The 60,809-nt window shown below is 36.9% G+C and overlaps 2 protein-coding genes and 1 long non-coding RNA gene across 5 annotated transcripts; 2 read left to right on the top strand and 1 right to left on the bottom strand.

Annotated features, from left to right (window-relative positions):
* Positions 1-18,393: 18,393 nt before the first annotated feature.
* LOC121992486 (isocitrate dehydrogenase [NAD] regulatory subunit 1, mitochondrial-like) lies at positions 18,394-33,766 on the top strand. Of its 2 annotated transcripts, none has more exons than XM_042546906.1 (4): positions 18,394-18,979; positions 29,973-30,212; positions 31,904-31,982; positions 33,118-33,766. In XM_042546906.1, the coding sequence occupies exons 1-4, from the start codon at positions 18,464-18,466 to the stop codon at positions 33,390-33,392; spliced, it is 1,110 nt and encodes a 369-aa protein (XP_042402840.1). In that variant the 5' UTR covers positions 18,394-18,463; the 3' UTR covers positions 33,393-33,766. The 2 variants fall into 2 exon arrangements, with proteins under 2 accessions (XP_042402840.1, XP_042402841.1); XM_042546907.1 differs by having other exon boundaries at positions 29,985-30,212.
* On the top strand, positions 22,735-25,946 carry LOC121992487. Its single transcript, XM_042546908.1, has 2 exons — positions 22,735-24,818; positions 24,903-25,946. The coding sequence occupies exons 1-2, from the start codon at positions 24,695-24,697 to the stop codon at positions 25,349-25,351; spliced, it is 573 nt and encodes a 190-aa protein (XP_042402842.1). The 5' UTR covers positions 22,735-24,694; the 3' UTR covers positions 25,352-25,946.
* A 13,448-nt stretch (positions 33,767-47,214) lies between the features above and the next one.
* On the bottom strand, positions 47,215-50,139 carry LOC121992489. 2 transcript variants are annotated; one of them, XR_006114923.1, is made up of 5 exons: positions 49,872-50,139; positions 49,456-49,770; positions 49,190-49,368; positions 48,641-49,037; positions 47,215-47,705 (listed from the first exon to the last, which is right to left on the bottom strand). It is a non-coding gene; the product is annotated as an uncharacterized LOC121992489 (long non-coding RNA). The 2 variants fall into 2 exon arrangements; XR_006114924.1 differs by lacking the exon at positions 47,215-47,705 and having other exon boundaries at positions 48,512-49,037; positions 49,190-49,770.
* Positions 50,140-60,809: the final 10,670 nt, after the last annotated feature.

Here is a 60,809-nt window from a genome sequence, read left to right on the forward strand (position 1 = left end):
AAGATGCGGAATGATTGAGGGATAAGCTGGTGGAGCGGAATACCAAAATATTGGCTCACAATAATAAAAAAATGGATGAAAAGGAAAATGGAGACCGGATATGATCTGTTCTTTAAAGATGGCCACACTTTCTGGTAGAGAAAGGTGGGGGTGATTTTCTTTAGTGGGAATAACTATGAAGGTAGGAAGACCATAGTTAATCGTAAGGTAGTATGCATCGTCGATGGTAAAACTAGAAGAACACTGTTTATATCATTCGTCACACGCATCCATTTGCGAAAGAAAATGTTATAGAAACAGATAGAGGAAAAGAGAAACCGAGGGTCGAAGGAGAGGTAGCAACGAAACATAGGAAGAAATAAAACTTTAGAGTTTTATCTCTTTCTCATAAAAATTTTATAAGGGTTCCTCGGAAACGCCTCTCAACTTGAACCGTTAGATTATAATGATGCAAATGCGAGCTTGGAGGTGAACCATCAGATGGTCGAAAAAAAGTAAAAGGTCGTACACCTATGATGATGTATGCACACGTATCACCAATAAAAAATCAACAACGATAACTGATACGACGGACGTTTAATTGGCAAAGTCAATGCTTTTACCGAGAAAAGCACAATTTTTTGTGTAATTCCTCAAGGAGAGAGTATGACTAATCCTTACTAGTCTTAAGCTCGAACGAGTTTTCCAAACTCATCCGGGAAATACTAGGTGAACATACTAGATTAGATCACGTTGGTCCGCGACATACTACTAAGGAGTGTTATATTGAACATGTTTAATTTCGACCGACCCCAGACTCCTTTACTTGAGTAAATAAGGAGTATTATAGCATTATAGCTAGTTCTTTTTTACTGAACAAGTTTAATTTTGACCGATCCCAGACTCCTTTACTTGAGTAAATAAGGAGTATTATAGCTAGTTCTTTTTTAAGGCTTACGATCAAATGGGTGTGAACTTAAGCGAATCCCAAGCTCGGTCGGTCGTAGGGATGGACGTCCTAGGCCAGATGGATGGCGTAGGTGATAGTCCATTTGGCTTGAGTAGGTGATTCGGAGAGGCATCGTTTCATCTCGCCTAAGTTTTTGCCCAGGCAGAGCTAGGTTATCTCTATTATAGCGAGCGTATAATGAAAATGGTGGAGGTTACATAGTAAGTTTTGTAAAAATAAATAAATAAATAAATAGTAACAATAAAAATAAAAATATGATCAATGAGTTTAATCAAATACTTGAACAAGCAACAAAAGTCTAGTAGATGTTAACAATCAACTTAAACATGTAAGAAAAAGTAAGGCAGATTAAGAAAAGCGGGGAAGTAAGTCGGATGAGGCAGCATGTAGTATCTTCTTGTGATCCAGGAAGTTGGTTGGAGGATCGGATGTTAGATATTCACCCTCATTTAGCTGTGTCATCGCTCCTTCGGCTCCGAAAAAAAGAGCCATAGAAAGGAAATCAGAAATGGGCGCATTGAACTCGCAGGTGTTGAAAAGGGCGGTCTTCCTCACTTTAAAACGCTCATCCTCTCCCGCCCGATAAGTTGTCAACGTCGCTCTAGCGGTTGTTATTTTCATTTGAGTGGTCAGTAAATTAGCCAGTAAGGAATATTTCTCAATTTTTTGGGTCAACAATTCAGCTTCCATGGCAGCTAGCTTGGTTGCATGACTGAACTTTAATTCAGACATTTGAGCACATAATTGCTTATTCTCAGTAATTTTGCTTCTCCGATTTTATTTCTATTTCTTCCCGGAAGTTCGTTTCTGATTGAAGTTGAGCCTTGAGAGTTTCCTAAGAGGTCTTCCATTGAGTCGCTTGCTCACGCTCAGCTTCAACTAGCTCTTGAGCTTCTTTTAGTTGAGCAAATAATTCTTTGATTCGCTTGGAGTTTTGTGTGGAGATTGTTGTAGAGGTTTGTTGATTTAGCAACTCATTTTCCTTCGCTAAAACATGCAAGTGTTGAGCAATGCTCGTACTGATTGCCCAGCGCTGAAATATAAGTACAGTTACTAATTTCAAAGAGGGGATATAAATAGATGGCTAAGTGATGATACCTTGGTCTGGTCATACGAAAATTCATTTGCCAGCTCTATAGGTGTGAGTTTGCTAAGATGGTCTTTGGCCTCTGTGTATGCATCTATTAAGCGACCTCCTAATAATATCAGTAGGGTAAAAGGAAGAAGAGACGGTAGACATGGAAGCTTAAGCAGAAGGCAAAGAAAAAATGATTGATGATTGGGGAAAACACTTTGGAGCATCAAATGTAGTACTCGGGCCGAGAGATATAGAGAAGATGGGATCTAGAGAGCAGCCCAGTAAAGAAGTATCCTCTTGAGGTTGGCCGAGAGTAGAAATTGATAAAGTAGGATAAAGGATTGCCAAGGTTTGCTTGTGAGACTGTTCTCATACATCCTCCTGAGCGGGGGTTGATTAAGTAGAGATGGTTTGCTTCTTATGAGAGTGGGCAAGAGTTAACTTGCGCTTCTTGAGTTGTCTGTTGGGAGAAGCTACCTTATCAAGAGAAGAGCTCACAGGGGTTGGAGAAGGTTTTGAAGGTAACTCCCCAGAAACTCCAGTTGTGCTCATCTTGATCCCACGAACTTCAGAGGCCTCATCAGAAGGAGGAGGTACTAGTAAACCCACTCAACCAATAATACTTGTTCTTTAGCGCAAAGCTCTGCCTTCTTTAGATCAATCGACTCATTGATCAAGGATAAGATAATAGAATCCACTGCATAAAATAACAAATATCTTAGTTAGAGATAGTGTAAGCATCAAAATTAACAAAACTTACCAAAGGGGCAGGGTAATCTCTTTTGAATGGGGTTTAAACCAAAAAGATATAAGAAGCCCTCCTGTAACCATTTGTGAATTTTGAAATGTTGATGGCTCAGTTTGGGGAGATAGGTAAGAAAAATGGGATCCTGCTTTGGGATCCTGCTTCAATTTTGTAGGATCAAGAAGAGGAAAGGAAGATTATCAATGTAGGACAAGTGACATAATCAGGTATTTCTATAAAGAAGAAATAGGATTTTCATCCCTTATTCGAGGACGGTATGTCCTCAAAAAAGATCGCTTTCAGTCGGATTGGAAGAGGAAAACCCCGAATTCTGATTTTTTAGGGTAAGTGAACAAATAAAGATTATGAGGAGTAGGATGAATTCCGAATAGACGAAATAACATGAACATCTCGCACATATAACGAAATGCAAAAGGCGTTCGGAACAAATTGTTGCAAGGGGATGTTGAAATATTGACTTACTGCTAATAAGAAAAGATGAATGGGAAAATGAAGACCGGCCACTAATTGGTTTGAAAAGAAAGTAATATGGTTATAAGGAGGAAGCTGAGGACGATCAGTTGGGGAAGGAAGACGAATGCGGTAATTACGGCGGATTTCATATCGGGAATAGAGATAAGCCCAATCTAAAGCATCAAAGCTTGAGGAAGTAGAAGTATATCATGGGGTGAACGCCTCCTGGGCCATGGTAGAACAAATCCTAGACAGAAAGTGAATAACTTACTAGGGTGTCTGAGATTCAAACAAGAAGGAATGCAGAGCAAGGAAGATCGTCAGAAAAAATAGAGGGAGGAAGGTAGGACGTCGAAGGAAACGAACTCGAAAGGAGGAAAGATGAAGGTCAAAAAACTTACAGCGCCTTGGGTTTTATAAAAATGAAAGTTTAATCGCCACCGTTAGATTGGAATGGCATGACTAAGGAGAGTCATTGATTTGCAAAGGGGGGCGTGCTATTGCGGCATACAAAATAGGAAATGTCAGAAAATGTTGCAGAAAATGAGTAGTGGTGCTATGTGGCACTCACTTATAAATGGGTATTTATGATGGATAAGACAAGAGACGCATTTTTTGAAAAACAAAATGCCTTTGCGCAGCTCTTTGGTATTCCCTCCTTCATAAAATAGTCAGTTATTAGCAAGCGATTCTTGAAAAAGTCACTAAGTGTATCGGGTATGGTAAGAGTACGAATTGTCGAACAACCCTAGTAAGAAGGCAAATGTGAGAGAAATAGAACTTGAGTCCAGTTAGTTATTTACATCTCCTTCGACTAGACTTGAAAGGGAGGCTAGTGATACAGGTTATAGCGAACGGATCTTGAGAATGACGTGGTGGTCAAAGTCAAGATAAGGTGAGGGTCAAAGTCAGAATGAGGAAGCACTTCTCATATGACTCTGTCGATCACCCCACGATAAAACTCTAGGGTCATGACCGAGTGGTTACAAAGTAGAACGCTCGAATAAAGCCAACCAACCATAAAGTCGATCAGATATAAGGGCTCTAGCATCTTACTCTGAAAATCAGAAAATAATATACCTGATTAGTCAAGTAGCCGACCGAATGTAAGGGAGATTGACCAAGTGAAAATTTGATCGAGATTTAAGAACTTAAACTTTTTGAAAGCCCCTTAGCATAAAACTGATCGAATAGAGGTCGATCGAACATAAGGCTCTCTATACATGCCCAAATGGGTTTAAAGACACTTGGCCTCATAAAAGTCTTAATATAAGATTGGGCGGATGAAGGTCGATCGAACACAAGGATGTCTGTGTACGCCCAGTCGGATAAAGCCTAAATGAAATTAAGGACACGTGGCCTTATAAAACTCTTAGCATAAGATCGACCGAATGAAGGTCGATCGAACATAAGGTTGTCTGTATATGGTCGACCGAGTAAAAATCGAGTGGGCTTAAAGATACTTGGCCTTATAAAAGTTTTAGTATAAGATCAGTCGGATAAAGGCCGATCGAACATAAGGTTGTCTGTGTACGTCCGGCTAGGTAAAGACCGGATGGGCTTAAAGACACTTAGCCTCATAAAAGTCTTAATATAAGATTGATCGAATGAAGGCCAATCGAACACAAGGCTATCTAAATATGCTCGGCCAGGTAAAGATCGAGTGGGCTTAAGGATACTTGGCTTAAGCAATGTACAACCTGAAAACAAAAATAACAACAATTTAAAAACATTAACTAATGAAAAAGAATGCTAAAATTGAATTTAACTAAAGGAACTCTTGGGTTGCCTCCCAAGAAGCGCTTGTTTAAGGTCATTAGCTTGATCGGTGTGAGATCATTCTGAGGGATAAGGTTCAGTGAAGTATAACTTCTATTTCTCCTCTAACTGTATACCATGGACATACCCTTTTAAACGTTTACCATTCACCTTAATAACTCTGAGCTCTTCATTCCAAATGTCCACTACTCCGAAGGGATAAACCTTTTTAACTTTGAACGGACCTGTCCATCGTGATTTTAGCTTTCCTGGAAAAAGTTTTAACTTTGAATTAAATAATAAGACTAGGTCACCTTCTTTGAAATCCCTGCGCAGTATGTGTTGTTCATGTCATTTCTTTGTCCTTTCCTTATAAGATTTGGCATGTTCGTAAGCATCCAACCTTAATTCATCAATTTCATTTAACTGGAGCTTCCTTTTTTCTCCTACTTCCCTGAGATCCATGTTAAGTTTTGTAATTGCCCAATAAGCTTTATATTCCAATTCAACTGAGAAATGGCATGGCTTTCCATAGATTAGCCAGAATGGGGGCATACCAATGGGAGTCTTGTAAGTTGTACGATATGCCCATAAAGCATCATCTAACTTCAATGACCCGTCCTTTCGTGAAGTAGAGACTGTTTTCTCTAGTATGTCCTTAATTTCTTGATTAGAGATTTCAACTTGCCCATTGGTTTGTGGATGGTATGATGTCGCCACATTGTGATTTACTCCATATTTCTTGAGTAAGTTTTCAAATTATTTTTCTATAAAATGTGACCCTCCATCACTAATAACCGCTTTAGGAATGTCAAATCATGGAAAAATTATCTTTTAAACAATTTGATGATCGTCTTTGCATCACTTGTAGGAGAAGCTATGACCTCCACCCATTTTGACACATAGTCCATCGTCACCAAAATAAACTTATTTCCACACGAGAAAGGAAATGGTCCCATAAAATATATTCTCCGCACATCAAATAGCTCAACTTCAAGGATGTAGTTTAGTGGCATTTCATTTCTCTTGGTTATACTTCCGGTCCTTTGGCGTTGATCACAGGATTGTATAAATTCTCGTGTATCTTTGAATAAGTTTGGCCAATAAAATCCTGCATGTAAGATTTTTGCAGTTGTTTTCAAATATCTCAGATGCCCACCATAAGATGAAGAATGACAATGGAACAAAATATCCTTAACTTCTTCCTCGGGCACACGTCTTCAATAAATTACATCGCTACATTTCTTGTAAAGAAGTGGTTCATTCCGAATATAGTTCTTGATGTACGAAAGAAATTTTTTTTTTTTTGTTGCCTAGAGAAATATGGGGGTAGAACTCCACTTGCCAGATAATTAACAAAATCTACATACCAAGGCATCTTTACACATGCTAATGCCAAAAGGTGTTCATTTGGAAAAATATCATTAATAGGTGCCTCAAATCCTGCATCCTTTTTCCTATTTTGCCACACTCGAGATAAATGATCTACCACTACATTTTCTGCCCCTTTCTTATCTCTGATCTCTAAATTGAATTCCTGAAGAAGTAAGATCCACCTAATAAGTCGTGGTTTGGCATCTTTCTTGCCTAGTAAATATTGTATGGTAGCATGATCAATATATACTATCACTTTCAAACCCACTAGGTAGGATCTGAACCTGTCAAACGCAAAGACTACTGCTAGAAATTCTTTTTCTGTAGTGAAATAGTTTACTTGGGTTGCATCTAGTGTCTTGCTTGCATAGTAGATTGCATGTAAAATCTTGTTCTTTCTTTTCCCCAAAACTGCTCCTATAGCAAAATCACTAGCGTCACGCATAATTTCAAATGGGAGCTCCCAATCTGGGGATTGGATTACTGGAGCTGAAGTAAGGGCACTTTTAATTTTTTTTGAAAGCCTTCATGCAGTCATTATCAAAACAGAATTCAACATCTTTAATCAACAAATTAGTTAGTGGCTTAGAGATTTTTGAGAAATCCTTGATAAAATGCATGTAGAATACAGCATGCCCCAAGAAACTCCTTACTCCTTTTACATTAATTGGCGGGGGTAACTTCTCTATTACTTCTACCATGGCTTGATCCACCTCAATCCCACGTTCTGATATCTTTTGTCCCAAAACAATCTCTTCTTTTACCATCAAGTGATATTTTTCCCAATTTAACACCAAGTTTACATCTTTGCACTGTTGAAGAACTGTAGAAAGATTTAGTAGACAAGTGTCGAAATCATTTCCATAAACTGAGAAATCATCCATAAATACCTTCATGATTTTCTCTATCAGATCTGAAAAAAATTACCATCATGCACCTTTGAAATGTAGTTGGGCCATTACAAAGTTCAAATGGCATACGTCGATAGGCGAAGGTTCCGTAGGGACATGTAAAACTAGTCTTTTCTTGATCTTGAGGGTGAATTGGAATCTAAAAGAATCCCGAATAGCCATCCAAATAGTAGAAATATGAGTGTTTTGCCAGCCTCTCAAGCATCTCATCAATATATGGTAGAGGAAAATGATCTTTTCTAGTTTCTTTATTTAGCTTCTTGTAATCAATACACATCCGCGGCCCTGTGACTGTTCTCGTTGGAACCAACTCATTATTCTCATTTCTGATTACAGTCATTCCTCTTTTTTTTTGGAACCACATGCATTGGACTCTCCCATTCACTATCTGAAATAGGATAAATAATCTCGGCATCAAGAAGCTTAAGCACTTCTTTCTTTACCACCTCTTTCAAATTTGGGTTCAATCTCCTTTGATGTTCAATTGAATTTTTATATCCCTCTTCAAGTAAAATTCTATGCATACAAAGGAGGGACTAATTCCTTTAATATCATCAATGGTATACCCAATCACCTTTCTATGCAACTTTAACTCGTTGATCAATCTTTGTGTTTCCGATTCAGTGAAATCTGCATTGATTATCACTGGAAAGGTGGAATTTGGGCCAAGGAATGCATATTTAAGGTTGGGTGGCAATAGCTTTAACTCTAACTGAGGCGGCATAATTTCTGGCAAAATTGGATCCTGCTCCAACAACTTTATTTCGTCCTTCGGAGATTCTTTCCCTAAATTCTCCTCAGTTTTCGATACCATATCTTCATCTTCTTCATAATCAAAATTATTTTCTGCATGAAAAACATTGGACCATTCCTCCTTCTCAATAAGATTAGTCGAAGAAATTCTTTCTCCAAACATTTTTGACAAAGACTTACAACACCAAGGGAATAAATCTTGGAAATTCTTTTGATTCAGAGTAATGTCTTCTTCGGAACCATTCTGAATTTCATCATCTACAAATTCTTGTTTATTTCCCTCATCATTTCCTTTTTCTTTGTCCTCGAATGCACTTGATGAGAAAGTCAATAAATTTTTCCCTGACCAATCATTAAGATTATTTCATATGCTTCATCAAGACTTTTCCTCATGAAAGATCCCCTGGATGCCAAGTCTAACTTACTCTTATTTTGAAAAGAAATCCCAATATAGAATAAGTGTACAATCAACCATTTCTCGATACCATGATGCGGACATGAATGCAGAAGAGATGAATATCTTTCCCAAGCTTGACGTAATTCCTCTCCAACAAGTTGCTTAAAATGCAAAATCTGATTTCTCAAATGTATGATTTTTTGTGGAGGAAAATATTTGTTCAGAAATTTCTGCTCTAACTCATCCCAAGTTCTGCTACTTTTAGGTTGCAAGGTATTAAACTACCTCTTTGCGACATCCTTAAGACTAAAAGGGAAAACCAATAGTCGTATAACATCAGATGAAACCCCCTCATATCTCAGTGTATTACAATATCTATGGAATTCCATGAGATGTAAATAAGGATTCTCCGACTCTAATCCCCCAAACTGATTCTGCTAAATTTTTTAGATAAAAGATGGTATAACCATAAAATTTCTTGCTTAAATCTCTAGCTGAACAATGGGCCCTAATTCTTGGGCAGACTTTAGAGCTCAATAATCTTTCAATAGTCTAAATATCATATTTGAGTGTTCTTATTCTTTTAGATGTCTTTGGGAGGTTTTTCTTTTATGAAGAGTTCTATCAATTTCAGGATCAAAAGGCAACAAATCTCCTACAAGGTTAGATCTTCGCATACAAAGAACAAGCACTACAACAAAAATATCCTACGACAACAAATATTATCTGTTGTCGTAGGGTCAAAAAAACGTTGTAACTAATAGCGTTGTAAAAGGCATTGTCCTACGACAACGATTTTGAATCCACTGTCTTTGTAAACATTCGACAACGGTTTTTATCTATTATTGTTTATATGCTCAAAAAAAAATTTCCCTATACGACAACGTTTTAAAACCGTTGTGGTATCCAATTTCGACAACAGTGTTGTGGTACTCTTTTTACAACAAATATAAACCATTGTGGTAGATATAAACCGTTGTGGTAAACCCTTTTTACAACAGATATAAATCGTTGTGGTAGATAATATTTACTCGTTTTGGATTTTAGGGTTTTGGAGTTTATAACTGTTGTAATATATAATTTTAATATGTTTTACAACGGATAAAACCGTTGTCTTTTATCACTTTTCACAAAATTCCGTTGTGGTTATGTATTTTTTACAACGTTTCTAATCGTTGTCTTTAATGTTCATGTTGTAACATGATAATACCAAACAACAAATATGTCTTTAATATAAGCAAACCACCAATACAAAACTAAATATTTACTACATTAAATCCAAAATAATCATCCATAAATCATCTTGTAGCCACACATATACAAAATATACAAAATGAGTTGTACTCATCAAACTTAGTAGTATCAAACCATAAATCACATGCTTTCCATTACTGTTCTCCATATGACTTTTACACATTAGCAAGGCAATCTACAACCTAACAAAGCTCACTCCTTGCATCCAAAATCTCAAGCCTCACGAATTGCCCGAGTTACGTACTTACAAGAGAAAAATTAAACAAAACTTATCAAAGAAAAATATAAAATATAAGAAAAAAGAGAATTGTAGTAAGTACTGCATGAACTGTAACCAGAGACTAAATATTTCGTATAGCTCTAATATCTGGACATGAGAGAAGGATTTCCAGAATTTCAGGACAACACTCAATATCTGAAAAATGAAAGAGAAAAATATACATAAAATATAAAGTAATTCCAAGACAACACTCAATTCCGAAATTCCAGATTTAGATTTATTCATATAAATCTACATAAAATACAAGCAATATAACCAACTTATAGTCTAAGAAATAAAACTTATGCAATACAAACTTATGCAATACAAGCAATTTAACCAACTTAGAGTTATCTTGGTAACTTCGCATTGGAAACTTATGCACGTAGCTTTAAATTCGTAGAATAAGTTTACTCTGCCAGTGCCTGTCTATTAGATCAATGAATTTCATTGACCTTGTCATTGAGTTTATAAATAATCAGTCAAGAACATTCTTAAAAGATACTCATGGCAATAAAAAATCAACTAAACCTACGAAAAATGCATCTAACCTGGAGCTTGCAGGAGGTCATAACAAATCAGCTATTCAAATATCGATTTAGGATGCGAACTTGCTGAGCTATAGACAGGATTGACAAAATGACAAGAACTTGTTTGGACAAATGTTGAAAACAGACAAGGAATTTGATATATGTTTTGTTCCTGGAAAAATGTCTTTATATATAAAACATGCTCATAATTCTATTCAACATTCTACAAACTCCATCTACTAACTCAACCGAATTTAATCACTATATGACGAGCTTACTTCCCGGAGGCAAAGTTTAATAGACAAAACAAAAACAAAATTATAAGGACACCACGACAATATCTATAACTAAATTTTCAAAATGTTCAATCAGCAAAATAACACATGGATGTATATTAGGTATTGACATATCAAAGCAAAAGATGAGAACAAAGAGAGGTAATAAATTATTTGGCAAAGGAGGTATTGGGCAAAGGGGTTAGCTAGCAGTGAACAAAGCAAATTATTGGCACTAAGGAATCAAAATCAATAAGTCATGGAGTCACAAACAAACTGTTTCAAATTGATACACACTTCGCCACACAATAATACTTGGACAATTCCTTCGTGCCTTTTTTTTTAAAAAAAAGCACTTGGATCCCAACTAAAACCTGACATCCCTATCAATCACCTTTAAACTTTTTATAGAAAGTGACATAAGCAACTACCACGTGCACTGCATTTATACTTCAACAGTGAGGGAGTTAGGCTTAATGGTTTAAAACTACAAATTAATGTAACAAAAACTAGCAGTAGATCCAGGAACTAAAGATAAGCAGAATTTAGAACTGATTTTAAAATGAGAGAGGGATAAAAAGAAAACCATCAACCATAGAATTTACAAAATGATTCAGAATTATCCCAAATGAAATTTAGCCATCTTTTGAAGTTTAGTCATTTATACCTAGTAATGAATATAGTCTAGTACGCAATCCGCCCATTCGAATCACACTTCGTCAATTTCTTCGTTAGAGTAAATTGTTTTCATGAACTGTTAAGAAACCCAGATTATATTAGTAAAAAAATTAGTAATGAAGAAGCAAAATCAAATAAAATCAATTATTTGAGAAAATTGAGAATATGTCAAATATTACCATTGATATAAGTGAATCCTTCGCGCAGGTAGCATTTCCTTCAATAATTTCTCTCATAAATTTCATCACATAAAACTCACATTGTTTTGCATCAGGTTGTCGAGGACCCTATGTTAACAAAAATTTTCAACGACTAATGCATATTTAAATATTTTTTAATTAATCACAAGTAGACATATGTGTGTGTATATAATATACAAACCTTTACAACTTCCCATGTAGGCTTCTTTTTCCCTTTCCTTTCTTTGTTCGAATTGAACAATTTCAAGCTCCTTCGTACAACAAGAGTTGTCATATGAGTAATAAATTAAATGTTTAATTAAAAAAATATATACTCACATATCCACTATATATTTCCAGTCCTCATAATAATTGCGATGATTAAGTGAATCAAGCAAATAAACCATCTCCACAAAAGGGTCGATGACAGTCAAAAGTCAATGACAACTATGCACAAAACAGATAGTCAATGCATAAATTCAACAAAATTGTCAAAAAAAAATCTATTAGAAATAAAATTGTAATATTTATTTACCCAACATTGTATGGTGCTAAAACTAGTTGATTTCTTGCTTCACCACTCAGCCTATCAGCCAAAACACTTGCCCAGCCTATCAGCCAAAATGCTTTAAGGGTCTTCTTCTTCTTTAGATTCGAGCAGTCAATCTTGTAGTGCCCCTTCTTGTTGCATCCAAAGCACGTCACATTTTTGTTGTTAGAGTTGGAGGTGGAGTTGATCTTCTACAAGTCCTTGCTGGTGAAGTTCTTCTTTCTCCTGGTGAACATTTTTCTTACCAGGTTCACCAAATGTTCTTTATCATCTGAGTCTGGGTCAGACTTGACTTTAGGTTCGGCTTGGATTTGGACTTGTCTTTTGATGACCCTGCAACAGGAGCAAGACCTTTCTCGGATTTGGCGTTAGCCTATTCATGAAGTTCTAGGTCACAGAATAATTCATCTAGTTTTAACTTTGACAAGTTCCTCGAAATCTTATAAGCATCCACGATGGATGCCCACAGTGTATTTTAAGAAAATGCATTTAAGGCATATCTTATCAGATCCCAATTCTCTAATTGGTGGTCGATTGTGTGAAGTCCATTGAGGATGTCCTTTATCCTCGCATGCAGCTGACTGACAGTCTCACCTTCCTACATTTTGACATTAAATAATTTATTTAAAAATAAATCTCTTTTTGTTACCTTTGTGTTGTTGGTTCTCTCATGCAGTTCTATGAGCTTGTCCCAAAGTTCCTTTGCATTTTTGTGTGGACCGACGTGGTTCAGCTCTTCTTTAATTAACCCGCACTGAATTGTGTTGAGAGCTTTGAAATCGATCTATGCCTTTTTCTTCATTTTTGGATTCCAATGTTCTGATCCATTGGAATTTCGGCGTTGTCGATGGGAGCTTTGTAGCCTTTGGTTATGCTGAACCACTAGTCAAAATCGGTCTTCAGGTACACCTCCATTCACTTCTTCTAGTATGGAAAGTCATCACCATTGAATAGGGGAGGACGAACGGTGTTGTACCCTTCAAGTTGTGTCGTTTCACAGCTTTAAAAGAAAAACTAAGACGAGGTACCAAGACTTAGTCTTGAATTAGCAGTGTTTGAGATATATTTAAAAATATAGAAAAAATTTGAGTGGTGTTGCACCAATCTCAAATTAAAACCGAACGAAAAAACTTATTTGAACAGGTAAAGTTTTACCAATTCAAATAGAATGTGAAAAATAAAGAAATCTAAAAACGATTCCCCCACCTTGATTAGTGGTTGCACCAATTCAGAGCAGAACCTGCTTTGATATCACTTGTTGGATTGATTATACACATGAGAGAGGGTGAATTATGTGGTTTTCAAAAACTCGTCTTTTCTATTTTAAAATCAAAGTACGAACGCAACAGAAAAAAAATAGAAATCAAAAAGACAATTAAGCGAAGTAGAAACAGACACGGTCGGTTTACTTGGTTCGGAGCCTTCCGCGACTCCTACTCCAAGACCCAGGTCCCGTGGACCTATCGACAGGTAATCCATTAAAAACCTTTTTCGGTACCTCCGGAAAAGAGAATCGAGTACAAGAAGGTTGAACAAGTGCAACACACTGCACTTATCCTTTTCCAGTATTTAATTACAAAGAAAAATTATCGACACTTTAAAGATCAAAGTGGGGGTACTCATGTCGATGTCGGTCTGTTGGCCATAATCAGAAGTCCTCAGAGCAGTCGTCGGGCGCAGCAGCTTTGCAACAGAGTCGTAGTAGGAGCCCGGAGCAGTCGGAACTTCAAATGAATATGTAGTAGCTCGTATAAGTGTTGTTCTTCAATGCCTTCTCAAGACAGCCTTATAAAAGGCATAGAAGGAGCCTTCCATAGCCATGGAAGGTGCCTCCAATGAGGCAAGTTTGATCCCCGAACAACCCGGTGCTTATCCACAACTTCTACCAAACTTTATCCCGCAGAAGGCGCCTTCCATAACCATGGAAGACATCTTCTATTAACAGTACGAAGGCGTCTTCATCAAGCTTGAAGGCACCTTTAAACACTATTAATCGGAAGGCAAATGTGCTCCTTTGTCCTGTAAACCATCATTAGTCCCATAAATAAAAATAATAATCTGCAAGACAAATGTTAGTATAATAATAATGAGTAGTATTAATTAGTTCCTGTCCTCTCAAGACCAAGAACTAGTCAAGGTCTCAGCTTAGGGATCCCAAATGGGCATAAACTTGACCAACGCCTACTGTCCCTTCAACCGGGATGCATCCTCACTTGGTCAATCTCCTCTAATGACTTACCTTAACTTACTATTTTGTCAGATATCCGGTCAGCCCGTCGACCTATGTGGACTTCATGTCAGCTATCTGGTTGGCCCATTGACCTAACTGGACTTCTTGCTAGATATCCGATCAGCCTATCGACCTATCTGGACTTCGTACCAGCTATCCGGTTGGCCTATCGACCTAACTGGATTTCGTACCATTTATCCAGTCAGCCTGTAAACCTAGCTAGATTTCGTACCAACTATCTAGTCGGCCCGTTGACCTAGCTAGATTTCCTACACACTTAATCAAGTGGTTATATCACAACAAAATATAACTTAACTTATTTGTCATTCATTAAAACCTAAGTTAAACTGTTAGTGCAAAACTTCACCAACACATCGTTTGAGTATATACTTATTAAACAAATGAAACCCTTAGTTGATACAAAAAAAACTAACATATGTCTGCATAGAATGTCATTAAACTCAAATTTCCTATAGCTATAGGATATATAGTCCCTTTGTTTGTCATGCGTGAGAACCCTTAGTTTGGGGGAAGAACAACTTTAAAAATTCATCATATGGTAAACCACTCACTCAACTCATATAGATGTTTGTTGCACATAATAACCATGACTCTTAATCATTTCACTTTGAAACTTTACTATTTTTGTCGTGTATAGATTAACCATTTGAGTTTTTATTGACTTGTTTTTCTTAATCCTGATATGCTCATTCATATCAATATAGTCAGCAACTAACTCAGTGTATCTTTCATGTTTTAATGCCCTATTAAAATAGGTAATAAAATCTATCAATGAATTCTTATTTGAGACATACCTTTTGAAAAATAAATGTCAACCTTCATATCTCTAACTACTTGACATTCAAGCACAAAATGCATGGCTAAAATATGTTGGCACCCATTTGTATCATAATTCGTATATTAATGACAACAACCATTTTTCTCTAAGTTAACACACTTAATAACTTCTTTTTTAGCACCCACTTGTATCATAATTCGTATATTAATGACAACAACCATTTTTCTCTAAGTTAACACACTTAATAACTTCTTTCCATGATTTCTCAAATTCATCAAGTATTGTAGACTTTTCAATAACATTCTTTATGCTTTAATAGTAGTCGTGAAAAATCAAAGGGTTCAATTTATCTAAGAATTTGTATGTGACACAAACAATATCAATGTACTATTTGAGGGAAAACTTGGCCAATGGCTTTATCATAGCAGGATCCTGATCAGCGATAATCATGTTTGATGCACCTTTAGACATGACTTCTATAAAGTTCTTAACAGTCAAACAAAAGACACAATTTTCTCATGATTTATAAAGTTGTAACCAAAAATAATATCTGATCATGATAATTAACTCATACAAATGGTCAAAAATTAACTTATATTTGTTAGCATTATATGTCGTATCAAATATAACTACATCACCAAATACACTGTATATCATCTTTGATATATGGTCCATCCAAAAATACCACTAAATTTGTTATCTGAATCAGTCTTGTAATCAAAGAAAAAAGTTAAATTCTTCACTTTCTCAGATGTAAATAACTCGATCAATGTTTCAACATTAATACCTTTTGTTTATCCCTTAATTCTTTCTTAAAATTTCTAATATCTATTTCGATGCAACATACTCGCTCAAGCCCTCCATACTCTATCTCTAATAGTCACATTTGTTGACAAGTTGACACATTGACCTATAAAAATTATTGATTTAAAGATTTCTTTGCTGCCAAAATATTACGATATGAGCGTAACAAATGCACCTTTGAAGAAGTCGAGAGTGAATGATTATGGCTTTCCATGAACTTAGTGACAACCCAATTAGGTACAGTTTATTCCTTGACAGGTGAAATATTTGACATACAACCAATTCTAACTTCACCACATGTTCTGACACTTGCCCGTTGATCACCTTTTGCATGTTTATTTCACTACATTTGATTTGTATGCCCTTCTTTAAAGCATACAAATATTTTTCACATTACTTCATTTGTCATCTTATTTTTCTTGCTATTGTTTATCCTTGCGCTAAATCTTGCTTCTCATACATATTGGTTATATAACGAAAATGCATCCTCTATTGATGAGAATTTCATCTAAATTTATGGCTTTCGATCATTTGCAACTTGGGGAATATATAGCTACCCTCACCACCATTTTCTTCCATTGTTGAGGATATCATATTCTTCAATTATCTGAAGTTCTCAACTAGATCTTATTACAACACACAAATTCAAGCTTGTTGAGAAGAGTAGAGATTCTGCTCTGGACTACTAATCTCCTTTAAATAATACATGACAATAGATAACTCAAACAATAATATATCTCATATACTGTGCAAGTTGTTAGAAATTAAAGATATTACTTAAGCATTACAATTTAAAGAATTTTAAATCTATGTATTCCATAATCTTCCCAAATTAATTTTTTTTTCAGCATTGCAAATGTGCATACTAACCAGAATGTTGTATCAACTTTTTTTCATAGCTGCTACAATGATTTAGTCTAAGAGTGTTGTAGCAGGTACATAATCATAGTTGCTATAACGTGGTTAGACCACAATGTTCTGATCAAAGCACGTTGTAGCAGCTACGATTTCGTAGCTACTACAATGTGTTGGTCAGGTCTAAGTACGTTGTAGCAGCTACGGTACCGTAGCTGCTACATCATGTTGGTCTAAGAGTATTGTAGTAGTTACGTAATCGTAGTTGCTATAACGTGGTTAGACCATAATATTATAACAAATATGGAATTGTAGCTGCTATAATGTAGTTAGACTAAAATGTTGTAGCGGCTACGAAACCATAGCTGATACAACGCTATATCTGCTACGAATTGTTGCATTTGGATGGAGTGGTAAGGTGTTCAGGGCACGTGGCGGTAGACAAGTTCAACGAGATGAAGCAATACCGAGAGAGTTAATCGACGAAGATGGTGATTGGCGACTCTGCACAGTTGTGACACCGAAGGAAACAAGGGAGTTCGAAGGAGGTTCAAAATATTTGAATTTTTTTTATATTGAAAGGGGTTTAGAGTTTTTTAAATTTTGACCGACATGGTTAAAGTAGAAAAATAATTAAATTTGGTGACGAGGCACTATAATTTAAAAACTAATTTTGTATGAGTATGAAAAATTGCTAAAATAACTTTTTTTTAAAGAATATACAATATAGTTAATTTAACACTGTAATTTTAACATAGATTTATAAATTAAAGTTTAATTTTTTTACTTAAAAAGAATACATTGATAAAAAAAACTTTTATTTTTTTTAAAAAAAAGTATTTGTGGATATATTGTAAAAAAATTCATGAAAGTTCTCAAAATATTACTTTCACAATTAATTTATTTAATTTGGTATAGCATAAAATATAATTGATTAATTTTATAAAGTTTATCAAGAAAATCACTTATAATATTTTCAGTTGTTGTTCCAATATTAATTATACGTGTGCATTCTCTTCGTCGTGTCCAAAATTATTATTTTTAAATCAAACATTTAAATAGTTCTTTAGTGATATAAATAATCAAAAAAAAATTCTATAATTAAATTGATATTTCAAATAATTAAAATGATTATCAATTTGCCTAAAGGGCAGTCCCTACTGTCTACCAAATATCTACGATTGAATTTTTAACTATGATATATTCTAAGATATTTTCACTAGCGAAATGATAAACTTAAGATGTTAAAGTGTTAAATCACTATTTATATGTACTTTTTAAATTTATTTTGATGATGAATAAAATTTTTTATAGGATTAAATTCATCCTTAAATTAATCGGCCGGTTGAATATTTGATGATAGTTAAAAAAAATTGATTATAAGTTGAAGTATTTCTAAATATTTCTTTTCAAATTAAAGGGATACAAAACGTGAGACGTTACAAAATTAAATTATGAACCGATATCCTCGCGCTATTATGTAACAATGAGACGTTCCAACTCTTCTCAAACCGTTATAAACCGTCTCCGTTATTTTCACACTTCTTTCCTTCTCTCATCCTCTCTCTCTTGCTCCTGAAGCGCTTCGATCTCAAATTGCCAAACCCTACGATGATGAGGCGATCCTCGCCGACCTTCCGCTGTCTCCTCCGAGGTGCTACCTCCGGATCTTCCTGTGAGGCTCGGCGGTCCGTCACGTACATGCCCCGGCCGGGCGACGGCTCGCCGAGGCAGGTGACCTTGATCCCGGGCGACGGGATCGGGCCCCTCGTCACCGGAGCCGTGCGTCAGGTGATGGAGGCGATGCACGCCCCGGTGTTCTTCGAGACGTACGAGGTCCACGGCGATATGACAACAGTGCCAACGGAGGTGATTGAGTCCATCAGGCGGAATAAGGTGTGCTTAAAAGGAGGGCTCGCGACACCGGTGGGGGGCGGTGTGAGTTCCCTCAATGTGCAGCTGAGGAAGGAGCTGGACCTCTATGCGTCTCTGGTTCATTGCTTTAATCTTCCGGGATTGCCAACGAGGCACGAGAATGTGGATATTGTGGTCATCAGGGAGAACACTGAGGGCGAGTACTCTGGTTTGGAACATGAGGTGGTGCCTGGCGTCGTCGAGAGCCTCAAGGTATGCAGCTTCCTCGTTTGCTTAAGTAATCCCTCAATTCATTCTGTCTTCACCGGTTTAAAACGATATAAGGTCGTGTATGCTAGAGTTTGCCAGAATGACTTATTAAACGAATGGGAAGAGATAGACATCTACAATTCATTATGATATGCCTGTGTTGATGACTAAAAATACATATACTCTTCTTTTGGTTTACAAGATTTGAACTTTTTATCATCTTTCCCTTTTTTTTTCTCATTTCCATGCTGTTCTATTGTTGCTTTTGTATCACTATCGTTCCTTTATTCATGTCTTTGAGATGATAAACTGTCATTTGTTTGCCTCCGATCTGATCAAAACAGTTCAAGAACAGGTTGTGTTCAATACTCTTATAAATTCTAAATAATCGCTAATACAACAGTTCTTTTTACCCTTATTGAGATAGACACGATTGAATATTACTTTATGTTAGTCTATGTTTTGATTGGTCATTGTTTCTTTACTAGGAGAAAATTTATAAGGTTGATCCGAAATGGAAAAGTTAATATGTTATTGTGTTTAAGGTTAATATGGTATTTCTTGTGCTTGTATAAATGTTTCTAAAAATGATTGCATCCTCATCTCATATTGTATGGCTCAGATTATCATATTCTGTATCACAAACCAAATTTTGTGGTGAAATAGTAATTCTTTGTTCACGCTATAACTCATCATTAACAAATTCCCTTTCCTTGTATTCATGTATCTTTTGACTTTTCTGCACTTTACCAACTGCACAAGAATCCTAATTAGGATTTCTATATGAGAGCTGATTATCTCATTGTATTCTTCAGTTAAAGCCCTCTTAGACTGCTAATTAGATTTCAAAATGAGGCTATTGCAGCAATGAGGAAGTTTTACGATCATTGATTACTTAGTCTTTTGCCATCTTTTCAACTTCAGTCCATTTCACATTAATGTGATATTTAAATGTCTCTTATAGTAATATCAGATTGCAAATTAGTAAATAATGCTTTTATGAGGGTTCCATGGCTTTCAAAATTAACCAATTCCAATCAGGATTAGTCAAGTTGGGTGTTGTTCTAGTGAGTAATATCTACAATCGACACATAGTCAGCCAAAATTTGGCAAAAATTAAGCAAGAATTAAGCAAGATAGGCATCGGACAACAAAAGGTAATCAGGGATCAATGGGAGATTAAAGATTGTAGACAAAGTCTAGCTGTTTTCTTTGCTCAACTTGAGTATAAACTTTTATGAAAATGAGAAAAGCATAGTGTTGTAAATGGCAGTAGGCAATGGCGGGGCGATGAGAGATCACCTACCATGTCGGCCGTCTAGGCAGTTGAATTTTTTTTACTATTTTTTATACATAATATTATAAATAATAATTATTCTTTATAATATTTACTTTTAATAAAATATATTAATTAAAAGTTTAATTTAAATATTTAAAAATAAAAAAATAATTTTTTTAAAATATATATATTAAATTAATGGGATAATTTTATTTGATTTTAATTAAGTCTATTTAAATTATCCCAATCATATCAGGAGTTGATTAAAATTATTAATCTAAATTATTTAATTAAACCTTAATTTATGTCTTATCAATGCATCCTTTTTCGGTCAAGCGACGAGTTTGATGCGTTGCTAGGACTGTGCGACGAGTGCAGACCCGCCGCCTAGACTACGCGATACGTCTGAGCCCGTCTTCGTGTCAAGCGATGCGTCCGAGCGCTGAAGGGCTCGAGCAACGCGTCTGGGTTGTCGTCGGGCTTAGGTGATGCTTCCAAGTGTTGGTGCAGCGGGGTCGGCAAGAGGGGGGTAAATTGTCTGCACAATAAAAATACCCTCCTCGTTTCTTTCAACTCAAAAAATGTAATAATAATAAAGAAATAAACTAACAGAAATAAAGAGGAGATAGAAAATTTAACTTGGTTACACCCCAGGGGTTGTTAATTCAAGGCGATGAAAAAAGCTCAGAAAGATCTCCTTTTCTAAAGGCGGAGAAGCCTTTTTACACACTGAAAGCACTAAACTATTGTTAGGAATTTAATACTGAGTTGATTGATTAATTTCCTAGCTCCATGGGCCTTTATATAGCTCTTGGAAATCTTATCCCAAGTGTTGAAGGCGCCTCCAAGGGGGTTGAGGGCGCCTCCAAGCAGTTTGATCGGATAAAGCTCTATCTGATTGCAAACGGTCACGAAAACTGGGTCTGAGGCGCCTCCAATGCCCTTGAAGGCGCCTCGGACTGGTCTGAGGCGCCTTCAAGGTGATGGAGGCGCCTTTGCCTTTAATGTTGAGGGTGCCCTCAATGATGTTGAGGGCGCCTTCAACCTGCATGGTATAAATATTGCCTTCAACCTGCATAGTATAAATAGCTTCCAGCTTCTCTTTTTCCTCTTCTTCCGAAGCTCCGATTGCTTGGGTGATTTCGGCCAACCGAAATAGGGCTCACCCGAACCCAATTTCCGGCCTTCTCCTCGAGCAATTTTCCAACCCGGCTTCTCGTACCTCGAACGCCGCGCACATTTTTCTCGTCCACCGGTGTACTCTTTCGCAGCTCTTTCGTCCTTCGGATGCATCGAGCTCGTTGGCTCCCTTCCCGTGTCGTTTTTCTCGCTAGCTGCATCTTCCGCTCGACTTCCTGCGCTCCTAAATTCTTGCACACTTGGGCACAGGGATCAAATAACAAGCAGGACCTAACCTAACTTGGTTGATCACATCAAAACACCCACGGGGTCCAACAATCTCCCTTTTTTGATGTGCATCAACCCAAGTTCAAGTTAGGGAAACAAAATAGACAAATAGTAATTTATAGAAATTACTAAACTAACAGTTCGAGCATAAGGATTGCAATAGAATTTGCAACACAAGATTTTAAGTAAAAAACATTAACAATTCCCCCTAAACTTGTATCTATCCTTCTCCCCCTTTGATCACAGCAAAAAGAATGGGGTAATAATTATCAAGAAAAAAAATGATTTTTAAAATCCAAGTGCAGCATTGTCAAAATGATTTCTAAAATTTTTTTTTTAAAAAAAAATTTCTAAGTAAAACTTAGGTAAGACACTTTTTTGAGAAAAAGATAAATACACATTTCTAACTTCAAAAGAAATTTTAACTTAAAAAAAATGTTATTTGAGAAATTTTTTTTTAAGTAATAAACATTTTTCTTAAGAGAAAAAAAATATTTTGAAGAATTTAAAAAAAGATGTTTGAAATTTTTTTTAAATGATTATTTAATTCTAATTTTAATGCTTTTACCAGAAAGTTAATTAAACATTTTATTTCTATATTTTGGCTTCCTAGTCGTGGCGAGGCACTAGGCCTTCTTGGTTATTGGAGCAACAATCACTTCCTTAAACAAAGTCTCATAAAGAAATTTTAACATTTAATTTTATCGCTGTAAGCTCTAACTTAAAAAGAAATTAAACTAGCAAAGATTTTGGAACCCAATATAAGTTCCTTCCTATTGGATTTTTTAAGAACTTAGGGGGTACATAACTTTTGGGAACTTTTCTAAGTTGACCCTGGTGTTTTCTAATATACTAATTCAATTTTTCATAAATTTTAATTTTTGATTTTGAAAATTTATTTAGGCATGCATGATCTTTTTTTCAATTTTTCAATTTCAATTTTCAATTTTTCATATTCTAATTTCAAATTATCATACATTTCTAGAGGGCATGCTTTTGCTAAGTTTAATTTTAATTCAGCATTTTCTTTTTCTAATTTTGTTAGATTTTTCGTAAGCACTTTGATAAATTGAAAGGACTGAGTAGGGGGTTAGAGCACGTACCTTACTTACCTCACTTGGTGATGCTCCCCCTTCATCGTAGCCTGTGTTGTTAAAGGCGCGCCTAAGGCGCGAGGGAAAATGCTTCTTCCCATGCGAGGCGGGCGCTGTTCGCCAGGCGCACGCCTAGACGCGCCTCGTGCGCCTTTGCACCTCAACGAAGGCGCGATCGAGGCGCCGCGATCGATCGTGACCAAATTTGGATTTTAAACCAAAAAAAATTCCAAATCAATGTTGTTTGGAATTAGGGCACGGGAAACAGGAGCAGAAAACGCAGCAGAAAACGCAGGAAGAGAGGAAGGGAGGAAAAAACCTAAACCCATTTCCGTCCGCCGCCGCCATCGCTGAGTCGCGCCATCACTGAGTTGCGTCGTCGCCAAGTATGTTTTCCTTCTTTTTTCTGTTTTTTCTGTTCTTCACTTCTTCTCTTCTTCTTCGTTTTCGTCTGTTATCATCTTCTTCTTCTCTTCGCTTCTTCTCTTCGTTTCTTTTTCTTCTTCTTTTTTATATCTTCTTTTCTTCTGAAGTTCTGTTTCTTTTCTTGGTTGTGCTGCTGTCCGGTTCGTGTTCTGTGCTGCTGTCCGTCTCTTCATTTCTTTTTCTTCTTCTTCTTTTCTGTATCTTCTTTTCTTTTGCAATTCTGTATTTTTTTTTCTTTGCTGTGCTGCTGTCCGGTTCGTGTTCTTGCTGTGCTGTTGTCCGGTTTTGTTTGTTTTGATTTCCTATTTTTTAATTTTTGCAGGTTGTGTTTTTGCTTCCTACTGCTGTCCGGTTTTGGATTTTTTGGTACTATTGTTTTGTTTTTATTGGTTCGTATTGGTGTTGTATTGGTGCTGGCGTGCTACTGTCCAATATTTCAGTTTTTTACTGTTTTTTCATTTTTGTTTGTCTTTACTGCTTTTTGTTTTTCTTTGAAATGAACCTTTCTGTTTTTTCATTTTTGTTTGTCTTTACTGCTTTTTGTCTTTATTGTTGTGAGCTGTCCAATATTGGTGATGGCGTGTTGGTAGGTTTTTGTTTTTTCAGGTTGTAGGTACAATGCCTGAATTGGTCAAGTTTTGCTTTTAAATTGTTGGTACAGATTGTATTGTGTTTTTTTATTGTTGGTACCATATTAATTTAATTTTTATTTTTAATTTTTCAGACTATTTTCTTGTTCAATTATCATGGAAGGTAGTAGTGATACTGCAACATATATATCAAAAGATCCGGGATGGAATTATTTTCAAAGAGTTAATCCGGATAATAAAAATAAGTTAATTTGTAACTTTTGTCAAAAAGTTACAAAAGGGGGTATCTATCGTGCAAAATTTCATGGAGAAAAAGACAGAGAAAAGTAATCTTTCTAAACTTGCGACATTGGACTTTGAGGATGTAGACCCTCTTGGTGATGATATTGATATGGATGATATTGGAACTAAAGTTATGTCGCCGCCTACAAGTACAAGTACAAGTTCTAGATCAGTAAATATGCAAAAAAGGTCCCGACAAATAGGTCCAATGGATATGTATTTTGTTCCTAATGTACAAAAAAAAATGTTGAAAGTAGAAAGGGTAAAGAAAGACAAACTATGATAAATGAGGCATACAAGAAAGAATTGAGGGAAAAAGCTTGTATGGCCATAACTGAGTGGATGTATGATGCGGGAATTCCTTTTAATGTTGTTAACTATTCAAGCTTCAAAAGAATGTTGGACTTGGTTGGCCAATATGGTATAGGTCTAAAAGGACCTAGTTATCATGAGGTGCGGGTTCCTTTTCTAAAAAAGATTGTTGATAGTGTGACAAATGATTACATTAAGTCATGTGAAACAGAATGGGCCAAGTATGGTTGTAGTTTGATGGCAGATGGGTGGACAGACAAAAGGCAGAGAACATTGATTAATTTTTTAGTGAATTCTCCTAAAGGTTCGGTTTTCATCGAATCGGTTGATGCTTCTGATTATGCAAAGACTGGAGAGAATATTTCAGTTGCTTGATCGATTTGTGGAGCGTGTAGGAGAAGTAAATGTTGTTCAAGTTGTTACGGATAGTGCAAGTAACAATGTGCTTGTTGGTAAGACTCTATTTAATTCTTTCTTATCAATATGTTTTTTCTTATATATGTTAAACTTATCTACTTTTCTAACTTCTTTTGTAGAAAAATTATTAGAAGCAAAAAGGCCACACTTGTATTGGACTCCTTGTGCTGCTCACTGCGTCGACTTGATCTTAGAAGATATTGGGAAATTGCCTGATTTTAAAGCAACATTGAAGAAGGCAATGAGTATGAATGCTTACATTTATGTTCGCCCCGGCATGGTAAATATGTTGAGGCAATTCACAAGACAAAAAGAGCTTTGTTGGGCGGGTATCACAAGATTTGCTACTACTTTTCTCACTCTTGAAAGGATGCACCTACAGAAGCAAAATTTAAGAAAAATGTTCATTTCAAAGGATTGGACAGAGAGTAAATGGGTAAAAGAAGCGGCGGGGAAGAAGGTAGCTAAAATCATCATGATACTTAAATTTTGGAGCAGTATTGTGCATATTTTAAAGATATATTTTAAAAATATATGGCCCTTTAGTCCGTGTTCTGAGACTGGTTGATGGCGAAAGAAAACCTGCAATGGGCTATATTTATGAGGTTATGGATAGGGCAAAAGAAACAATTATGAAGGCCTTTAAGGAGAAAGAAGAGAAATACAAAGAAGTGTTTGAGATCATTGATGCGAGATGGGAATGTCAACTTCATCGGCCTCTGCATGCTGCAGGACATTATTTGAATCCAGAATATTTTTATTCATACACAGATTCAAATATCTGTGGAGAAGTGGTGAATGGTTTGTTTGAAACTATAGAGAGATTGGTTTCAAGCGCTGTCGAGCAAGATAAAATCACTACCCGGCTCTCTATATATCAAAAGGCAAAAGGGTTATTTGGGAGGAATGTGGCAATTAGACATAAAAGAGCATTATCTTTAGCTGAATGGTGGGAATGCTATGGAGCAAATACCCCAGAATTGTAAAAGTTTGCTATTAAAGTACTTAGCCTTGTAGTGCTTCTGGTTGTGAGCGCAATTGGAGTGTATTTGAGCAGGTATGTAATAAATATAAATGTTTAATACTATTAGTATGTTACTTTTATAAGTAGAAAATATTCTTTGTTATTTTATTATACTTATTATGATTTTTAACATTTTGTAGATTCACAGCAAAAAAAGGAATAGGCTAACTCAGCAGCACTTAAATAATTTGGTAATTGTGAAATATAATCGTGCCTTAAAATTTCGGTATGATGCACGTGATAAGATTGATCCCATCTCTCTGGCAGATATTGATGAGTAATGAATGACTGATGGGTAGAATGGATGGAGAAAGTGATAATGAAGAAGATGAGTTGGTTTTTGAAGGTGATGACTTAACATGGGATGTCGTTGCTAGGGCTAGTGGAGCTGAAGAGCCTGAATATTGTACTAGAGAAAAAAATATTGCATCCATGACCTCCAGTTCACATGTTAGGCCTAAACAAGTTGAGAAAGGAAATACATCTTCCTCTATGAGACATTCATCTCTAAGACTTAGAGATGAAGAAGAAGAAGAAAAAATTGAATTTGAAGAAGATGAAGATAAAGAAGAAGAAGAATACAATGAGGATGATCTTGAGCTTGATGATTAATTTGACTTATTACGCTTGTTTTGATGAACTTTGCTAGTTTAAATTAAAAAGTTGAAACTTGAAAGTTTGAAACTTTTATTAATTTTATTATGGTGTTACTTTGCTTGTTATATTTGATATTGATGTGCGTGGAATATTAATAGTTATCATATTCGACATATTATATGAGTGTGTCAATAGTTTAGTAGTCATCAACCTCATGTTCAAGAGGGGCGCGCCTCGCGTCTCGGGTTCTAGTAACCCCTTTGCGCCTCGGTGCGCCTCGCGCCTCTAACAACACTGGCTCCGGCTTCTCCTACCTCAGAATCGTCCCATGCTTCCTTCTTGTCCGTCAACGTATTCTTCCGTATGTTCATCCTATGCAGCCTTTAGACTCTTGCGTTTGGAGGACGTCGGTCTTCGAGACTTCTCCTTGTCCCTTTTCTTTAATTTGGAGCAGTCATCCTTGATGTGCCCTTCTTCGTTGCAAATGTAGTATTGGACCGTCCTTTTGTTGCGTTGATGCTTCTTCGACTGCGATCTAAATTTATTAGTTTTAACAAATTTATTCAACTTCCTTACTAATAATGTCGCTTCAGTTTCGTCGATTGATGCTTCAGAGTCGGGATCGTCCATCTCAACTTGTAGGACAACATTGAGACTTGACTTCTCTTTAGGTTCTGCAATTCTTGATTCGTGAAGTTCAAATGTAGAGAATAAACTTTCTAAAGTACTTACCTCAAGGTCCTTAGAGATGTAGTATGCATCTACTAAGGGCGCCCATTCTGGAGACCTTGGGAAGGCGTTGAGCGCGTACCGGATTGAGTCTCGGTTTGTTATCGATTCTCTGAGGTTGTTTAGCTGAGTTATCAGCTCTTTGATTCTCGCTTGGAGTTGTGCTACCTTCTCGCCGTTGTTCATCCGGAGATTCGTCAGCTGAGTCCGGAGGATGTCCCGCTTTCCTAACTTCGCTTTTGAAGTGCCTTCGTGGAACTCCAGAAATTTTTCCCAAAGGTTTTTGGCGGAGTCGTAGCTTCCGATCCGACTTACCTCTTGGGACGGCAGAACGTTGAGCAGGTGAAATTTCGTCTTTCCGTTAGCCATGAAATCGGCTTGCTTCTTCTTCGTCCACCGATACTCTTCTTTGTCTTTTAGAGCTGTAAAACCAAATTTCATAGTTAGAGGAATGTCAAAATCCGTTTAAAAAAATACCTCCATTCTTCTTCTCCATGTAGCGAAGTCTCCGTCGAATTTCGGGGGTTGAATGCTTGTTCCGGCCATCGTCTTGATCTTTGTGCTTCAGTTGGCGGTTAGTCCTTCTGAAGCGGTCTGGCTCTGATACCACTTGCTGGTGTAGCAGGGCTAGCAAGAGGGGGGTGAATTGCTTGCACAATAAAAATACCCTCCTCGTTTCTTTCAACTCAAAAAATGCAATAATAATAAAGAAATAAACTAACAGAAATAAAGAGGAGACAGAGAATTTAACTTGGTTACAACCCGGGGTTGTTAATCCAAGGTGATGAAAAAGATCAGAAAGATCTCCTTGTCTGAAGGCGGAGAAGCCTTTTACACACTGAAAGCTCTAAACTATTGCTAGGAATTGAATACTAAGTTGATTGGTTAATTTCCTAGCTCCAGGGACCTTTATATAGCTTCTGGAAATCTTATCCCGAGTGTTAAAGGCACCTCCAAGAGGGTTGAGGGCGCCTCCAAGTAGTTTGATCGGATAAAGCTCTATCCGATTGCAAACGGTACAAAGATTGGGTCTAAGGTGCCTCCAATGCCCTTGAAGGCGCCTTGGATTGGTCTGAGGCACCTTCAAGGTGATGGAGGCGCCTTCAATGTTGAGGGCGCCCTCAATGATGTTGAGGGCGCCTTCAACCTGCATGGTATAAATAGCTTCCAGCTTCTCTTTTTCCTCTTCTTCCGAAGCTCCGATCGCTTGGGTGATTTCGGCCAACCGAAATAGGGCTCACCCGAACCCAATTTCTGGTCTTCTCCTCGAACAGACTTCCGACTCGGCTTCTCGTCCCTCGAACGCCGCACACATTCTTCTCGTCCGCCGGTGTACTCTTCCACAGCTCTTTCGTCCTTCAGACGCACCGAGCCCGTCAGCTTCCTTCCCGTGTCTTCTTTCTCGCTAGCTGCGTTTTCCGCTCGACTTTCTGCGCTCCTAAGTTTCTGTACACTTAGACACAATGATCAAATAACAAGCAGGACCTAACCTAACTTGGTTGAACACATCAAAACACCCACGGGGTCCAACATCAAGATCATGCGACACGTCTGGACTCGTCGTCAAGCTCAGGCGACGTGTTTGGAAGCATCCCAATGGTGAAACAGCAACAACAGCGGCGGTTAAGTGTGGCTGATGCCCGCCTCAATCGTCATTTAGAACACTGCAATATTATAGTGTTATAAATGATGGTAGGCAGTGGCGGGGTGGTCAGTGACCCCCTACTCCCTAGGCAGTGGATTTTTTTTTTTATTTTTTATATGTAATATTATAAATAATTATTATTCTTTATAATATTTACTTTTAATAGAATATATTAATTAAAAATTTAATCCAAATATTTAAAAATATACTTTTTTTAAAAATATATATATATATATATTAAATTAATGAAATATTTTTATTAGGTTTAATTAAATCTATTTAAAATTTTGCCCATGACGAACCAATCATGGTCGGTCTCAAGCCCGAATAAAAGAGGAGAGTTGCGTTAGGTTGTCAGCCAACGTTAAAACTATGACAAATGTTTAATAAATGAAGTCTATTTAAATTATTTCAATCATAGGTAGAAATTAATTAAAATTATTAACCTAAAGTTATTTAATTAGACTCTAACTTACAACTTACCAACATACTCTATTTCGGTCAGGCGACAACTCCGATGCATCGTCGGGACGCACGGCAATTGCATATGCGTCGTTGAGCTCGGGCAATGCATCCAGAGGCGACATGTTCATGCCTGTCATTGGGCTCAAGCGACGCTTTCGGGATCGTGCGACGAGTCTGGACTCGTCGTCAAGCCCGAACGACATGTTCAGACATGTCGCAGTGGCAAAACAGCAATGGTAACAATGGCAGAAGGTGGTGAGTTACTACCTAAAGTACCACCTCAAGCAAAGGCGGTGTGGTTGATGCTCGCCTATCGCCTCGGCTACCATTTAGAATACAGGAAAAGCGAGGGATGTAGAGAGTTAGGAGGGGAGGAGGGTAGTAGGAGTTTTTTGCGAGAAGTCTTAAAGCTCTTCAACCAACTTTGTCTCCTTATATTTCCATGGCTTAAAGCACCAAGAAAAGAGAGGAGAACCACACAAACTCGTATTAAAAAATTGGCCTGTTCACAACCTTAATTTTATAATGTGTGTTAATTAATTTCATAAGATATAGCATATGTATAATTTTTAGAAGAAGAGTAACATTATCCATTTATTTTTTATTTTTTTAATCTCAGAACCACATCTTCATATGTGATATTGTAACACCCCAACTAGTGATTCTTTTAGCAAAAAGAATCGAACATAGACTTTTTCCTTTTATGCCCTAACTAAACGCTTGTGCTAGGTGATGACAAAGTTTTGTTCAGAACGCATTGCAAAGTATGCTTTTGAGTATGCTTATCTCAACAACAGAAAGAAAGTCACTGCAGTTCATAAAGCCAACATCATGAAGCTCGCGGATGGTTTGTTCCTAGAATCGTGTCGTGAGGTTGCAACAAAATATCCAGGGATAAAATATAATGAGATTATAGTTGACAATTGTTGCATGCAACTTGTTTCAAAGCCAGAACAATTTGATGTCATGGTATGCTTCTCCATTGTGAACTTATATCTTCAGCATTTTTTGTAGTTGCTTTCCTTCAGATGTTGTTTTTTCCTTGTTGTTCCTGCATTGGGTTTCCAAGTTAAAACGAATGCACTATGTGAACCTTTTTCTCTAGTTAGATGTTTCAGATGCTCCAGTTTGTATCTCAGATTAATGCTTGGATAAACAAAATGTCAGAATATGAAATCGGCTTGTTTTACTCCCTATAGGATCTAGGCAATATATTGTATTCTTAGTTTCAATTAGTCGACTTCACCACAATAAAGACTGCTTGTGACTTGACAATGATGAGAAATGCTTCTAAGAACCATTTCCCCCTTGAGCAAAGAACTATCCCCTTGTAGCATGAAGCCATGAACCGATCTAATTTCATATATTTGACAAAATATACCTCAATATATATCATAAACCTGCTGACTCTCCATGTTAACTATAGCTTCAACAGTAATTGACTAGTGCAGATTGTAGGAGGAACATCTTAAGGGTTATGTTGTTTTCGAAACATAACAGCTACTTGGGCATCGCTGAATCACGAAACATATGGGTGAGAAGAGAAAGATACAAAAGTAAGAAACAAAATTGAACAAGAAGCATCTGTTTTATGTGGTTTAACAAACTTGCCTAACTCCGCAATTGAGATCAGGATATGATGTTGCCATCAAATGTATATCATATCACCAGTGCCAAGCATGCCTCCATGTTACTACACCTTTCTATGAAATAATTTACATCTCTTTTTTTAGATCAAGTTAGTCTAGGGCAGACAATATAACTGTTTCCTTATCAAGTCAATGTGATTCTGTTTCACAGTTTCTGAAAGTTTGAATTTGGAAAGATTGGTCTGGGAACACCATATTGGGAATGATCATGTCAAGTTATCAGAAGTCAGAACATCTGGTTGGTTTGGCACAAAAACCAGGTCTGTAATAATGAATCAACAGCAATCAGTTTAGCAGAAAACTTGATCACAGCTACAAGTCAGGAATGCTACCAACTGACTTACCTTGAGACCCATGAAATTGGCCCAAGTTGATTGCATTAGCTCTGCACCCCCAGTAGGGGTGTTTCGCTCACTTGCATCTTCACCAAGCCCATTAGAGTGCTCAACCCCAAAGCCCTCTATAACTCATCAGACTGTTTTGTGTTTCAAGAAAGCTCCATAGCTTGAGTAGTTACACATCATCACATTTTGTAGCAAAGTTAAACTGAAAAAGTGGTTGCTGTTGACAACTTGACATTTAGGACATCAAACTTGATTATCTTACACTTTAATATTAATAGTATGAATTTTTATGCTATTCCTTTGTTTGATCTGTGTGTGTGTGTGTTACTCTCCAATCATATTTATTTGAAGACCTTGTCCTCCAGAACATAATGTTATATCTATGAATATATGATTAGTGTGGTTCAGTCACTAAATTGTTACTTTTGGGAAAATGTAAGTAGTAAAATGCTAAAGATGATGAGTGGCAAGTTGCCGAACATTGAGATACTAGAATTTTAAGGTGCAATTGAATAGACTCATTTAGGACAATGATTCTATTTTATTTTCCTTTGAAAACACATTTATTTCATTTCTATGTTGAAGGAACTTCATCTGCACAACGTGACTATTTTCTGCAAGGTTGGTTTCTGTCATCCTAGGCTCATGCTTAATCATCCTTTTGCAGGTCACACCAAATCTTTATGGTAATTTGGTGGCCAATACAGCTGCTGGAATTGCTGGAGGAACTGGAGTTATGCCAGGAGGTATCTTGAGATACTCACATGCAATCTTTATACTTCCACATTTTTTATCTATGTTAAAAAAAATCATTATTAGTTTTTTGTAAGTGAACATACTGTAGAGCCAGAGAGAGAGAGAGAGGTATCACTTGACCACACACAAGAACCTCTTCATAAGCTAGTGTTGTCGCTCCCTGCTTCTTACATTAGTGGATAAAACAAAAAGATTAGATCACTTGACCACACACAATTACCACGCACAATTAACTCACTAATGGCTCAGTAGATGTGCAATTTTAATGAACCACCAGGCTGTAAACTGTAACTTTAACGATATTCCATAGCCTGATAGGCTTCAATCTATAGAACCTATCTGGTCATTTTCAGTTTCTATTCAGTGATGTTAAGTTTCCCTGGAAATCCTATTTGGTGGCATTTTCTCTCCAGTATGGTATGCAGTATCTGTTTTTTTATTACTAGTAGCAACAAACTCATAGCTGACTGTTGCCCCTAAAAGTGCCCAGATATTAGTTTCTGGTCTCCAGTTTCCTGTCTCAGTTCTGTTTTTTGGATATAAGGGAATGGAAAACATGCATAACATGACTGACAGAGAACCACCACAATTACAAGGGAGGCACCACAACTACAAGGGAGGCATGACACGTGCCTTGAGGGTGGATCCCGTATCTAACAGGGATCCCTGATTTAGTTAAGTGGTAGTTGTTGTCACAGGAAGTGGTGCTTTTGTTAGCAGTTTGTAAGTGGTGACCATCTGTAGGATTGTAGTGGTTTGGTAACAGTTCTTTTGTGATGTCACTGCAGGAGCATTACGGTAGTTAGTTTTATCATGTCTCTGAGTAATAGCAGATGTTCTGAATCAGTATTTTGTTCAATCGACTACTACTATATCTGTCTGACAAGTTTCTCTTCAAATCAGTACATATCCTCAGCATCTGGAAGCCGCAAACTATCTTCCTTTCTAATTTTACATAACCTCGATTTTATGGAACTTGATAATTGTTGAGAAATAATCTGTGTAATAATCAAGAGGCATGCCACTAAGGATGGCACATGATGAAGTTAACTGAACGATCATACTCCTACAATTTCATTGTATCGTGTTTCTCCCTTGCAATTTATTGTTCTTTTTGGCCCCTAGGTAATGTTGGGCAGGATCATGCTGTGTTTGAGCAAGGTGCTTCGGCTGGCAACGTTGGAAATGAGAAATTAGTGGAGCAGAAGAAGGCCAATCCAGTGGCTCTTCTCCTTTCCTCTTCCATGATGCTGAGACATCTTCAGTTCCCCTCATTTGCTGATCGGCTAGAGACTGCTGTCAAGCGAGTGATCGCGGAGGGCAAATACAGAACCAAAGATCTGGGAGGGAGCAGTATGACCGAAGAAGTTGTTGATGCAGTCATTGCAAATCTCGACTAAGTTCTCTCAAAACAATTCATTGGAGAGCACATCATGTTATGAGGCAAAAGACTAGCTCGCTATAATTTTCATTCATTTCACGGGATAGTTTTTCCTGCATTCTGCAGGGAAACAGGATGGAGTTCTCATATCAATCTCTTCCTGCAATAATCATGTTACCGAATCATGGGCAAGGCAAAAGACAAGCTCGCTATTACTTTTACTTGTTTCAGCGATATTCTTGCAGGCTTTCTGCAGGGAAACTGATGAGTGTTCATTATTAATCTCTTGGTGCTAGAATCATGTTACTGAAACCCAGCCAACGTATTGTGCTCTTGTATTCTTGTTTATCCATTGGAAATAAGCAGGATCTCATCTCTGACTCTGGTTTATTATGTGCTTTTGAACAAGATAACTTGTGATGAGTAATGACATGGATAAGGTTTATCTTCTAGCTATGACAACGAGATAGAAATTTTAGGTACCTTGCGCATATGCAGTTGCTATTCCATGAGGTAGCTTTGGGTAGTCACCTTGGGTCACTTGCAACCCATAAGTTGCAATGTGTTGTATCATCTAAACCTTGCTAGGCAGGATTAATGAAAGGAGGCTAAGGGTAATTGTGCAGTGATTGATATTTAAAGTACTTATAAATTGCAAAACAAATATAAATTAACAACAAATTAGTACATATAATAGCATAGAAGTTAAAGCCAATTTAATTTAGTTTTAATGAACCAAATAAAATTTTAAACACGCATAAAGTTGCAAGTCATACACGAGCGGAACTATATTACTATGTTGTCCGGACAAAATCCATCCTCCTAAATTTACGATTCGCTCCCTTATATCTCCATCCAGGTGATTGAAATCAGAGCCATGTATAGTGAGTAGCATGATGAGTATAGTATTTGTATGACACTCAACTATATTACTACAATTTGAGTAGGAATATTCAACATGGGTGCATTTTTAAATATGTGAACTACTGTTACATCTAAAATGTTTGACACGGTCCATTGAAGTAAATTTTTTTATGAAATATCTTTTTAAGTTAATTTTATTTAGTTGGTCTCATATATTTAGTTTACACTGTTTAATTCTAAGGGCACTGATCCTTATGGTATCAGATATTTTATTTAGTTGGTATCAGTTCTATGAATCAACTAATCCTAAAGATGATTGACCTTATGAAAGTTTTTACTGTCGACCAATATAAATCGAAAAGTATTTGTGGAGTCTTATTCAAATAGCCAGTATTATTATTTATTAAAGTTATTATTTAAAGAAAAAATTCTTATAATATACTATAATTATGATTCAATTTTTAGATGCTAATTAAGAAACCTAACCCAGGTACTATTGTCCTATAGGAGCTTTTTTTTGTTAGGGCATCTCTAACCCATCATTAAAACATCAAATTTGATGTAAATTTAACACCAAATTACTCCAATCCATACACCAAATCACACCTCAAATATGGTAATGTGAATAGTGCAACACCAAGTTGATAGCATTCCTTACTTGTAGCTGTGATCAAGTTTTCTTGATCACACCAAATCATATTAAAAGGATTTTAATTTTTTAAAATCTCACCTCAAATATGGTGTGACTTGTAGCCGGCCAAATCATATTAAAAGGATTTTAATTTTTTAAAATCTTTTCTTATGTGGATATCATGATTTTAAAAGAGAGTTTAAAATTTAAATCTTTCCTTTTATAGTTTTCTACAAAAGATTAAGTGAAAGATTTGATATCTTTCCTTATTTGTAGTTAAAAGGAAGATTTTAATTTTTGATAGAACTTTTCTTTTTTGTAATCATGTTCATGTTTTAAAAAGAGAGTTTTAAAATTATATATTTTAGTTTCTACAAAAAATTAAGAAAAGATTTGATATCTTTCCTTATTTGTAGATTGAGAGAAATATTTTAATTTTAAAAGATAACTTTCCTTTTTGGAAATCATCCACATATTTTAATAGAGAGATTTTAATTTATAAAATTCCTTTTATAATCAACCATGAAGGGAAAAATTATTAGAGAAATTTTTATTTTAAAATTTCCGGAAACAAATTAAGAAGTTTTAATTTTGTGTTAAAACTTTCCTTGCTTGGAGCAATGAGGTAGCCGGCCATGATATTTAAGAAAAGGAAATTGATCTTAATCAATTAAATTTTCCTTTTCATGGCAAAGATAATAAGGAAGGTTTTATTTAATTTTTCCTTATTTGCCAAGACCAAGGATTATAAAAGAGGGGGTAGGGGTGCCTTCATGGGAAGAACTCTATTCTATTTTTCTCTCTTTTCTTCCTTGGTGTGGTCGACCATCCCCTTCTCCTCTTCTCTTCCTTTTGGTAGCCGAACCTCATCACTCTCAAGGAGACTCTTGTGGTGGCCAGATCCTACTTGGAGAAGAAGAAGAGGAAGGAGTTTCTTGCATCCCTTGGAGCTTGGTGGTGGTGGTCGAACCTTTACATCCTTGGAGGAGTTTTGGTGGCCGGAACTTGGTGAAGAAGAAAAAAGGGCTTGGGTGGTTCTCATCTCGGTAGATCGTTGCCCACACAACGTCCGAGATAAGAAGAGGAATACGGTAGAAGATCAAGAGGTTATTGCTTACAAAGAAAGGTATAACTAGTAATTGTTTTCCGCATCATACTAGTTTTTCTTTGTATGAATTCCAAACACAAGAGGCATATAATTCTAAGTTTCGAATTTGTGATTCGAATTTGTGTTTTTTTTTGTTTTTCGAATTTATGATTCGATTGTTCTTTTTGGTTAAACCTAGAGTTATATAAGGAAATTAAATATTAGATTTCATTAAAAGGTTTTGTCTAGGAAGTGGTGGTTGCTCCCATATCCAAGAAGGCCTAGTGCCTCGCCATGTTTTACCTGGATGCCGATTTCTGAAATTAATATTTAATTGAATTTATAACGTAGGTAGATTTAGATCAATAATGTTAAGTATCATTTGCGATCCAAGTCTAAAACATTAAGAATAGATAAGTTAAATTTGGAATCAATAATGTTAAGTTCCATTTGCGATTCCTAATTTAATTTCTAAAGAACACAATAGGTTGTTAGGAAAGGTTCGACACTTGTATAAAAATTTTGTACAGTGGAACCGGTACGATCTTCCTAGGACCAACCAACACCACCAAGTACTGCTCACCCGAGAGGATTAAGAAAAGGTCAACTTCATCACGGTCGACAGAACGTTTTGCTACAACGTCATGCCGTTCGGACTAAAGAACGTCGACACCACCTACTGGAGGCTCATGAACAAGGTGTTTCAGCGACAGATCGGCCGTAACATGGAGGTATATGTCAATGGCATATTAATAAAGTTACTCCAAGCTGCTGATCTATGTGCAGATATCGAAGAAACATGCTGAACCTTAAGGACATATGGGATAAAGCTAAACTCGAGAAAATGTTTGTTCGGCGCGAAGGGTGGATGCATCCTTGGATACATCATCACCAAACGGGGCATCGAGGCGAATCCGAGCAAGGTGAAGGCGCTACAAGACATGTCTTCGCCTTACAGCTTGAAGGAGGCCCAACGGCTAACCGGACGGATCACCGCGCTGTCCAGGTTCGTCTCCAGGTCATCCGACCGAAGTCATCTGTTCTTCAAGGTGTTGCGTTGAGCTACAAAGTTTCAATAGGACGCGGAGTGCGACCGGGTGTTGGAAGAGCTCAAGGAGTACCTTAACTCCTTGCCTATGTTAGCTAAGCTAAGCACTGGTGAGCCACTTTGGGTCTATCTGTCATCCACCAAGTATGCAGTTGGCTCGGCATTAGTTAGGCAAAATAGCCAAGAACAACAGTACGTGTATTTTTGGAGCCATATATTGAAAGATGTAGAACTCCATTACACCTGTCTTGAAAAGTTAGCTTATCCGTTGGTGCTAGTGGCTCGGAGACTCCGCTCCTACTTCCTGGTGCATCCGATAGTCGTGATGACCAACAGCGCCTTAGGAAGAGTCCTACTCAATCTAGAGGCGTCCGATAGGCTGATTAGGTGGGCGACTGAGTTAAGTGAATTCGACATACAATATCAGCCTCGAACGGCGATCAAAGCTCAGGCCTTGGCTGATTTCATCATAGAGGTCCAGAACATCGAGCTGAAAGCAACTTGGAAAATATATATCGACGATTTGTCCACTCGGAAAGGCAGCGGGATCGCCATATTATTAATATCATCACAGGAGGATCGGATGTAAATTTTTGTTTGGCTGGATTATCGAGCCACCAATAACGAAGCTAAATATGAAGCATTGATAGTCGGCTTACAAGTAGCATGGCATGTCGGAACCACAAAAGTTCTCATTCACTCAGACTCTCAGTTGCCCACTCAACACCTATCAGAGAAATTCGAGATAAGCAGCACCAACTCAAGCTGTACGCAAAGCCTTCGAGAAGCTAAGAGCACATTTCCAAGAAGTTGTTATACAGAAAATCCCCCGATCAGACAACCAAGAAGCAAACAAACTGGTTAAATTAGCTAGTTCATTATCCCCGGTCATGATAAGTCAACCGATCGAACAGGTCTCACTGGTGGCGCATATATATAGGATGGAAGGAATTTCCTTCCCAAGCGACTGGAGAACGCCATTGGCTAAATTCCTCTGCTCCGGAAGCACACCGCCCGATCAAGAAGTAGATCACCTATTGAAAAAGAGATCCGGGCGATTTACGTTGATCGAGGATCATCTTTACAAGCGGGCTTTCTCGGGGCCATTGCTTAAGTGTGTTGGGTCAGAAGATGTAGAGTACATCCTCCAAGAAGTGCACCAAGGTTCCTGCAGAAGTCATCCGAGCGGTCGTTCGCTGTCTCGGAAGATTCTCCTGGCCAAATATTTTTGGCCTACTCTCCAAGAGGATGTCGCTCGGATGGTAACCACCTACCTGTCCTGCTGAAGTATCACAATATCCCGCACCGACCGACTGAGGAGATGAAGGCATCCACGTTGTATTGCCCGTTCTACCAATGGGGCATTGACATCGTTGGGTCGTTCACCATGGCGATGGCTTAGCCAAGATTCATACTCGTCGCGGTCGATTACTTTTCTAAGTGGGTGGAGGTCGAACCGCTGGCTAAAATAAGTGAACAGATTATTATCAAATTCATCTGGCAGAACATTCTGTGTCAGTTCGGTATCCCCTGCCGACTCGTCTCTTACAACGAGAGGCAGTTTGTTGGTCAAAGGCTCAGGGAGTGGTACGAAGGCTATGGCATCTAGCAAGCTTTCACTTCTGTGGCCTACCCACAAAGCAATGGCCAAGCAAAAGTCACCAACCGAGAGATCCTCAGAGGTCTATGAGCTCGGCTCGACCACGCAGGAGGCAGTTGGGTCGATGAGTACCCCAGTGTTCTGTGGGCCCTCCGTACGACTCCAAAGGAGGCGACCGGCGTAACACCATTTCACTTAGTATACGACGGTGAAGAGGTGGTCTCCGTGAAAGTCGGAGTAGAATCTGACCCAGTGCAGCTCTACAATGAGGGGAACGTCGAGCAGAGACTCATGGAACTTGACTTGGAGGATGAGGGGCGGCATAAGGCTATTGTTCAGTTAATGGCATATCGGCAGTGGATGAAGCATAACTACAACCAAATGGTGATCCCAAGGTCCTTCCAAGTCGACGATCTGATGTGGAAGAGAATAAAGTCAGTCGGTGACGTCACCAAGCTCGAGGCGCCATGGGTGGAACCTTACAAGGTCGTACAGAAACTCCGTTCGGGAGCCTACTACCTGGAGGACGAAGACGGAAGACAGGTCGAGTGGCCGTGGAACGCGAACCATCTCCAACCCTACAAGGTCGAGTGAGGTGCGCAAGTGAATATCTGGTGTACCTGTATATGTGTATGTGTTCCTTCTAAATGCATGACAAACATAAATAAAACACAAAGTTTTCTAGACTATTGAGTCGAACGACCAAGTTAAAAGTCGAGCGATGACTATAAACTCCTGTCTACACATTAAGATTGTCGAGCAACGACGTTAAACCCCAGTCGTCACCGACCGTCGAGCAATGACGTTAAACCCTAGTCTTCACCGACCGTCAATTGACGATGTTAAACCCTAGTCTTCACCAACCGTCGAGCGGCGACGTTAAACCCCAGTCTTCACCGACCATCGAGCGGCGACGTTAAACCCCGGTCTTCATCAACCATCGAGCGGCGATGTTAAATCTTGATCTTCATCAACTGTTGAGCGGCGACGTTAAACCCCAGCCATCACCAATCGTCGAGCGACGACGTTAAACCCCAGTCTTCACCAATCGTCGAGCGGTGACGTTAAACCCTGATCTTTGTCAACAGTCGAGCGGTGACCTTAAATCCAAGTCTACGTCTTCAACAGTCGAGCGGTGGCTATAAACCCGAGACCAATGAAAAATGGCTTATCCAAGCAAGTAATACGACGCCGACCAGTGGGCCACGGAGCCACACTTGGAAGTTTTTCGCATTATGGTAAGCAATTCGCAGTCTCACTCGATCTTAAGCGGTAGCGCAATGATAAACAAATTAGAAAATATGAAAAGGAAGAGCCGAACAGTGCAAAACGAAGGATTGACATCAAATGAAAAGGTTCACCGAACGGGCGACCATTCATTAACACTTGTATAATTTTTACAAGTCCAAAAAAATAGTACAAAAAAAGAGACAGGGTACACGGGAGCATGCTCACTCAAGATAATCCAAAACATTGTCGAGCAACGACTCGGTCATCTTGTCCCGACCGATGACCTTGTTTATTAGAGCGATGGGAATGTAGCCATCGTCCTTCAGTTGGTCGACCGTCCCGTCGATCACGAGGTTGAAAAGGCAGAGCACCCGATCGGTGACCTTGTCATTGAAGGTGTCAGAACGGAGATAGGCCCGCTTCATGAGCTCAAACCGATCGGACTCACCATCATGATAAGTCTTGAGGGTCGCTCGGGATGCTTGTAGCTCTGCCTTCAACTGGGCCAACTCCTTATCCTTGGCGTCGAGCTGGGCTTTCGCTGTAGACCAATCGGCCGACCTACACTCTCGCTCGGCGTTCAACGTTGCCTCTGCCTCCTTCAGGTTCTGAGCTAACACCCAAAATTCTTTACTTTTGATCTCCAAGTCTTCGATGGTCTGGAGCTTCCTGGTGTTGATCGAGTGGATCTTGGACTCAAAGAAGCTGGCCTGTTTATTAAGCCGAGCCAATTGAGTAGCCTGCCCGGCGCTTTTCCACTTCTCCACTTCCAGCAGCTCGGAGCTCTTATTCAGATCGCCCCTTAATTGGGCCAGTTTGGCTCATCTACTCCACCTGCACCTGTGAAGCAGCTGATTAGCCACTCAAAGCATGCAGCTGTTGGACTTCATGCTCCAAATAAGTGAACCTGTGGCACATGGCCAGACTCTTAACCCAGTACTGCAGCAACAAGAAATGTGTAATAGCAGATTAGACAAAAAAGTTATAAAAAAAAAAAAAAAAAAAAAAAAAGCAGTGTATGTACCCTTGTGGACATCTAGGTGTGACTCTTGGCGAGCTCCCCAGGAGAGATGACCGCCGCGTGGGCCCGAGGATTGGCCCATATCTAGGTGAGCGACCCTTCAATCCTTATTTGGTGCTCGGGGGAGAGGGTTGCTGGGTCATCCGAGCTGCAATACTCATCGGTTGGCAAATAAATGATCGCAATTATTTGCCTCTGGCTACTCAGGCCAGAGGGGTCTGAAGTCGCTCTGCCTGAAGAACGGGGCATCGAGGCCAGTCCGATGCAGGACACTTGGGCAGCCAACATTGATGGTGCAAGGAAGGCGATCGGCAGTGCACAAATCGTCCCTTGAGGCATCGCAGACAGGGATGGTGTCCGGTTGGATGATAAGGAAGTAGAAAGTTCCACGACGTCTTGCTCAAGAGGCATAAGGGAAGTCTCTCCCCGCTCGGAGGAGAGTCGAGAGACGACCCATGTTGGAGTCTGTAGGGCAGAAGAAGAGGATCGGGAGGAACCCCCCTCCGCTCAGCTCCTCTTGTATTGCCATAGGGGTTCGTCGGAGACGGCTGACTCTGATGCTACCATGTTCGGAACCATCGATGGTTGTTTGGGCAGAAGGTCCGTTGTAGTAGCTGCCACATCACTTGTAGCTGTCCGGCTTCCCCCAACTCCGCTCCCCGACACTTGGGTTCCCTCCTCCTCACTGAGCGGATCCTCATGAGAGCCGACCAGCTGCAAGTCGTGGCTCTCCAACTCAACCACAGCCGCAACATTAATAATTTAACTTAAAAATTATTAATTTAACTTAAAAATTATTTTAAAAAATTATTTTAACTTAAAAATTCTTTTAAAATTATTTTAAATCTTATTAACTTAAAAATTATTTTAAATCTTTTTAACTTAAAAATTATTTTAACTTAAAAATTCTTTTAAAACTTATTTTAACTTAAAAATTATTTTAAAATTTTAATTTAACTTAAAAATTTATTTTAAAAAATAATTTAACTTAAAAATTATTTTTAAAAATTAATTAAACTTAAAAATTATTAATTTAACTTAAAAAATTATTTTAAGCTTAAAAATTATTTTAAATCTTTTTAACTTAAAAATTATTTTAACTTAAAAATTATTTTAAATCGTTTTAAATTAAAAATTATTTTAAATCTTTTTAATTTAAAAAATTAACTTAACTTAAAAACTATTATAAAAAATTAATTTAACTTAAAATTATTTTAAAATTTAATTTAACTTAAAAAATTAATTTAATGCGTTCATCCACTCTTGCCAAGGCTTTCACCGAACTTTAACGCGAGAGAGATTAAAAATAAAATTCTTACTTTCTTCTTTAGTTATTACGCTGCTGCGAGTCAACCGAGGTCATCATTTCTAGTATTCTTATTCACGATGTGTCGGTAAACTTTTGTCCTATAGTTTATCGCTTAGTTTAGTTTTTTTATAAAGTAAGAAACGTCATAATACTGGTGTTGGGCCCTCTACTACTAGTACTGACCCTAGGTTCCCTACTGAAGAACTTAGGATTAGATTTGACTCTACCATTTATATGCCTATCTGAACTAGGTGTTTAGATAGACAATTTTTCTTGCGTTCTTGTATTCCAGCTGTAGAGGTCATTGACTACTACAGCTTGCAGAGCCTTATTTATTGTACCAGTTCAGTAAACATTGGTTTATGTGCTGAACTGTACAACAATTTAGTCAAGGTAGATGACCTTACATATACTACTAGGGTAGCTGGTACTAATATCACGCTATCCCCTACCATTATCCAAACCTTTTTAGGTCTATGGCCATCTACATGCACTTTTCAGTGCTACCCTCCTAGGGATCTACCATTTGGTGATCCTTACTCTCATATTACTCTTGATAGATTTATTCGTATTTTTTGGGGGGAGAGCGAGTACCCACTGTTACTATGTTTAGGTCAGTTTCCCTTCGAGTTCAGGACTATGTCCTCTATAGGGTTTTAGTCTCCTGTATTTTGTCATTGACCACTCGTGACGTCGCGATGATGCGTCTATTTCACTCTTTTCTCCTTTGTGCCTTTTGCCATAGATTAGATATAGATATTAGCTTATATATCTTTCAGGCCATTATCTACTCAGCTGGAGTCACTACCAGCGGACGAGTTCATATGTCGTACTGCCACATTTTGACAGCATATATATTGCCTCCCTATGTATTGACGTCACCAGAGGTGATGTCCGAGTCCTAACTGAGTTTGATGTTGTAGGATCTAGGAATTTCCCTTTAGGTGGTATCCATATCGATGATGAGGGTGTCTTATCCTGGCGGAGGGGGGGCACAGCACCAGCCTAACCCAAATGTAGAGTGAGATGCCCAGGAGGAGGAGGCAGAGTAGGATGAGTTTATGATCACACTATTCGGCGAGGCCACTCCTGCCCCGGCACCGCCCCCAGCCCGAGCACCACGTCTCGCTCCTCGCACTCTAAGTAACTGAGTTGCTAGACTAGAGCTATCTATGATGAGTCTCCGTCAGGAGATCTCCGATTTTCACCGAGGTATGCGGCAGGAGGTCTCCGACTTACGACGGGAGATGCGGCGGGAGATCTCCGACTTGCGATGAGACGTGCGACAGGAGATCTCTGACATTCGACATGACCTATCCAGCTCTCGAGAGGATGACCGGACCCGTCATATTGAGCTGATAGAGATGTTACGCTCCTTGGGGTTCGGAGCACCCTCTTCATCATCCTGATAGATTTGATCGCTACTGTCCACGTGTACTTTATCTTGACTATTGTATTTATATATTGACTTATTTATATTTCATCTCATATATTGACTTGTCTTATTCTAATTAATAGACTAGGATTCTTAAATTACAGAAATTATTTTCAAAAATATTTTTCTTAAATTCTAGGATAAAACTTTTATGTTTTCAAAATTTTCCATTTTTAGAATTTCAAAAATCAATTTTAGCCTTAGTTTAGATCACTTCCTTAGAAAGCATGTTCCTATAGATCTAAGGTTTGAGCATCTCACCAACACACTATGGCTAACTTGTTTGTGTATTTCTGAACTTAGAAAGGGGTGAGATGTATAGGCAGATTGCCTAAACTTAAAATGCTTATTTCAGTGCATCGACATAAGTCTGGGTGTTAAATACAAACCTTACATCGATCAGGTTAAGTTATTTAGCTTAGTCAAACACTAACTGATTACAATTAACTTAATCTGAGTAACCAAGTGAAAGTTGTTATCCTCTAACAGTTAGCAAGTAACTAATCGGTTAGACAGGTGTTTTTTTGATGTCAGGTTCAGGGAGAGTATTAATTCAACTTATTAACAAAATTATTTTCTATTCTTTGAAAATATTTTGTAATTTTTTTTAAAAAAAAAAAAATTCCTAAAATATTTTAATCTATACTTATTTTTGTAAATCTAATTTGATAAATTTATTTTGAAAACTAGTTTTTATAAAACTAAGTCTTTGAAAATTAGATTTTATAATCTTATGTTTCTTAAAAAGTTGACTTTTATATAAAACTTATATACAAACCCAGTTTTGAAAATTTGATTTTACAAACTTAGTTTTGAAAATTAGATTTATAACTTGGATTTTATAAACTTGGCTTTGTTAATCTTACTTTTGTAAAATAGGTATATTTGAAAATTAACCTTATGTTTAAAAACTATTTTTAAATTTGCATTACGTTTGCAAGCCCATTTTGAAAATTATGTTAATTTGTGCAAAATTTTACTCTATGTTTTACAAAGTTAGTAAAGTTATCTTTCTAAGTTAACCATTTTCTCAAACTTAACTATTTTTGAAAAAACTAAAAAATAAAGTTTAAAGCAAAATGTTCTATATTTTTACTCCTCCAAGTCAATCTAATTTCAGTTTGCACTTTCTATTACCTTTTTGCTTGGCCTACGATTTCTATGTTTTTTTTATGAATGTCAAAGGGGGAGGGTTAAGTGGTTTAAGTTAGTTAATAAACAAAATATCAAACCATAAACCCTAACCCACAAACCATCTTAATTAATTACAACTTTTTGCATATTTTTTCACTAACTTAACCCAAGTTGTCATTGCATCAAAAAGGGAGAAATTGTTAGTGCAGTTAGCGCTAACGGTTTAACTCAGTTTTTGATGAATGACAAAGTAAGTTAAGTCAATTTCATTGTGATCTAACACTTTAACTAAGTGTGCAGGAGAAGCCTAGACTGACCGGATGTTTGGCATGAAGTCTAGCTAGGTCAACGGGTCAACCTGATAGCTGGCACGAACCCCAGACTGGTCGACGGGCTGACCGGATGTCTGGCACAAAGTCCAGCTAGGTCGACGGGCTGACCTGATAGTTGGTACGAAGTCCAGACTGGTCGACGGGCTGACTGGACGTCTGACAAGGTAAGTTAAGGTAAGTCACTGTAGGGGAATGACTTGGTGAGGGTGTATTTCCCGTTTGAGGAAACAATAGGCGTTGATTCAACTTAGAACCATTTCAAAAATATAAGTTGAGATCCTGACTAGATTCCAGTCTCGGTAAGATGAAATCTCTAATTACTACTCTTTTACTATAACTGTTCTAATACTTTGTTTTACAGGGTAGTATAATTTGCATTTGCTTCAGACTAATATTTTCTTGCAGGAAGTTGACTGCAGGAAAATGAGGGTCCGGGAACCCGGAAGGCAAATTTTATCCCCGTAAGTCGTCACAACGTGGAGCTCACTGGTTGGCTAGGCTACATCACAGTCCAAGCTCCCGGAAGGGATCCGGGCGCCCGGAGCCTCCTATATAAGGAGGGTGAGCCCTGAAGCAAAGAACAACAACGACATCTACTTTACTGCGTTGTGCTCCTGCGACGCTGCAAAGCTCCTCCGATAATGTGCTGCCAAGAGTTTTTTCTTTCCTTTATTTTGTTGTCGGTATTTCCTTTTAAAGTTTGTGTACTTGCATTTGTAACCTTTTACGAACTGTTAGTGAATTGCACAACGAAAGCACTCAACGAGTGCGGGCCTTGGAGTAGGAGTCGACGAAGGCTCCGAACCAAGTAAATTGGTTTGTGTTAGCATTGTTTCATTTTTATTTTTCTACTACTTACTCTAACTCACTACGAATAATTTTAAATCGATATTCACTCTCCCCCCCCCCTCTATTGACTTTCACGATCCAACATCAGGCTCTGGTTGGCAGGAGAGGGGCCCGAGCAGACCCCTAGTCCAAATCAGGATGATACGTAAGACAACTGACGCTTAATACAGAGTAGCAGGATGCCGAGGGAGACTGCATAGCTGATCTGAACGGGGAATATATGTTACTACACGGTAACCACATAGAAAGAATCATGGAGGCCGATAGAGTGGAGGAGTCTCAGCCAAGCGGCTACCTCGCTCGGCCAAGCAGTGGGACCTGGCCATGGACGGAGCGGAGTCTCGATCGAGTGGCTACCTAGCTCGGCCAAGCAGCGGGACCACTGTAGTATCACTCGACATCTTTTTGGGAGATAGTGTCACTGACACGAGGCATGGTCGGCAGGTGGATCGTACAGCAGAAGCTTCTGCTGTCGTGTCAAGGATATGCATGCCCAATTAAGGTATGCTGTCAGAGGTACTTTCTTGACAATGCCCTTTCATGGGACACATGGGAGAGTGTGCTTATGCCTCGACAAGTGCGCGCACTACCCGCCAGGACTCTATATAAAGGGGGTTCCTTCACCGGTAGAGATAAACGTTATTCTTAACACTACAAGAAAAGAGAGCTTTAGAGACGAAAAATTCTATCTCTAAAAATCATTTTTCCGTCTCTAAAGAATATTTGAGACGAAATATTCTGTCTCAAAAATCTATTATTGAAAGCCCCGTAGCTAATTTTGAGATAAAAATTTTCTGTCTCTAATTTCGTAAACGGATTGAAAAATTATTTATAAATTTGTTTGTATTTGCCCAAATAAAAATAACTTCAAATACAAATTCAGTTTCTAATTTTGTTTTGAATCCGTCATTAGTCTGCCTCAAATTACATATCAAATATAATTTTAATTTGTTTATAAATCCATTTATAATTCTGTTTATAAATTCTGTCTTAAATTTTGTTTTAAATCCGTCATTAATCTGTCTCAAATAATATATTAAATATGATTTTAATTTATTTATAAATCCATTTATAATTTTATTTATAAATCCATATTTAATTTTATTTTTAAATTAATCACTAAATTTACAATATATTATATTTTTATATTTCTCATCCACATAATACTTTAAACAATCTTACATTTCAAATAAATTAAAAATATTTAAAACAATTAATTTCTAATGCAAAGTATCATACAATTAATATTAAAATAAATAAATATTCACATCATCTAAATACACTTAACTATTAATCAAAGAAAAAGTAATTTAATCTTTATTCGTCTATCACGATGCTCACGAGACCATATCCTCTTGGATATAAATGATTTGTATATCCCATCTCTTGAATCATTTTACGAACCATCTCCTTTAGATTTTCTTCTCTTTGCCTACTTTCCTCGATAAGTTGTTCTTCCCTTTGACTATTTTCTTTGATAACGAGTTCCCATTTATTTTTGCTTTCAATAATTTCTTCCTCCATCCTTTTGCTAGTAGTACACATTTCTTCAATTTCTTGAGATAATTCTTTATTCTTCTCATTAAGATAATTCTTTATTCTTCTCATTAGAGCACATGTCATTGAAACTTTCATTGTGTAATCTTATAAGGTATTGATTGCGTCCAAATCCGTACTCGCACCCTCCCCTTACATGGGTCGCCCAAACGCCCACCACATCACGCCATGATTTGAGATTGATTGAAGGCTGACAAGATTGATCAACAACATTTTGTCTCTCTTTATATTGTTCCTGTCCATATTATAATAGTTTATATTAGTTTAACAAATATAAAAACAAACAAGTAAGAATTAATATAAGAAAATAAAAAATTAATAAATAATTAATTATGTTGGCTTAGACTAACTCGAGCTGATTTGTTATCCACAAACTTTCCAGTACCTTCCTTTCTTTTATGCATTCGTTTAAAAACCTCAAATTCATCCACTTCTCGTCCCAAACTTTTTTTTACAATCATACATAATTTATGTCAATATAAAATAGAACAAATGAAATACATTGAATTTATATCTAAATATAAAATATTTAATAAATTTATGTGATGTGTAAATTATTAGAATAAACATGTTATAAAAGGAGGTTTACCATTCTCTCACGGTGCACTCAAAAAGAAATTGAACCCCAGTATGTTTGGTAGTAGACTCATACTTCGCTGTCATTTTATTCTTACGTGCAATTTCACATTTGATCTTGTAATCTTCTTTATTCTAATGAATTTTAACCAAAGTATTCCATATATTAGCTTCTAGTTAGGTCCTCTATCTATCATATTTAATGTGTGGTTCCCTTCCTAAATCTTCTCGTGCCAATGATAATGCTGCTTTCTTAGCCAAATGAATGGATGCCCTATATCTCTCATTTGAATTTTCATTCCATATCTTTTTTATTTCTCTGTCTATAAAATTATCCTGATTATATCTCAACTACACCAAATCCAATAAGTAATCAATGGTTATACATAATATCACAGGTTAATAAATAATCAATGATTGCTCTAACAGTCTAGATATAGAATGCGATAAGAAGTAATACTGGTATATGATGCATGACATTTATTTTTTATTACTGTAGTATGAAGCTCAGTAAATGGAGATGAACAAGTTAAATAGAAGACATAATAGTAAAAAAACTAGCTTAGCACGCTTTGAAGCGTGCCTTTTGTTGACCTTTTGTTGACTGTTAGCTGAAGAATATGAAGCATATGTTATCATAACCACATGACTATTGAGGAGCAAAATGGTAATCAAGTATATCCCATGAGCAGCGCTTTCCCATCTCCACTAAAACTTTAAACTATTAGCAATAGATAGCAGATTAGCAGTCCCAGATTGTTTATAATTAATTTTCAAGTAATTAATTAATTAAGTATCAAACTCATCTCTGTGGGAGTTGATAGAGCACATGATAGAGACGAGATCAGTGTTTGTGGTGAAATGTTTCAATCCCAGCATCCCTTTGAGTTGTTGCATGATGAAGATGACCGTTGTGCCTCCCATGAAACCAGTGATCATCGAATGTGAGAAGAACTCCACAGTCAGCCTACATATGCACGTATTCATCCATCTATATATATATATAATTAATTAATTAGTGAAAACATTATCGACTTTTTTTGCAGCTTACGTACACTAGAAATTAGCGCACTTTAATTTTCATCAAGCGAGGAAAAACTATTAATAAATAGCAACTCTGCGTGGTCAATTATAATTTATTACCTGAAGATGTCAAGCGCTGCTTGAAAGAGTCCAGTGAAGAAGGGGGCGGTGAAGAGCAAATGCGTGTACAACTCCGATGGCCGAAGCAAGAAACAGCCAGACGGCGACGGTGTCCCCCACAGCCACGTTTGTGGAGCTACCACATATCGCATAGATTAACGGCGGGATGAAACTCGAATCTAAAACAGGGACAAATAGTGATTAATTACTTAATTAATTATTCACGCATGTAATTGATTCCGAATTAATTAAGCATATCATAATACAGAGGCCGATGATGGGGTGAAGGTAGGCGAGGGGGGTGTAGCTGATGCCTTGTGGGACAGCGAGGATGGTGACGGTGAAGCCGACGAGGAGATCGCATTGGAACTTAGTGAGGTTATATTTTGGCCCCCATTCCAGAATGGTTACCAAGTACGTGAGCATTAGCGTAGATCTCGAGGACTGGTGACACTCTGCCACAGCCGAACGCTACCAAAATGGATCCTCTGGCAAGAACATCTCCCTCAGATCCTCTCTCAAAGACGTGAAGGACCCTTTCCTTCTTAGGTTCACCTCCATGCGATCAAGCTCATATCTACCTACAATTAACGTCGGCATTGAAATAGATCGCGTTTGGTGGATCATGGAAAGAACGCCGGAGAAGAAGATCGAATTTTCCTTAAGCAGGAGCCTTGCGTACCTTGGAGTCGTGCATGATTTAGGACCAGGGAAGAAGATCGTGTGTGCCTTAAGTTGGAGTCGCGCCTACCTTCGAGCCGTGTGCGATTTGGGACAGGAAAAGAAGATCGCGTGCACCTTAACTTGGAGTCGTGCCTACCTTGGAGTCCTACGCGATTTGGGATTGGAGAAGAAGATCACGCGCGCGATTTGGGACTGGAGAAGAAATTGCATCGCGTGCGTGATTTGAGAAGAAGACGCGTCAGGTGGAATTTGGGAGAAATCGCAAAGGGTTAGGGTTTTTAATGAATTAAAATAAAGTATTTTTCTAATTACTTAATATATTTTTTTAATAATTTATAAACGGTTTTTTCTGTTTAAAATATTTTTTAAACATATTTATAAACAAATAAAATTTTATATCAAATTTCGTTGTTATTCCGTATTTATTTTTGTTTATAAAAAATTATTTATAAATTTTGTTTCTAATTTGTTTTAAATTATGTTTAAAATTTTTTTTATATTATTTTTATTAAAAAATGAAACAGATTAATAATTCCGTAGCAAATCTGTTTATAATTTACTAAAATTTAAAACAAATCTTATTTCCGTTTTAAAGATCTGTTTCTGAAACCATGTTTTCTTGTAGTATAAGTTTTATTGTTGCTACTGTTGCTCCGCTTTTCTCCACATTATTGGTGCAGTTTGCACTAACAGTCTAACTCAGGTTTTGATGAATGACAAGTAAGTTAAGTTAGGTATTGTTGTGATCTAACCATCTTACTAAGTGTGTAGGAGATTAACTAGATAGGACAACAAGCCGACCTAATATTTGGTACGAAGTTCAGATAGGTCAACGGGCTGATCGGATATTTAACAAGAAGTTTAGCTAGGTCAACGGGTTGATTGGATAGCTGGTGCGAAGTTCATCTAGGTCAACGGGTCGATCAGATAGATGACACGAAGTCAGCTAAGTCAACGTGTCGACCGGATAGCTGGCATGAAGTTCATACAGATCGACGGGTTGACCGGATGTCTGGCAAGTTGGTAAGTTAAGTCACTAGAAGAGAGTGACCTTGTGAGGGTGTGCCCCGGTTGAGGGACAGTAGGCATCAGTTTAGGTTAGGTCCATTTCGAATTCCTAATCTAAGAACTTGACTAGTTCCTGGTCCTGAGAGGATAGGAACTAATTACTACTACTCATTATTATTGTGCTAACATTTATCTTGCAGGTTGTTATTTAATGTATTGAACTAACGTTGTTTTGCAGGACAAAGGAGCTAATTTGCCTTTGGATGAACTGTGTCCGAAGGCGCCTTCAAGCAGTGGAAGGCGCCTTTGTACTGTTTATCGAAGGCGCCTTTCATGATTATGGAAGGTGCCTTCAGTAGGATAAAAATTGACCTCTTCGGTGATAAGCTCCAGAAAAAATCGAGATCAAATTTGACCTATTGGAGGCACCTTCAACAGCTATGGAAGGCGCCTTCCATGCCCTAATTAAGGCTGCTCACCCAAAACTTCTTTAATAACTCACATACAACCTTCTACGTATCCGATTGAGGTTCTGACTGCTCCGGCCTACTGCTGTGACTCTGCTACGGTGTTGTTGTGCCCGACTACTGATGAGGAACCGACTGACACCGAGTCTAAGCTGACAATCTTCAAAGGTGTTGGGTAACGAGCTGTAATTTGTGTATTTAAGTATTTACAATAGGACAAGTGCAGGGTGTTGCACTTGTTCCGTCTTTTTGTATTTGATTCCCTTTTCTAGAGGTACTGGAAAAGGTATTTTAGTAGGTTGCCCATCGATAGGTCCATGGAACCTGGGTCTTGGAATATGAGTCGCCGAGACTTCGAACCAAGTAAAATCGAACGCGTGTTATTTACTTGCTTTTCTATTTCCGTCTTTTCTTGTAGTTTTCCGCTGCGTATTTGTTTCTTTCAAAATAAAAAAGATGAGTTTTGAAAACTACGTGATTCACCCCCCTTCTCATGTGTGTATCGGTGCAACACACATTCTGGTGACTGACTTGAGCATCGGAGGGCCAACGTCGGGGTCCCCTTCCTTGGCTCGGTACTGACGTCATTTGTTTTGTAGAGCGAAGCGAAGTCCACATTTGGTCAGCGAAGTCACCACCTCCCGGCTTTCCAGCTTCACGCTTTCGGACAAGATCATTAGTTATAAAAACTAAATGGGAAAAATATTTTTATTTTATTCTTGAAATTTATTTAATTACATTTATTTTAGATCCTATATTTAAATTAAAAGTTTTACAAGAAAAATATTACTTTTATATTATGATATATTATAACGTTTTAATTATATTTAAGAGTCATAATATACATTTTGACGTTTTAATTATATATAAGCATCTAATTTTATTTAAAGATTCTTTTTCTCTGGATCCCATTAATATTATATATAATATTAGAATTTATTTATATAATATTTATAATCAATATTATGTAAAATATAGAATATAAACTGATATTTTTGAAATACAACAAACTACTGGTAGTAATTTAAAACTTACATAAGCATAACTTTTATTAAAAGAGCGCATAAAACATCCATGAGGATCCTTAAGTTCCACACAGAAACTTAAGAATTATTTTATGATTTCTTTTGATTTTAATGAAGCAGATAGTGAAATTTTTTATATCTTAAAGTGGTGGTCATAGAAGGTTCAAATTTTTCTCGTCCTCTCCATGATCGCCAAAAAAATTTTAGTTTTTCCAATGTCAACTGTTGTTGTGGAGCAGATGTTCAATGTCGGTGACAATATATTAGATGAACGACAATTAACTTTGTCTCCTGACTCATTGAAAGCCCAAGTATTACTCGACGATTAGACTAAAGAAAAGAACCCAAAGAATGTAACTTTCAGATGATGAAGTTGAAGATTTTAATATAGAAAGAATGAATACAACATGAATGAGAAATGAAAATGAGTGACAACGTTGCTTTTAAATGTAAAAGGGTAAAAATATAAAAGAAGTACATGGGCTTTGATTTCCCTATACCCTAGGGATATGTAGACAACTTAAATGAGTGCAAACCCTTTTTAAAATAAATTTTTAATATAATAATCTTGAACTGTGACGAACCGTGGTGAACTATGAACTAATTCGTGAACCGGTGATTCCGAACCTTAAATGATAATCGTTTTGAACAATTAAGATTAAAAGTTTATCTATTAGGAATTATCAAACTGACAATTCTAAATCGTTGAATCGTCAAATCGTCAGTTTCAAACAACGGCAGCTCTATCCGAAGCCTCCACAGTCCGGTAGATTGCCGGTTCGTCCAAGGGCGGAGCCAGGAGTTACATTACTCGGGTTGTAGCCCGGGGCATTTTTCTATTAATTACTATGTAACATTTAATTTTTTTCTATTAATTGAACTTTGGGTTCCATTTTTAAAATTTGGCAACCCGGGTGGCATCCGAATCCAATGGAAAAAGAAAAAAAAATTAGAAAAATATAAAATCCCCAATTCCTCTTTTTCACATCCACACGGTTCCTCTTCCTCGCCAATTTTTCATCTGCCGATTTCTTCTTTCTCTTCCTAGCCGATTTCTTCTGTGACTCGACTGCTCTATTCCTCAGTCCTCTCTCGATTGCTTGCATGTCTGGACTACACCATCCTCAAAGAAGTCATCTCCCTCTTCGTTGAGAACAGAGCTCTCTCTTCTCTGCCAGACACCAGCAACTTCACCGATTTAGCCACCACTAACCCCAGAAGTGAGAAGGCCTACCTACTCCAAACTCATAGTCTTCTCCAACTAGGTAGAAATATTCTTGAAGAAAAAAAAAATCAAATTTTGCTATCATTTTAGGGCTTTTCTAAAATGTTGTTTTGTATTTACTACATTTATGCTTTCTTATTTTAGTTTGGAATTTCTTTTAATTTCCTCCATGGGCAGATAAAACTTAATCATCCAGGTATCTCTTTAAATTTGTTAAATAGGTACCTTGCAGTTGAGAAGAATGAGCAACTCTTTGTGATTTATGAAGCTATTCTAAGAGTTCAAACTTGATAAGGGAGAAGCCACCAATTACTTCTTGATTAGATTATTCCTATGTTTGCTCCAAATCGCAACCCCCTCATCCTTCCAAATTTGGATTTTTATTTTTTTATGCTAAGAAGAGGTATTTTCTATCTTAGATTTCTAATTGTTTTTTACTAATATTGTTCTTATGTAGAATTTAAACTAGCCAATTTCTTAATTGTTTTCTACTATAAAATTTTGCTAATTTAAATTGTCTTTATGTGGAATATTGAATAACACAATCATAAATATCTGTAGTCCTTTTTTAATTCAATAAATAATGTTAGATTTTTAGCTACTATTATTGCTGTTGAATCTATGTAGGCGAATGTGAGATTTATATTAGAAACCGTTCTTTAAGATTTATGAGATTCTAAATTGATCTATGTGAAAATTTGTTTGTGTTAGGTTATTTTATTGTCAAATCAAGAGAGAAAAAGGGGAAATAATATTCTATCATTCTTTAAGCCAAGAATTGATAATCCTTAATCACTCGAGAGGACTGAGACAAATACATCTATTTTTCATGAAGAGTTCGAACCTCCTTCTAAATCTCAAAGAGTTGAGTTTGATGAAACTTCACTTGAACAAGATCCTGAATTGCATATTCCAATGTGGCAATATTCTGTTAATTATCGTGATGAAATTAGGTGAGCTTATATTAAAATGGGTCCATATCAACCTAAATTGCAAGAGTACCCGTAGTCTGAATAAGGAAATCAGCATCATCGATTTCAATATACATAGTTTAAAAAATTTCCATGATTAGAGTACTCTTCTTCAAAGAATGCAACATTTTATTTTCCATGTATCTTTTTGAATTAAGTGAAGCACAACAATCTGCATTTACAGTTGAAGAGTTTAAAAGTTGGAAACACGTTAATGATGGAGTCAAATGTGCATTTTTGTCTCACATAGGAAGTTCTAACTCAGTGCATAATAAATCTGTAAAATTTGTCGTTGATTTGATGAATGTAACTCAACATATAGATAAAGTTATGAATCGAGAATTTTCTGAACATATTCAAAAGAATCGATTAAGGCTAGCAGCAACAATTGAGAGTGCCCGTTGGCTTAGTTTGCCAACATGTGGATTGAGAGGTCATGATGAATCTTTAGATTCCCAGAATCATGGTAATTTCATTGAGATGCTAAAACTTTTGGGGAAATGGAATGCTAGTATAGGCGATGTTATCTTAGAGAAAGCTCCAGGAAATGCAAAATATACCTCACCAGAAGTTCAAAAGGAAATTTTTGCATATTATTGGTAACAGAGTTAGAAATAAAATCTGTGATGAAATTGGAGATTCTAAGTTTTTTATTTTGGTGGATGAAGCAAAGGATGTATCTAACAAAGAACAAATGGCTATAATTTTGAGATTTGTTGATATCCATGGTTTTTTGCGGGAGCGTTTTTTTCCAAATTGTGGATGTTCATGACACCACATCTGCAACACTTAAAAAAGAAATATGTGATGTCCTCACTAGATATAATCTAGAAATGCATAATATGCGAGGTCAAGGGTATGACGGTGCTAGCAACATGAGTGGTGCTTTTAATGGATTGCAAGCTTTATTTCTTAAAGATTGCCCCTATGCATATTATGTGCATTGCTTTGCCCATCGACTCCAGCTAGCGTTAATTGCAGCCGCTAAAAATGAGACATCTATATGGCTTTTCTTTTCGAATATGATGACTATTGTTAATCTTATTACATCTTCTTCCAAACGCAATGCTGAGTTACAATCTGCTCAAGTTAATGAAATTGCACATTCTATTGTTGCTGGTGAACGCGAGACTGGGCGAGGAGCTAATCAGATTGGTACTTTGCATCGAGCAAGAGCTACTCATTGGAGCTCCCATTTTAAGACTATTTGTGACTTAATAGATAAGTATAATACAACTATTAATGTGCTTGAAAGCATTATCATTGATGGTTCCTCCAATCGCAAACGATGCTTAACATTATTAATCCATATCCACCTATGTTACAAATTTGATTAAATATTTATTTCAGAGATCAGCTTCCAGGTTAAACATGGCGAGGCACTAGGCCTTCTTGGGTATGGGATCATCCACCACTTCCTAGATAAATCCTTTCAATGAAATTCAATATTTAATCTCCTTATAGTAACCCTAGGTTTAACCATTAAGCACAATCGAATCACAAGATCGAAAAACAAAAGAAACACAAAGTCGAATCATAAATCTGAAACCTAGAATCGTTAGCCTCTTGTGTGTTGGTATTTCAAGATCTAAACAAAAGAATAAACTAGTTATGATGCGGAAACTAATAACTAGTTATACCTTTTATAGCTTATAGACCTCACGATCTTCTATCGTATTCCTCTTCTTATCTCTGGCGTCATGTGGGTGACGATCTACTAAGACGAGAATCCACTCAAGCCTCCTTCTTCTCCTTGTAAGTTTCAGCCACCAACAATCTCCTTGAGATGAAGAACTTCGGCCACCAACCAAGCTCCAAGGGATGTTAAGAAACAAAGCCTCCTTTCTCTACTTTTTCTCCAAGCAAAATTCGACCACCAACCAAGCTCCAAGGGTTGATGTCGCCGGCCACCAAAGAAGAAGAAAAAGAGGAGAGGAAGGATGAGGGCCGACCACCACCAAGGAAGAGAGGAGAGGAATAATAGATGTGTTGTCTAAGGTGAGGCACCTCTACCCTCTCTTTTATATTCCTTGGTCTTGGCAAATAAGGAAAGTTTTATAATTAAAATTTCCTTATTTTCCTTGCCAATGTCTAAGAAAGAAAATTTAATAAAAAACTTCCTTATAAACCTTTCAATGGACGGCCATATCAAATCCTCCAAAAAAAGGAAAGTTTTAAACACAAAATTAAAACTTCCTAATTTGTTTCCGAAAATTTTTAAAATAAAAATTTCTCTTTTAAAAAATTCCCTTCATGGTTGGTTATAAAAGGAAATTTTATACATTAAAATCTCTCTATTAAAACATGTGGATGATTACAATAAGGAAATTTTTCTCCAAAATTAAAATCTTCCTTTCAATCTACAAATAAGGAAAGATATCAAACATTTCTCTTAATCCTTTGTAGAAACTATAAAAGGTAAAATTTAATTTTAAAAACTCTCTTTTAAAATTATGTCTTCCACATTAGGAAAGATTTTAAAATAAAAAGGATGGCCGACCACCCTTGCTTGGGCTCCAAGCTAGGGTCGGTCACCACTTGATCCATCCAAGGCTTATCTTGGTCAGCCCTTGCTTGGGCTCCAAGCTTGGCTTGGTCGGCCACCTATGGATGGATAAGAAGGTGGGTTTAGGTGGGTATAAAACTTTATAAATAAGATGCTACGACAGGGACCAAGAGGAGGAATTGGTTTTGGTCTCCCGATGAACTTGAGCTTCCCGTGTTCGCCCTGAACACCCAACTCGAGTTCATCAATAATAACTCATACCACTAAAGAGTTATTATTGAACTACCGCACCAACCCCATATTACTATATGAGCTCCTTTTTATCATGAGTGTGTTGATCTTCCTGTGTTTAAGATATTGAATGTCCACTAATTAAATGAGTTACTGACAACTCACTTAATTAATATCTAGCTCCAAGAGTAGTGCCACTCAACCTTATCGTCATGTCGGACTAAATCCACCAGCAAGGTTTACATGACAATCCTTATGAGCTCATCAAGGGGATATCATCAACCTAAATTACTATGACACAATTTCATTCTATAATTAAGAACACACCATATAAATAATATCATTTCCCAACTTATCGGGCCTATTGATTTAATGAGTTAAATCACACCCTTTGATAAATTAAAGAAATAAGTATTAAGTATATGTTTTGTTATTATATCATGATTAAGAGTACACACTTCCATAATAACAGAGGTATTGTTCTTTTATATAGTTAGTATAAAAAGAAATTACCTCAAATGGTCCTGCTTAATATACTCAGAGTGTACTAATACAATTTATTAGTCAAGATAAACTAATACCTAATTACACTACAACCACTCTAATGGTTTGTCCCATTCCATGTTGGTTGTGAGCAACTGTTTATAATTTATAAGGAACTGATAACATGAACTTCTGTGTGTCTCCTCACACCATGTTATCTACAATATAAATTAAATAGACAACTACACTTAGCATAAATGTAGACATTTGACCAATATGATTCTTATTTCTAAATAAATGTTTATACAAAAAGCTAGGCTTTTAGTATACATTCCAACATAATGTTGCAATAGATTTTCAGTTAGAAGAGTTAAACTCTAGATTCAGTGATGAGATAGTAGAACTTCTTATGCTTAGCTCTACTTTGGATCCAAAGGATAATTTTAAGTGCTCCAACATTGATAAGATTTGTATGCTTACTGAGAAGTATTATCTTGAGGACTTCACTGAACAAGAAATGCATAATTTGAGGTGTCAACTACAACATTATGAGCTCGATGTAGTTTGTCATGAAATTTTTAGAAAAATGTCCACTATCTCAGAATTGTGTCGAGGGTTATTTGAAACAAAAAATGACAATACTATAATTTGATTGATAAGTTGATCCGTTTAGTTTTAACTTTGTCTGTTTCTACCACAACTACAGAGTGTGCATTTTCGTCTATGAAGCATGTTAAAACAATTCTTCGTAATAGAATGGGAGAGGATTTTCTGACAGATTCTATGATTATTTACATTGAAAGAGAGTTTGCTTCAAGTATTGATTCAGATTCTATAATTGATGAATATTATACTTTGAAGAATCGTAAATCACAACTTCAATAGCATGTGTATGGATCATCTTTGTATCTTTGGAGTTTGGTATTGAAGGTATACATATTGCACACTAGAACACAAAACTTAGTTTGGTATTGAAGGTATGTATTTACTAGGTGAAATTGAAAGTTTGAGATAAAATTGTCTGCTTTTATATCATTCACTGTTGAACTTTAACCAAGGTTTTTGCATATTGAAATTTTGCAGGCTTTGGGCCGACCACTTTGCCGCTTTATATGTCATAACCTGTTCAGCTTTTAGTCTTCTTTACTTCGCAAGAATCTTTTGTGAGTGTTGGTTTCTCAGATTAAGTTATTGTAACCTAGTAATTGACTTACTTTTTGTTGTCATTTTTAGGAGTATAAAAATATTTCAAAAAGGAAGTTAGATTATATCACTGGATCACCTCTCTAAAGCCTAGTCTTTTACCATCCTTGTCCATGGGATTCCAAAGTCAATCGGGGAACTTTGGGTGATACTATTATAAACTTCTTCCTACACTATCATGGATCAAACTACTTAGGATATCAAATAATTTGTCGAAGTCGAAAACTACAGAATTTTTCTTTAAGTATATTTAGGACATCAAATATTTTTTCCAGATATTTTAAATGTTTAGTTGAGATGTTATACTTGGTTACATTTACATTGGCATGTGGCATATCATGTTTGAAAGTTGTTTGAAAGTTATTTGAACATATATTAATCTTTTGTTAGATTTTGATTTTCTATCGGTTTCAAATATGATTTTCTTTTGCAGAACTAAAGAAGATGTATTTGCATAACTTGATTTTGGCCACTCAACTTAGACTGATATTTTGGATTAATAAGGTGAGGTTAGTTTTCCATTTCATGTTATTGAGCTTAATACATCAAGGTATTCTCGATATCTTGGATTTGCCAATGAATTGACCTGCACTCTCATGTTTTGTAGGATTCAATCTACAAAAACTATGAGGTCACCTTTGTTGATGTAGCTCACAATATTATTATCTGTAATGACCTAAGGATTAACTTTAGTATTATTGTTAAATTTGCTTTTATAGTTACCTTTTGTCTAGAATTTGATATGATTTCAACTCTAAAATTTTAGTTACCTATTCAATGTGTTAGTCTAGTCTCATAAGTTATGTGATTCTACTCAATTTTAGACCTTTATAAATGTTTTGATAATTGGCATTCATATATTTTTAGTACTTATCATTTTTTTATTTGTTGGGTTGATAAATGATTTTTTGTATGAATTTGAGTTGAAATAAAAGATACATGTTATATGTGTCTTGTAAAAGATATTTTCTAGAATATTTTTGTATAATAATATTATAGGTTTCTCTTAATATGTATTTTTTAAAATATTAAGAAAATTAATGATAAAATTTTAATTTCATCATTATATTTAGCTATAGCTATTAAATTTCTTAGCTAAATTAATGACGTAATTAAATTTCTATCACAAAATACATTGCTAATCAAAAATTTTATGATCGATAATTTTAATTTTATTTTTTGATTATTATTTGTTCATGCCTAATGAATATATATTATTTATTTTATTGTTAAAAATATTTTAGCCCAACTAGATAATAAATCCTAGCTCCGTCATTAGCTTCGTCACAACCGGTGGACTGATGGTTCGTCATCCATTTGTGAAATTAACGATCCATTTTTACCAACACACGAGATGTACCACGAACACTAGGGATGTAAACGAGCCGAACCGAGCCTAATACTACTGTTTGGCTCGGTTCGGCTCGTTTAAGTTATATTCGGGCTCGAGCTCGGCTCGAGCTCGAATCGAAGTTTTATTACAAGGCTCGAACTCGGCTCGTTTTGGAATTATCAAGCTCGCGAACAGTTCGAGCTCGGCTCGTTATTAGCTCGATTGTTAAGTAGCTCGAGCTCGAATCGAAGTTTTATTACAAGGCTCGAACTCGGCTCGTTTTGGAATTATCAAGCTCGCGAACAGTTCGAGCTCGGCTCGTTATTAGCTCGATTATCATACTTAACAAGCCTAATTTGTTAAGCGAGCTCGGGCTCATTTTTGGACTCATTTTAGAGCTCATTTTTTGGTTCATTTTAAAGTTCATTTTAAGGTTCGTTTTAGAGCTCGTTTTTTGACTCGATTTAAGGCTCATTTAAAGGTT

Source organism: Zingiber officinale, chromosome 6B (assembly GCF_018446385.1).
Source record: "Zingiber officinale cultivar Zhangliang chromosome 6B, Zo_v1.1, whole genome shotgun sequence".
Classification (NCBI taxonomy): domain Eukaryota; kingdom Viridiplantae; phylum Streptophyta; class Magnoliopsida; order Zingiberales; family Zingiberaceae; genus Zingiber; species Zingiber officinale.

Bases quoted from the DNA above. Each gene is read 5' to 3' on its own strand.
- LOC121992486 (XM_042546906.1), top strand. From the start codon at position 18,464: ATGATGAGGCGATCCTCGCCGACCTTCCGCTGTCTCCTCCGAGGTGCT. The intron at 18,980-29,972 runs GTATGCAGCTTC...CGCTTGTGCTAG, and splicing joins GCGTCGTCGAGAGCCTCAAG to GTGATGACAAAGTTTTGTTC. The intron at 30,213-31,903 runs GTATGCTTCTCC...ATCCTTTTGCAG, and splicing joins CAGAACAATTTGATGTCATG to GTCACACCAAATCTTTATGG.
- LOC121992487 (XM_042546908.1), top strand. From the start codon at position 24,695: ATGCTTCTGATTATGCAAAGACTGGAGAGAATATTTCAGTTGCTTGAT. The intron at 24,819-24,902 runs GTAAGACTCTAT...CTTCTTTTGTAG, and splicing joins AAGTAACAATGTGCTTGTTG to AAAAATTATTAGAAGCAAAA.